General features: G+C 38.0%; 1 protein-coding gene across 1 annotated transcript; it reads right to left on the bottom strand.

The window, feature by feature from the left end:
• Positions 1–40,618: 40,618 nt before the first annotated feature.
• LOC139709309 (V-type proton ATPase catalytic subunit A) lies at positions 40,619–65,830 on the bottom strand. Its single transcript, XM_071621260.1, has 14 exons — positions 65,682–65,830; positions 64,239–64,345; positions 59,717–59,845; positions 58,510–58,724; positions 56,899–57,036; positions 56,131–56,282; positions 51,867–52,029; positions 51,026–51,134; positions 48,357–48,479; positions 47,385–47,499; positions 46,502–46,709; positions 42,963–43,117; positions 41,715–41,886; positions 40,619–40,969 (listed from the first exon to the last, which is right to left on the bottom strand). The coding sequence occupies exons 2-14, from the start codon at positions 64,309–64,311 to the stop codon at positions 40,877–40,879; spliced, it is 1,845 nt and encodes a 614-aa protein (XP_071477361.1). The 5' UTR covers positions 64,312–64,345; positions 65,682–65,830; the 3' UTR covers positions 40,619–40,876.
• Between the last annotated feature and the right edge of the window lie 6,259 nt (positions 65,831–72,089).

The following is a 72,089-nucleotide window of genomic DNA, read 5'->3' as shown; positions in this document are numbered from 1 at the left end:
TTTACTCTTACTTTGTATTATTTTCTATAGATGGATTCACACTGTCATCCTAATACTCATTTGTATGATACAATCAATTTCACTCTTGTATGTTCAAATCTGCTTAGATTTCAGTGAGACACTGAACTGTTTCTTAACAGGAATTATCATATCGACTTCTTCCTACCGATGATTATTGTATTCTGAGTCATTTAATTGTTTGAGCGCTTATTCAACCTATTTTTGTAACTTATGATTACATGTGTCGATATCACATGAAACAATTTAATTGCTGGAGCGCTCTTTAACTTATTTTTGTAACCTATGGTACGTTGATGAGTACATAGTATGTCGATATCATAACTTGTGTTAATACAAAGTAATTGAACACCATTGTTACGTAATAAGCTTGTCAATGTCCTCCTCCTTATGCGTGGGGTGCCTTGACTACATTGCGTCTACATGGCAACATCATTGTAAAGGGTACGCACTCTCATAGCAACCAATTCTGTGTATATGAGTGCGCGCTCTTAATGTTCAATTTATGTTTTGACATTGACATTCCGCGTCGAGACTCCTGAAGAAGGTGGATGGAAGCCACCGAAAATTTGAGTTGCTCAATAAACTCTATATTGGCGAAATATTGCATTACCGGTTTATTCTTCGTTATATATAAACATATATATATATATATATATATAGGCCCTATATATATATATATATATATAGTGACAACATGGCGGGGCGGTGCAAGAACAGTTTTGCTACCAACACACACACACACCCACCCACACACGCACGCACACACACACAGACACACAAACACACACACACACACACACACACACATATATATATATACATATATATATATTTTTTTGTTTGTTTGTTTGCTTTTATTTCTGCATTCAATCAGATGCAATTTGAATGCAAACTTCAAAAAGTACAAAGACAAAGAATAACAAGTGCAGTGAAATAAATCGATAACAGTACATAAAATAATAGATACACATAGGTGATTGCATTGAGCAATGTAGATACACAGAAACATAAAATAAGATATACAGTATTTTTCAGTAAACAACAGAGATAATTGAATGCAGGAGACCACCATCATAAGCGATTAAGCTTGAAATGGATGGAGGCCTCAAAAATAAATATATCAAGTAGGCCGTAATTGTTGTTGTGTTTTTTGTTTTGTTTTGTTTTGTTTTGTTTTTTTACTTGCGGAAGCATAATCAATGAAAACACACAAATTACCAGTAAAAATAAAAATTGATCAGTGCAGAAGACTTTTCCTGACGTCGCACCGTGGTCATCTTGAAATTCGTAGAAGTTTGGTGCGGTATATCATATTCATTTTTCATCGATGTCTCTCCAAAAGTGCAAATATAGGCTTCCATAGCTCAGGCAGTCCAATGTCAGTCCTCCGCTTAGCTCTAGACGCACAAACACTAGTCTGATGCAATGCAATTGCAATCAGGGAAGTAGGCCTACATTCAGTGTACTTGCACTCACCAGTTACTTCCTGATGGATGCAACGTATATCGTCGATGCTGCGCAAAGCGGTTGACAGGCAGAGGTCGTCAGTCTATGTAATGACATCATCTGTAGCCAATCAGATAAGCTGCCGATCCGTTTGTCATCGGAGGGAGTTCCTGCAATAAAATGCCCAATGGGTAAAAACGACGCAGCTGTACAATGTTCACGCGACGAACGTTCTCCCTGCATGCACTAATCAAACTGAGAGAATTCGGATACAACCAATAAATAGCAAAAAAAAAAAAAAGTATCACCATATCCAGGGCTCGACGCCCGGGGCCACTAGAAATTTATGTCAGGCCAGCAAATTTCCAAGGCTATATTTCGGGGACCCGATTTAGCAGCAGAAATCAAAAATAGATATTAACATTCATTTCTTTTCATTTCAGGCCACCACAGCAATGTCAAATGCGAAGGTTTTTAATGAGAAAAATAAACAGTGGTGCCCAGCTATATGAGTAACAATATGCGACAAAGGTTACGCAGAAATTTAATGAAATGGTGCTTCCTCCACCGTGTTGATTTATACAAAACAAATCTTGTAGATTTCATGAATATCAAAAGCATGAATTGATGAGTAGGCCTACACAAAACTTACAGCCATCAATGACTAGTAATGGATTTTCGTGTAAATTAAACTCCATGCACCGTTAATGTGTGAAAAGATAATTATGCTGAAGACTAGTTCGCAGAAATCCATCTCCTAATGTACTAACTTGTGGATGTTATTCAGTTTTGTTTGGATTATTAATGTATCTAGGCCTATGACTTCAGGGAAATCAAGCATGCTGTGTAGCAAAAGTCATAATTACAAAATGGCCAATGCTGGAAGGAGGAATAATATGGACCTATTTTTTGATGATGTATATTTTGTATAAGTACAACGTGTATTAGTGTTCATAGATAGTGTACACTACAAGACGATGAAACATATTTCACTTACTATGCTGTAACATACTCCGCACTATATCCTTGCACAGAATGAATTTGCCGGGACCAAGTTTTTTAAACGAATTAAGTGGTGATCTTAAAGGGACTGCGCAGTACTGGTTGAGGAAAGGATTCAAGTTTATTACATTTTTGGTGAGATAAAGAAACCTCTTCTAGAATATGAAAGGATTCAACGTTTATTCAATGATAAATGACCTTGAAATGGTTGAGATATCCAAAAAACAAACAAACAAATAAACAAACAAACACACAAACAAACGATCCTAATAAAATGAACAGGCCACGACTTTCATTAGGATATCTTTGTTTTTCATTGTTTTTGTTTTTGATTATCTCTGTGGTATGATATTAATCGATCTGTGAATCGATCATGAATATTGAGATCGTACTACCGGAAAGTATAGGTATAATATTGAGATCGTACTACCGGAAAGTATAGGTATAATATTGAGATCGTACTTTCGGAAATGTACGGATTTGAACACATCACAAGCAGCCCTCGCTTTCCACAAAGCAATGGGGAAGCAGAAAGAGCCGTACAAACAATCAAAGGACTGCTAAGCAAAGCCAAAGACCCATACCTTTCTTCGCTTGTGTATCGATCGTCACCACTCGCGACTGGCCAAACTCCAGCACAGCTACTGATGGGGCGACAACTGCGAACAACATTGCCTTCGCACCCATCACAACTTGACCCCAAATGGCCAGACATAGAACAGTTTCGTGCTCAGGACAAACGATACAGAGCACGACAGTGCGAGAGCTACAACAAACGCCATAGGGTCGCACCTCTTCCACAGCTCAAACCAGGGGAGAGAGTACGGCATAGAGAGCTCAATCAGCCCGCAACCGTCATCGGGGAAGCAGGAACGCCTCGATCGTACATCGTCTCAACATTTTATAAAGATATAAACATTTTATAAAGATTTTATTTTTAGATACATTTTATCTTATAAAAACAAAATGTATTTTTAGTAGGATAAGAAGTAGCACTTTGAGTTCTGTTTTGAGGGATTTTTAATATAGATTATTGCATGGAATAGTATACACAAATCATCAGTTATTTCAGTTTAAGTTCGTAAATGATAATTTATGTTCTTTTTGTCATAAGAAGGAAGGGAAGTATAAACATATATTTTATACATGTGAATTTGCTAGGAAAGTTTGGGGAAAATATAGTACTTTTTTGAATATGTTTTTTGAAAACATTATACATGGCAGGACGCCGGTCCGACGGAGTGTTCCTGAGCTCCCGGTTTCTTGAGACTATTTCCTGATTTAAAGTGTATTGATATCTACCTCGGAAAACGTGTCTTCCTGACAAGAAATACCATCGTGAGCTATTTGTATCAACCTTGTCTGGATTGTGTGATCTGATCTCAGATAGTTTGACTGATGGAATACTGATTTGTTCATATTCGGACTCACGCACTCATATATCGCTGTTGCTTCAACGTGACGTACATTGCCGTAAGTACCACTAAAATACTACGAGTGCTACACGTCTGTGCAGTCACTGTTTGAATCCTATGTGTTTCGTCAAAGTGTTTTCGAGAAGAACAAGTCATGGAGCAATAATTTCGTAGCATACAACTCAGTTTGAGGATGCATCTAAGTCAACATTCTGGAACTTAAAAGATCAGGCACCTGTTATTATGAGAATCTGCACCAATCGCCATTTTCGATAGATCTGATGAATGAGATACGAGTTTTATGACAGATTTGACCCTGAGATATCTCCACAATAATGATCGAACATTTACATCGTTACTGATACATGATATTGATATATTACGTTCCATCGTGATATAACTCATCAGGTCTTTGCTGACTGATTTTCCACGCACTTCATATATTACAACTTCGCCCGCCATCATGGTTGCATTGACCCAAGATAGAGTCCGAGCCATTATTGACGAGGCATTGCAGTCTTTTGTTGAAAGCGATTCCTTCCTTAAACTAATCCGTAAAGCTGTGCGTGAATCAGTGAAGGCCGAGATGTCCATCGTCACGGAGCGGATCGAAAAGAATGAAGCGAGGATAATGGATCTGGAGAAACAAATTGAAAACCAATCAACCGAGATCGCTAAATTCACGAAAGCAGCTGAACGTGAACAAGAAGTTGTAAAGAGCCTGCAAAGGAACGCCAACTCACAAGAACAATATTCAAGACGCAATTGTCTGCGTTTCTATGGCGTCGAGGAGTCCAACGGAGAGAACACTGACGATCATGTGTGTCGAATAGTGAGCGAGGTTCTCAAAATTCCGATCACCAATAACGACATAGAGAGATCGCATCGCGTCGGTTCTGTGAACAAGGCGGAGCAAAGATCTCGAAATACTCGCGCATCACGGAACACCAAAGAAAAGCCTCGTCCGATCATTGTGAAGTTTGTGTCATACCGAATGAGGAAGTTTGTCATCTCCAAGCGACGTGCGCTGAAGGGATCCAACATGGGAATTGACGAGGACCTCACAAAGCAGAATGCAGCGCTGCTACAAAAAACAAAAGCGTGCCGTAAAGTTCTCTCATCCTGGACATCGGATGGAAGAATAATCGCTCTTCTTCCTGCTACTGGAGGAAAGACAATCAAGCGGGTCATCAACTCAGAAAGTGACTTAGACTTGATATGATAGTAACTTTCCCTATAGTGCTGACGCCTATTCAACCAATGCAAGAAATGAAAATCCAATTTTTGGTCAAATCTTCATATAACTACCGTAATATCAGTGTGTATGGTTATAAAGATGCATTCTCTTTCTATTGAATTGGTACCTTTTCATAAGAAGTTTTGTTTTTTGTTCTGTTTTTTGTTCTTTTTTTCTTTTCTTTTCCGTTGGTAATTTCTATTTGACACGGGCAATTTGAATTTTTTTCCTTATTGCACTGATTCATTTTAAAAGTTGTTTGATATTCTCATGACTCTAAGATACCCCTGTGTATCATGTGCCAAAGCAGTAAAAAACAATCAGAGAGGACTACAATGTACTTCATGTTCTGCCTGGATGCACATTACTTGTGCGGGAATAAATAAGGAACAATATGATGACATTCATTACTCATTTATCAATTGGAGATGCACAAAATGCATTTTCCAGTACTTACCTTTTCATTCGTCCTCATTTACTGAACCCACGAAGGAATGTATGGATTGGAGTGGATTAGTTGATCAAAAAACGCCGATGAAAAAATCCACAGGCAATTTTGTGAATTCTCCCAATATAGATCCTAATGATTATCAAGTTGAACATGAAATAGATAAGATTTTTAATCCCATCCCAACTAAATATTTTTTGACTTCTGAACTGAATGATGTCATACAAAATTGCTCAGTGACAAAAACCTTCAGCATGATTCATTTCAATGCAAGGAGCATGTGCCAAAATTTTGATAGAATACATACTTACCTTTCATGCATCGAATTTAAGTTTTCAGTGATAGCTATATCTGAAACGTGGATAAACTCAGCTATATATGTTCCTTTTGCACTTGACGGTTACAAATTTATCCATGTTGACCGACCAACTGGTCGTGGGGGTGGAGTTGGCCTCTTCATCCGAGAAGAGCTAAGCTTTACACATTATGAGTCTAAGGAGCAATGTGAAGGAGTTGATCAGTTATTCATTAAAATTAATTGTAAATCATTTCGAAATATCATAGTCGGAGTGATATATCGCCAACCAAAATATTCCATTTCTACATTCACTCCTTTCTTTGAAAAACTGATCAGTGAATTCAATATAAAACAAAATTTTGTATATTTGATGGGAGATTATAACATCGATTTGACTAAAAAAGACATAAGTCCATCAATACTGGAGTTTGTAAATGTAACTGCTTCTTCCGGATTTCACCCCTTGGTAGATAGACCAACTCGCGTCAGCGCAACGTCAGCCACAACTATCGACAATATATTCACAAATGATAATACCATCTCCACTCTGTCAGGCATCCTGATGACAGATATTTCTGATCACCTACCAATATTTCATATATCATTACATCCAGAGGAGAAACGTAACAGTAAGAAGCCAAAAATATTCAGGAAGATTACTAAAGAAAATCTCGTTACCCTTTGTGCTGACCTAGCAGACACGGATTGGTCAAGAGTGTATGAACAAACTGACCCCGAGGGGGCGTATAATGTGTTTTACGAAATATTCATTAATCTGTATGATGTGCATTTACCTAAGAGAGAAATCAAGAATAAGAAAAACCAAGAAATCAGAAAACCGTGGGTTACAAGTGAACTTTTAAAACTTATCAAAAATAAAAATAAATGTTATAAGAAATATATCAACTTTCCCCTTGAATCAAATTATGAAAGGTATAAGAAAATTCGTAATAAAGTTACTCTTTGCTTACGCAGAGCAAAGAAGGGTTTTTATTCGAAAAAGTTTGATTTAATCAAAAACAATTCAAAAGAGACATGGAAATTCATTAATACAATTTTAGGGAAAGAAAAGATTATTACCAATAAAGAACAAACTTTTTCGCACAATGGAACTGATATTCATGATACCGCTGATATTGCTGAACATTTTAATGAATATTTCGTTAATATTGGATCAAACATATCCGCTAATAATGTGGCGCATAATAAAGATTTTTCTACTTATATGAATAAACCTGTTTTTAATACTTTGTTTTTTAAACCAGCCACAGTAGATGAAATTTTAGATATTGGAAAGGCATTAAAGTCTGGGAAAAGCAGCGGATTTGATGATATTGATCCAACTGTGGTTAAATATGTTTTACCTTATATTGTTGAACCTTTTTTGCATGTTTGTAATCTTTCGTTAAGTACTGGTATCGTACCATCCAAAATGAAAGTTTCAAAAGTTGTTCCAGTTTTTAAAAAAGATGATCCCAGAATATTCACAAATTACCGTCCAATATCTATTTTGCCTTGTTTTTCAAAAATATTAGAAAAAATAGCTTTTACTCGTTTTTATGATTTCTTGCTTCAGTATGATTTATTATACGATAGTCAGTATGGATTCCGGCAAAATCTGTCTACAGACATGGCAGTTATAGAAATACAAGACAGAATAATTCAAGAAATGAATGATGGTAAAGAAGTTTTGGCAATATTCATGGATCTCTCTAAAGCATTTGATTGTCTTTCTCATGAAATTTTACTTCAAAAATTGCAATATTATGGTGTTCGTGGTGTCTGTCTTAAGTGGTTTAGATCTTATTTATGTGGGCGGAAACAATTCACTGTTTATGATTCTTTTCATTCGTCTTCTAGAAATATCAATACGGGTGTGCCTCAGGGATCCATTCTTGGACCTTTACTGTTTTTGATTTATATAAACGATATTGTCAATTCTTGCCATGAATCTCATTTTATTTTATATGCAGACGACACCTCACTTCTTGCCTCTCATAATGATATCAATGTGTTGATTGAACTTTTAAACAAAAATCTTTATCAAGTACATAATTGGTTTAAGTGCAATATGCTCACTTTGAATATAAGTAAAACACAATGTGTACTTTTTAAACGCGGAGGTGTGCAGTATAATACTGATGATATGATTTTAAAAATTGGTGATATACGTTTGAAATTTTATGAATCTGTAAATTTTTTAGGTGTTGTATTAAACAGTAAGTTGAGTTGGAGCGATCATATTGACTTTGTCTGTACAAAAATTTCTCGTTTTATTGGAATTTTGAATCGACTGAAATATGATTTGCCAAGTTACATTTTGTTCGCTCTTTATAATGCTTATATTTTATCTGTTTTATCTTATTGCAATTCTATTTGGGGAAACACGTATTCTTGCCATACTCAAAGACTTTTTATACTACAAAAGAAAGCAATTCGAATTTGTACAAAGTCAGATTATAGAGCTTCAACATCTAAACTTTTTAAATCATTACACACTCTTAAATTGCAAGATTTGAATAAAATTCAAATATGTTCCTTTATATAACGTTTCCATGCTAAAACTCTTTCACCTTATTTACAAAATATGTTTTCTGTGAACTCTGATGTACATAATTATTATACAAGATCGTCAAATCATCTTCATCGATGGCGTTTTTTAACCGATAAATCTAAATATTCGTTACGTCATACTGGTCCTGTTTTATGGAATACGTTAGAATTGAGCAAATTCAATACACAGTTTAATAATATGTTCAAAAGGCAGTACAAGAAGTTATTGATTAGTAAGTATTGATTGGATTATTATGTATGGATGCATTGGTCTTTCCTCTATTTGTATGATGGTGTTTAATGTTTTTCTCTTTTTTGTTATGATAAATTTGATTTTTTTTTTAAAGTAATTTTTAAATGATTATAACGCGGAGTATGTGCAACATAACAAGCCTATTCTGGCTTTCTACGCGCATACCATTTTCCGGTCAACCAAACACATAATGTTAATGAGTTTCTGTTTTCTATGTACCTGTGATATCTGTTTTCCCGATGTGTTTTTTCTTTTTTGTTCTTTTGTCTTTTTCATAATCTCGCTTTGTTTTGTTGTCGTTTCCATTGTTTTTAAACTCACTTTCTGTACAATTTGCTCATATTCACATATATTTTGTATATTATATATTGAATCGGAAATAAAGATTGAATTGGATTGATGTTGATTTGCAACAGTTGAGTTGGGAAGAGATCTTTTTTGGTATAGAGCTATCAGATAAAAAGGAAAAGCTCAGTTAGTTAACCATGTTATAATTTTGGTGAAGAAACTGCTTTTTTTAGGAAGGAAAAATAAGATACCCCCAACGGAATAATTCATTAAATATTTAAAGGTCTACAGAGCAGGATATGTTAGAAGAAGAAAAATTAGCAGTTATACGTAATACGTTGTCAATACATTTACAAAAGTGGGAACACTGGAAAAAGAATTGAGAATTTGTTTTGCGTTTATTTAATAGATTAGGGTCTGCTGCACATCCAACAGGAAATGCCTTTTCCGCGCACTCGTATTGTAATATGTGTTATAATGTAAGTCAGGCATGTCAGGACGCACAGGTTTCAGTTGCCTTTGAGGTTTTGTTGTGACGGGGGTTTTGGAAGGGGGAGGGGAGATGGGGGTGGGGTAGTAAGAGGGAGAATGGACGGGGGTATAGAGTGGTGGGGGGGTTGTTTTGTTTTTGTAACAATAAACTTCAATCAATGGATATTGATATTTTAGGTTGGATTGAATGAAAGCTGAAAAGAAATTATTTTAATTATTATTTTTTTTTTGGGGGGGGGGAGGGGGTAAGTGATTTAGTTAATAGAATTTATAATGTAATGAAAGAATAGAATTGCTAAGAGAATGAGGGATTAGTAGTGTAAAACTAGAAAACGTTTACATATGGTTTGTGTGTATGGATTGTGAAAAAAAATGTATCAGAGTGTATCAAAACATATTAATCTGATGTAAAGTTTTGGTATAAATTTTGTATTCATTGATGTAAAGGATTATGAAATTGGTCCAGAGAATTTTGTATAAATCTGTTTGTATATTATGTTTCCCATTGATGAAGAATACAATATTCTTTAAAACAAAAAACATCTCGTGGTACGCTAAGACGAAACCGGCATGCGCTTGTTCCTCGACATCGAGCGTGGGAGCACCCGAACAACGAGCCGCCAGAGTTTCCAGCCCGAGAGCAGGAAGTCAAGCAACCACCTGAGCCAGAGAGATCCCCACCACGTGCCGCTCCGAGACAGTTCTACAGGACAGCCCGTGGTAGAATCTCAAAGCCACCCGATAGATTAAATCTTTCAATTAAATAAAACAGTAAACCAAAGAAGAACTAAATTGGGATTATTTTGTACATAGCTTACACGAAAAAAAAAAAATTGGACTTTGAAATAAAAGAAACGGGTTTGAAGTAATCTCAAGTTTTGGTAAGCTTTTAATTAAACACACAAATAACACAGTTATGAGTTTTGAGAAGTTACGTTGCCTTTTATCATATTGCTTATTTGGACTGTGACTCTAAAGCGAAACTTCCGATGCCGGACTCAGAAATATGTGGAGAACCTCGATGTGAGATTAAGAAATATGTGGACTTTGAATGGACTTTAAATATCATTCAAAGAATTACGCACGTTTGGACAATAATTGTTTTGGAAATGTTTGTGGACATTCGATTGTGGACATTATTTTGAACTGGACATACATTTTTAAAATGTTAATATGGAACTCAGAAAGGGGGATGTGGTATAATGTTATGGAAATGCTACAAACCTGTTTTGAATTGTCTGACTGGGATATGCTTATAGGAAGTGCTGATGATCTAGAGGAAGCAGCTGATGTCAGCAGTTACGTTCTTTTTTGTGAAGAGCTTCATGTCTCCAACAAAACGGTCAAATGTTATCCAAATGATAAACCATGGGTGACGAAAGAACTGAAGGCGCTGTTTCATGCAAAGAAAATCGCATTTCAAAACAGAGATTTCGATAAAGTGAAAGAAATAAGCAAACAAGTGACGAAAGAAATCGCAAGTTCGAAAATGAAATACAAAGTGAAACTTCAAAAGTGTTTTCGATCAAATAACACGAGGGAAGCATGGAAATGTTTACATACATTAACAGGATCTAATCAGAAGAAGAAACAGGCTTCTGCATTTGTGTCAAACAGTGCCCTTATTACAGCGAATGAACTTAACAAATTCTATGCTCGTTTCGACACCATGGATTTCTCTGCCGAAGTCACATCAATGTGTTCAGAGCTACGAGAGCTTAGCGTCACACCCCCTCGCGTTGACCAGCAAACAGTCACGACTCTTTTCAAACGGGTTAAAGTGAACAAAGCAGTGGGCCCGGATAAGATACATGCTAAACTATTAAAATGCTGCGCCCAACAGCTTGCAACTCCCTACTGTGAACTTTTCCAAATGTCATTGAATGAAGGTATGTCTCCGGCCAGCTGGAAATCAGCGATCGTGATTCCGGTGCCGAAAACAAATCGCACTTCACAGCTTAACTACTACAGACCAGTGGCACTTACCTCGATTGTCATGAAATGCTTCGAGAGACTGATAATGCAGTTCCTTTATCCATCAGTGTCCCATCTTCTTGACAAACTTCAATTTGCATATCAACCTAAAAAGTCTGTGAATGACGCTGTTCTCACACTCGTTCATGAGCTCGCTCAGCACACCGATAAACCACGACGCTATGCACGTGCTTTATTTGTAGACTTTTCCTCGGCGTTCAATACTATGCAGACTCACATTCTTCTTCAGAAGCTGCGTCACATGAATGTACCATCTTATCTGATCTTATGGATAAAAGATTTCTTATGTAATCGGTCTCAAACTGTGAAAGTTCAAAATTGCTTTTCAGACCCTGTCGTTTTGAACACAGGTGCTCCACAAGGCTGTGTTTTGTCGGCGTTGCTGTTTATTCTGTACACGAACGATTGTAAATCAGCAAGGGAAAATGTATTCATTTTGAAATATGCAGATGACACTGTCATTTTAGGACTTATTGATGAGGATGAATCTAGCTACCGGGCCGAGGTTGAACGTTTTACCTCTTGGTGTGACAAGAACTGTCTGCAGTTAAATCTCACCAAAACTAAGGAGATTGTGTTTGATTTTCGGAAAATGCCCCCACAGCCAAAATTTATAAATATTGGTGGTACAGATATTGAGATAGTCAAGAGTTACAAATACCTAGGGACAACAGTGGACAGTAAACTTTCTTGGACTGAAGAGTGTAGATCTGTTATCTCAAAAGCCCGGACTCGTATGTACTTTCTGAGAAAACTGAGATCACTACACATTGATAGAACTATTCTCAATCTTTTCTACAAATCACTTGTTGAAAGTATTGTATTGTTTAACTGTGTCATCTGGTTCGGGGTCTGCAGGAAACAAGACTTCAAGAGAATGGAAGCCATAGTGAGACAGGCTAGCAAAATCACTGGGGAAAGTTACGACCTTACAAAGGAATGTACAGATCGGATCGCCAATATGGCAAATGGTATTATGTTAAACGAGAATCACCCGCTACATGATTATTTTGAATTCCTACGATCAGGCAGAAGACTACGGTCTCTGAAATGTCGTACAAATCGATATGCAGACTCCTTTGTTCCATACGCAATCAGGATGTGTAATAACAACCGCTGATTTTTGTATAAAGTGAAGGGAGAGCTGTAGCTGGTTTGGTGTATGACGGCAGGGGGGGGGGTATTTTGTGCATTATCAAAAACACAAGAATTTTATGGTTTGTAATTATTTGAATAGAATAACTTTTAAGTGAATTAAGATTGATGTGCAATAGTTGTCTGATTGTGCACATCGGGCGTGTCAGGGATTCAGTGAAACGAAGCAGATTTTAGCTGTGTGTATGGGGGGTGGGGTGTAAGGAATATGTGCAATATGTGTTATAATTTATGGATTATGATATTTGGAGTGGTCTGTGTAAAGTAAGGTGTTTTAGATTTTGTGGTTATACAACTTTTTGCGGCAATTGATTATTCCATAGTTTTCTGTGTATGTACACAAATATATTTATTTTCCCCCTCTGCACGTTAAACACATGATGCTAGTCAATGTTGTGATGTATGTTTGGTTCCCTGTATTTTTTGAGTATTCACTTGATGTTTTATATGTAATGTAATATTATTTGCTTTTTATCTGTTGTCAATATGTGTTTATGAATGTGTGACAAAATCAAATTTCCATGCCATGTTTTTAAACATAATTTGGACAATAAAGAAATGAAATGAAATGAAATGAAATGTTAATCGATCTGTGAATCGATCATGAATATTGAGATCGTACTACCGGTTATTATAAGTGAAATTCCGCAATCTATATCCATCGTCTCCAGTCTACTTTATTGAGTGTTCAAGTCCGTCAAACCGCCACATTCTCAGTCATCAAATTCATCAAATAATTTCATCAAATAAACTTTTGATACCCCTTGAATTGTATGCTCTTTCACATTTCATATAAGAGTGGTTTCTAAGTATCTCGCAAAACGTTACAAGCTGAATCCTCGCCTCAGCCAGTACTGTACAGTCCATTTAAAATGCATACCAGGTCATGCTTTAATCAAACGAAAATAAAGACAGTTTTATTCGGATTGTATAAACAATATCAATTGAAACACGTTTTTGTTTGTTTGTTTGTTTGTGTTATCAGCTTATTTGAATTATAGTTATCAGATGTCAATTACTGTGCCCAAGGGAGAGTGGTTTGTACGGTCTGACAATCTCGTCGTGTGCTGCTACTGATCCTTGCTTCCTCTCCGTAGTCATTCCTCCTTTCTTTCCTTCCTTCCTTCCTTCTCTCTCTCTCTCTCTCTCTCTCTCTCTCTCTCCCTCTCCCTCTCTCTCTCTCTCCAGTTGCCCCTTTCCAATGTCTTTCCATTTCATTAGTTTCCCCGAGCGTCTGAGACTATGTGTGGGTGTCCTTCCTTTACTTTCCTTTTGTTTCTTTTGTAAGTTACATTATTTTGAGTGGCCCATATCCCTACAAGCTTGCCTTTGACGGGGGCCTCTCTTTTCTCAATAAATGTAATGATTTTGAACAAACATTCACATAATTATGTGTATGTCTATGTATTTTTGTTTAAATGTTATGATTTTTGCAATTGTGTATCAGGAAAAGTTTAATATTGGGACTGAAATTTGATTTGGATCTAAAATTGAATTGAGTTATGTAATAAAATAAGATTGAATGATTAATGCATTTATAAAAAAAATCAAGAATATATTTTTCCTATAAGTTGTACAAACTACAATAAATATTTACATTATGAGTTTTGCTGTTATTGGAACATAGAATGAAACCATGTACTAGTAGACATCTGGTACAATGAATTCAAAGATGAACCGAATTCTGTTTTCAACAGCACTATAATGAATGACAATACATGTATACTGATTTACATTTTATTTATGTAAGATGCAGACAATGCATTTAATCCATTAAATCTATATATCCTAAATAAATGACATATTTCATGGTGAAATGCAGGATGCAATATGGACATAATGCGTAAAATCTAAGACAATGTTTAACAAAACACAAATGAAGAATTGGTGTGACAAACCCCTGTGGGATAAAAAATTCGGGTGCCGTCAAATATTCGAGTGTTGATTTGTAAGCCCAGCTAGCATGGCTAGGACAGAGATTGTCAGTCTGCGTAAAGACATCATCTGTAGCCCATCGTAGATAAGCTGCCAATTCGTGTGTCATCGGTGGGAGTTCCCCCAACCAACATGCTCAATGGGTAAAACGACGCTGTACAATGTTCACCCGACGAACGTTCTCCCTGCATGTACTAATTAAACTAAGAGAATTCTGTTACACGCAATAAAAAGCGAAAAAAATATCACCATATCAAGGGCTCGACGCCCGGGGCCACTAGAAATTTATGTCGGGCCAGTAAATTTCCAAAGCTATTATTTGGTGGCCCAATTCAGCAGAAGAAATAAAAAAAAATAGACATTGACATTCATTTCTTTTCATTTTGGGCCACCACAGCAATGTCAAATTCGAAGGTTTTTAATGAGAAAAATAAACAGTGGCGCCCAGCTATATGAGTAACAATAATACATGCAACAAAGGTTAGGTAGAAATTCAATGATATGGTGCTTGCTCCAGCATGTTGATTTATACAAAACAAATCTTGTAGATTTCATGAATACTGTATCAAAAGCATGAATTGATAAGTATGCCTACACAAAACTTACAGCCATCAATGACTAATATTGGATTTTCGTGTAAACTAAACTCCATGCACCTTTAATGTGTGATAATGTGTAATTTTGTTTGGATTAATTAGTTATGTATCTGTGACTTCAGTGAAATCAAATATGAAGTGTAGGAAAAGTTGTGATTACAAATCGACTAATGCTGAAAGGAGAAATACTCATATCATATAGAAATAATGTGGACCTATCTTTACTTGTTTGATGATGTATACTTCATAGAAGTATCAGTGCTCATACACAGTCTACATTGCAAGACGATCAAACGCATTTCAGTCATACTACACTGTAATTGTTTCTCATTATATCCTTGCACAGAATACATTTGCCAGGACCAAGTTTTTGAAACAAATTGGAGTGATGATCTTAAAAATGCATACCAGGGGGGTGTTTCATAAAGCTGTTCGTAAAGTTACGAATAACTTACGAACGACTGGTGATCAGTTCTTGTGCTGAATTATTAAAATTCTGATAAGTATAGCACATCATCAGAACTGATCACCAGTCGCTCGTAAGTTGTTCGTAACTTTACGAACAGCTTTATGAAACAGGGCCCAGGTCTTGCTTTATTCAAACGAAAATTTTATTTATTTTTATTTTTTATTTTATTTTATTTATTCGGTTTGTTGAGACAATATTAATTAAAACATGCTTCTGTTTGTTTGTTAGTTTGTTTGATTTTTTGTTTGTTTTTCTATCAGATGTCAATTACTGTGTCCAAGCCATTTGTTAGTACGGTCTGACAATCTCGTCGTGTGCTGCTGCTGATCCTTGCTTTTTCTCAGTGGTCCTTCCTCCTTTCTTTCTTTCTTTTTTTCTTTTCTTCCTTCCTTCTTTCATTCTTTCCTACTCTCTCTCTCTCTCTCTCTCTCTCTCTCTCTCTCTCTCTCTCCAGTTGCCCCTTCCCAATGTCTTTTCTTTTTCTCTGTTTCCCCGAGCGTCTGTGACTGTGTGTACGTGTCCTTCCTTTACTTTCCTTTCGTTTCTTTTGTAAGTTACATTTGAGTGGCCCATATCTCTACAGGCTTGCCTTTGACGGGGGCCTCTCTTTTCTAATAAATGTAATGATTTTGAACAAACATTATCATAATTATGTGTATGTCTATGTATTTTTGTTTAAATGTTATGATTTTTGCAATTGTGTATCAGGAAAAGTTTAATATTGGGACTGAAATTTGAATTGAATTTAAAACTGAATTGAATTATGTAGTAGAATAAGATTGAATGATTGATATATTTGTTTAAAAAAACAAAAAACAAAACAAAACAAAAAACCACCAAAATCCTATTCTTATAAGTTGTGCAAACTACAACTTTTTATATTATTAGTTTTGTTAGCTCACCTGAGCCGAAGGCTCAAGTGAGCTATTGCGATCGCTCTTCGTCCGGCGTCCGTCGTGCGTCGTCCGTCGTCCGTCGTCCGTCGTCCGTCGTCCGTCGTCCGTCGTCCGTAAACTTTTTACATTTTCATCTTCTTCTTGAGAACCCCATGACCGATTTTCACCAAACTTGGCAGGTAGCATCCCTAGGGGGATAGGATCTCAATTTGTTCAAATGGGCACCATGGCCCACCTGGGGGGCCCCAGGGGGCCCAAACACCCTAAAATTATGGAATCTTCAAAAATCTTCTTCTCCAGAACCAGAAGTGATAGGGCTTAATTGATACTATGAGTAAGTACATTGATGACTGTAGTTTCAAGTTTGTTCATGGGGGAATCAGGGGTGCCCCCCTTGGGACCCAGGGGAGGGGGGTGGGGAGGGGTCCTAATGGGGCCTAAATTGTACATTTTCATCTTCACTTTGAGATCGCCATGTCTGATTTTCACCAAACTTGGTAGGTAGCATCCCTAGGGGGATAGGATCTCAATTTGTTCAAATGGGCACCTTTGCCCACCTGGGGGGTCCCTAGGGGCCAAACCCCCTAAAATTAAGGAACCTTTAAAAATCTTCTCTAGAACCAGAAGTGATAGGGCTTAGATGATACTATGAGTAAGTACATTGATGACTGTAGTTTCAAGTTTGTTTATGGGGGAATCAGGGGTGCCCCCCTTGGGACCCAGGGGAGGGGGTGGGGAGGGGTCCTAATGGGGCCTACAATTGTACATTTTCATCTTCACTTTGAGATCGCCATGTCTGATTTTCACCAAACTTGGTAGGTAGCATCCCTAGGGGGATAGAATCTCAATTCCTTCAAATGGGTACCATGTCCCTCTTGGGGGCCCCTAGGGGGCCCACCCCCCCACATTAAGGAATATTTAAAATCTTCTGCTCTAGAACCAGAAATGATAAAGCAAAGTTAAAGGGAAGATAAACCCCAAGAGAAATGTGGATTGAGTGAAAGCAGCAACATTAGTAGAACACATCAGTGAAAGTTTGAAGAAAATCGGACAATCGATGCAAAAGTTATGAATTTTTAAAGTTTTGATGTTGGAACCGCTGGGTGAGGAGACTACTAGAGGTTATGACGTATGAGTGGACAACAATACCAAGAAAATATAAAGAAAATTCTGCAAAAATCAATTTTTCATGAAAATTACAAATTCCATCAACTTGATATCGACATATATGTTAAGGGTAGCAATTATTCCCCCTGCTTTCTGAGAGCGGTTGGTCCATTGCTCTTTCATGATTCTAGAAAAGTGAATTTTTGTTGAATTTCCTTTATATTTTCTTTGTATTGTTGTCCACTCATACGTCATATCCTCTAGTAGTCTCCTCACCCAGCGGTTCCAACACCAAAACTTTAAAAATTCATAACTTTTGCATCGATTGTCCGATTTTCCTCAAACTTTCACTGATGTGTTCTACTAGTGTTGCTGCTTTCACTCAATCCACATTGTTCTTTGGGTTTACCTTCCCTTTAATACCATGAGTTTGTACATTGATGACTTTAGTTCCAAGTTTGTTAATTGCAGATTCAGATCCAGGACTGCCTGCCCCCTCTCCCCTCCCCCCCCCCCCCCCGAGTTGAGGGGGGGGGGGGAGAGGGATCCATATGCAGACCTAAAGTTTCCAATGTTCTCAGGTAAGAGTGTGCAAGAATGCATGGAAGGTGAAATTGCGATACTCAGGTGAGCGCGTGACCCGCGGGTCTCTTGTTTTTATCGAAACATAATAGTTCAGAATGAAACCAGATACCAGGAGGCATCTGGTACAATAAATTCAAAGATGAACCAAGTTTGTTTTCAAAGGCACTTGCCTTATCTAACATACAGATGATGCATTCGTTAGATATTTATAAACCTAAATAATTGATATAGTGCATCAAGTGAAGTGCAAGATACAATATAGACATACTGCAATGTGTTAAATATGTTTAACAAAGAGCAATATTTAGTAAACCACCGATTAAAAAACTCAGGTGTTTGTGTGACATTGTGCCTGTTCGAGTAACCACTGATATGTCATGAGTAGCGCCACCTTTTGGTCTGATTTAGACACAGAAACACACTCGGTGCCCTGCATGTGAGTGCGCGTAGTTCAAGAAGGGAGACACTACAAACATAAGTAACAAGGAGCTGCTGAAAAGAAAGAGGGGTGAAGCTGTAAACCCGGAAGACTGGAGGCATGCAATTTTTCAACCTATACTTCTACTTCTACTTCTACCTCTAGTCCTACCGACGTATTATTATCGTAACCAAAGCTATGTGCAATCATATTTTGTTCTTCGATGTTGTGAGAAAATCACGCAGTGTCATTTTGGTGGTAGAAATAATCCAAATACTGTAAAACGAGTAATGTTCGCTTGCATTTTAATTCCGCGAATTTCGAGAGCGCAGAAATTCGCGAAATTAAAATGCAGGCGAGAGTTCTTGCCTACACAATATGTATTAGATGCTAGTGGCAATTCGCGAAAATGTCATGCTGCGAGAAAGGCTGTCGGCTCCAATTCGCGAAATTTTCATGCCGCGAATATATCGTGGAAGTCTTTGTAACGTTGGAATCAACAAATAAAGGTGATCGGTAAGTGACTCGCTACATGTTTGTAAGTGAATAATAATGAATAGAAGTGGAAATCAGGAGAGGGAAAAGTAGTTGGATTAGATAATGACAAAAGAAACCCGTGTACTATCTCAGCATACAGTAAGCATTAAATAACGTCATAGTATTTTCTAAATTCTTTAGATTAAAGGTGAGAGAACAATCTAAAATTAAATTGAAAATCTAAACAAAAAAAAAAAAAAGAAAGAAACATAGATTCATTCATTTTCTCAGTCTAACTTTGGATTTGTCCCTCACCACAATCTTAATGATTGATTTCCAATCTAAGGAGTTACGAGAGTAATATGATCTTTCTAAACGGACATATAGGAAAATACACATACATACCTATACATAATACTACAATTTTATTTTTCACAAAATGTTTTTTTTTTTAAATGAATAGAATATTCATTATATTTTGTGTAATGTTATATCGTCTCATTACAACATATTTGTTACCCCAAGGTTCCACAATTATGTTTTCTCAATTTACCTTGTTTTGATTATATTATATAACCTTATTCTCTGTTATCAAAGAAAGTGAAATGTTTATGTTCTTTTCGAAAAATGGAATAAAGTTTGAATCGAATTGAATTGAATTGAATTGAATATACACACTTCTTCGTGTTGACACTGACATTATATTGAGGGTAATATAATTCCTCCTGTTTCTGAATGAATTAAGTGTTGTTGTATTCATTATTAAAGTAGAAAAAATAAAACTATGTCAAATCCTCTTTATATTTTGTTTCCATCCTTGTCCATGAACGAGTTCTAGTTTTCTCATCCAGCAGCGGCAGCACCGAAACTTTAAAAATTGTAGAAAGGAGTGTCCGATTTTCCTTCCTTTGGCATACTTTGCTGTCTGATGTAACATGGCTGCATTCTCTCAATCCACATAAATATTTCAGTTTCATCTTTTAATTCCTCGAATGCAGTAAGAGAGCAACTCAGTCTCTGAGCAAAAGTTTTGAGGCAATAGTGTCAAACATTGTCCTCATAGAGATTCAAAATCATGTTAGGAAAAAGGGAAATTAACATGTGGCTTAACTAAATGCAGCTGCCTCCAGTCTAAGTAGAACACATCAGCAAATTTTGATAAAAATTGGACAATCTGTTCAAAAGATATGAACTTTAAAAGTTTTGGTGTATAGATGTCACTGGATGAGAAGGTTACAACACCTTTTGACTTCACGTACATAAATCATGGCGTAATGTAGCACATTATCTAAAGGAATGTAAAAAATTGACAGTATCATTAATTTTCACTATCTAGGTCAATTGAAGACCGCTTCGACTTATCTCTTTCAGAAAGCAGGGGAATATTCAAATTAATGGACGGCAGTAACAAATCGAGGGAATGATGTGAACTTTTTTTAATTGAAAATGTATATTTGGGGATTTTTTTTTGTATTTTCTTTATATCATTGTATATACGTGACGTCACAAAGTGACAAAATTTTGAACCGGACGTTAAAACGGATTGTCCGATTTTACTCAAACTTTTAAAAAGATGCGTTCTAGTAATATTGCTGCATTCTCTCGATTCAAACAGTTATATTTGAGTTTCATTCTCTTCTGTTACTGCGCAAATAAGTCAAATGCCCACAAATCTCACACACAAACTTTCGGGCAAGTACGTAATCATAAAGTGGCAGAAGGTTTACTAATACACAGTTACCATAGCAACGATTACAAATTTAATTGGATACTGACCATATTCACATACTATACATTGTACCTGTATTCTCGTCCCGCTCGAGATCTCAACAAATTAAGAAAAGATAAAGTTTTGCATTATGGTACTGAAAAGGTTTGTGACTCTGTCAGGCGTGTTCAACCATCCTGTAAACAAATCAAACTGTGTAGCGCCCCCTCTGGACGTTGGCTGCACGAAAAAGGCTTGGCTTGAAGGGAGCCATCCACCGAACTCTACACACAGTTCTGTGGAGCCATCAGAGTGTGCATTCAAGAATTAAAAAAAAAAAAAAGGGGGGGGGGGGGGGGAGGGAAACACTGTCGGAAATATTACGCAGCACGACTGCTATGATGGTTTTGACTTCTTTGCGTCGATATGAAAGCATCGAACGTACTGATGTCAAATTATTTCTAATGGAGATCATCGAGGCAATGTCCCGACGTCAGTGCTGTTCTCATTATCATAGAACAGACTTGAAACAGTGATGCAAACGGATGGTACGACGTTCTTCACAATTTCACTGTGAGTTTCATTAATCTTACTACATGAAATAAACAAAGTAAAACCACTTTGATATTTGGGTTCCCAGTTTCCCCTTAAGCGACATCCATTACACATGTTTGTAGAAATGGGTTAGTCCTAAATACTACCCTGCTAGGAAACTTTACCAAAATAATGATAATACATGTAATGATAATGATAATAATAATAATAATAACAATAATAATAATAATAATAACAATAATGATAATAATAATAATAATAATGATAATAATAATAATAGTAATAACAATAATAATAACAACAACAAGGCAAAACAGGGACATTTATACAAAGTGTTTGAAAATTCCATCTCCTGAGATGTTACAAAAAGTAACTTTCCATCAATTAATTTTAGAAGCCCTAAAACACAACATGTTGGTGCATTATGAAGCTCTTATTGTGTTGTTCTCTTTTGTTTTGTTCGGGAACACAGGCTTACTATTGTCTTTCTTTTGATTTTTTTTTTTAAATTTGGACAATATAGAAAAGCTGTCTAAAAATCTATGTCGGTCACAAAAACAAAACACGCAAACACACACGCACACACACATACACACAAACTGACCACCGATAGAATAATAACAACAGGCCTGCTAAGTATTGCAAAGTAACTGAGCGTCAATCATGAAATTATCACTGGAAACATAACGCTACTGAGCTAGATAGGTTGCGGTATGTATCCATGATAATAACTAGTGTGTACTACATATTCGAAAGATACGCATCAGTTGAGTGAGGTGCTTCCGACTTCAATATCTGTCACTAATAAAAGTCATCTCGAGAATTCGATCTAAAGTTTTCTTTTATTAGGAGATCCAGAAAACTCTCGTTAAAAATCATGATAGATAAAGAGGTAATAATCTTGAAAGTTACATGGTTAATGAACTAGCCTTTCTATTCCCTCTCAAAGGAAACTTGTCCTTGATGGTTCAGCAATAGGATGATAAGCATCGTTTTATACTCAAACATCAGAAGGTTACGAAGCGACTCAAGAGCAAGCAGTGCTTGTCCAATTCACGAGAATAAATTTACTCTGCACACTATTATTGTACCATCACGTTTACAGACAGGAAAACACAAATAACACGAAAAGAATGCGGGCCCCTGCGAGTGCCTAGGTGCTTGTAAATAACTGAAGCCTTTGTACACCTGAGCGCACATTTAGCGCACATCCACCCACACAACGCACAGACAAGACACGCATCAGAGAGCTGTGTGTATATTCTATTTGTCATCGTCCGTGCTCTTTGAGCCGATAATCGTTCAACTGGGAAGATAAGGGGAGATAACCCAGCTTCAGAGGGGAGAGAGAGAGAGAGAGAGAAAGAGGGAGATAAGAGACGCTCCTTGTTCAGGACGAAATGCCCGTACCCGCTTTTCCCCATGCACAGCCAACACCTTAATCGCTAACAAGTTCTTTTTCTGTGTGTGTCATTCTGCCGGAGACGCCCGACGAAGAAGCGCTGGTACGCCTGATCTGTTGCTTTGGGTTGGGTCAAGAAGGGGGTACTCTTGAGACAGGATCTCCGGATCTCACCAAAGAAGACTTCGTAGGACCATCAACGAGTTTTGGAGACATAAACCACTGGCAATAACACCAAACTATATTCTAGATGTCGAAGAAATTGTAGTTTAACTTCGTCTCACAAAGCCGACGAGACTTGTTCATAAGCAAAGCTTTCTTTTCGACAATCACCACTTCGCGCTTTGCTGTTGACCTGCGGTTGGTCTGTCGCTTCGCCCGGAGGATCCCGAAGGCCTATGAGTGTGAGAGCCTCAATACATAGGATAATACTTGGAATATTTTCCTTTCAATTCTTTTTTTTTTGCCCAACAACCGATCTCTGGTGTGAAAAAAAATGATAGATGTCAGCCTTGCGTGACGTACCGTTTCAGATAACTAACCACATTATTGGCGACAGACATCGTCTTATGATAAACAACTGCTGCAAACTGCCGCACCTATATACTCCACACCAATTAGGAATATTCACTTAGAACACTTCGCGGGATACAAGGATCTGCCTCTGCAGAAATCAGCCGTTCAAACTCCTCCTGTGGTTTTGCTGGTTTTCGAGTATTGCAGATCTATCGTGTGATATATAAAGCGTGCCGCGGTTTTTTCGCGAGGCGAGGCTCCTGATTGGCAGGATATTGACTTAACATCGAAGTTTGCAGACGATACATCCAGTAAACATGGCCACGACCACGACACACATCGCTCTACAGAAGAACGTCGAGCAGCTGAAGCGGGAACTCAAGATTGACAGGATTAAGGTCTCTCAAGCTTGTGCAGAGTAAGTATTTTAAAAGAAACGGAAGACCACGAGGCTGTTGAACACGAGATATTATTCACCAGTTCACCTCACTGCAGTAACCACGCCAGGCGCAGGTTTATACATCAAACTGGCACACCATCGCCATACAAAACACCTTTTCTCTAATCGTAATATTATAATTAAAGTAAATCTTCTCTGCTATATGTTTTATCTGTGAATATTAACTCGTTTGGTGTGTGGTGTATATATATACAGTGTGCATATAACTATATATATATATATATATATATATATATATGTACATGTATATGTATATATAATATTGTGTGTGTGTGTGTGTGTGTGTGTGTGTTCATTATGTAGTTTGTCGTGTCATTTTCTCACTGAAAGAATCCATGGTATACTGAAGCAGTTTATATTCTATATAGGATTGCAAGCAAGACCTATGTAGTAGAAGTCAGACTAGAAGAAAGATATAAAAAGAGGTTGTTGCATATATAATCCTTCAGTTATTATGTTTTTTACACGTTTATACAAAATTAATGTATTACATTTTTCCGTTTAGCCGAATGGGGATTAAGTATGCGACAGAAAACGAGAACAAATCTGTGGTATTCTGCTGTAGTGTAAGCGCATAACATCATACAGACAGACATTCGCATTGTAGAATGCAAATCTTTATAGGAAGATTTCTACGTAAAATATATACTATAGACATGATAGATATTATGTACATTATATTTCAGTATGAATATATCATCATGCAGTGTAGTTACTGGGACTATAATATTCACTATTCAGTGATAAAAGATCCACACATGGACACGGTTCGTTTCACCACCACATGATAAAGGAATTTACGGAATGCTACACCTTTTCAGTAGACAATAATGCTGAGTATAAAGGTCGCCATGCTGAATGGTGGCCACCAGCGTTTTACCATTGAGGAGAACACTAGTAGAAGTGCCCTTCAGGGGTCCACAATGGCATTTGTCGCACACATATAGACCTATTGCAGACTCGCATTCATACAGTCATGTATAGGACCCTGTACAGTGTAAATCATAATATATGCTGTGCTAAGCGTATTAAAGCTGCGAAACGACATCCCATAAAACATGTAGTGATATCATAATCATTCATCATCATCATCATCATCATCATAATTTCTATGTCAGTGTACTGTAAGGAATATAAATCATATATTTGTAGATCATAGAATGAACTACTCAGGAAATAGTTAACATTGAATTTAGTTTTACTTCAGGTCCGACAGGAAGTGAAAAACATTCCATAATTAGGTATACTAACAAAATTTCTTCAGCAGATCGACTTGGAACTGGTCAGATTGCTCAACTCCTCTACAGAAAACTCTTTTCTCCAAATGCCCTATCGCTATAAAATCTAACACATTTTAGTGGAATCATCAAGTTTCTCGGGGGAGATTATGTTTATAAGTTGTTGAAGCTATATTACTGTGTCATAGTTATACCAAAAGTACTTGAGTTTAACCAAAGAGATAAACTTCACACCAAGGTCAAGTTAACGGATATCAATAAATTAAAATCGCATGTTCAGAACAGAGTATGTGATCCAACAAAATCTCAAATGAAATCACAAAATTCTGGACATAGACATAATAGTTTCACCTCTTCCCCACCATCACATTTGAAATAAAAAGAACTCTTGTGTTGTATTTTCTCCACGATTATGGAGTATGAAAAAAAAAAAAGGAATAAGTGAATAAGTAAGACTCAATAAAATGAAATGAAATAGAGTCACCGTCGCCTTGTCATTCTGACATGAGAATAATGGCAGAAAATGACATGTAAATTGCATTTTTATTTTTGAAAAGCCATGGAAATTATCATTATCCGTGTGCATTGTTGATAAGGTGACTATAGTGAGGCGCTGACATGTCAGTTAATTTGATTTGCAGATGTGATTCCCCCAACCACTTTTTTTTTCTTTTTGAGAACGTGTTAACATGTGACTAAATATGACTTGCTTTGGTAAAATAAATGTAGTTAACATTGAACATACAGTACAGTGTACAGTTCCGTTCTCTAGACTGTGTGATCTATATTGGTACGCATATGTATGGGTCGACATGATCCTCCCAAAAGTGACATTTCTATACTACAAATCCGCAACCTTCAATAAGATTCCTGTAGATGACGCAGTTTACAATAAAATGAAATCAAAAGGAAATTGCAAGTCTTATATAGTAAGTAATGTTTAACATAGTTGTGTTTTCTCCAACTTTGACTCATTGTTATCATACTCAACGGCTGACAATTTCTACAGTAATCTTAAAGAAACACTGATGTAAAAAAGAAGAAAAAAAGCACTTTTATAACATGACATGAGTGTCAATTTCTGCATGACTGCAGCCATTTTGACTGTTTCGCGAGAGAGCATTCGTAACTTCAAAATTCAATGTGTTTCGCATGCTTTGTGTCATCTTATTGAAAAACGATTCCGTGCCATAGGTATCTAATTTCATTTTATCAAGTGGAATGGGTTCTCTGTACCTGTCATGCCAGTAGTTTTATGATTACATTATTTGTGTTATGGATAATTATTAAATGTTAATTAACGCTAATCGAAATCCCTTTTGGGTTTGCTCCATCAGTTTAATGGTCAGTTTAACAGTCTGGGAAAGACAGCTTGAAAGCATTAAGTGAACCCGAACACTACGTGTCGTATCATTAGTTTTATGATTACGTTTTGTGTGATGAATAATCTTATAAGGACTAAACCTGGATGTGAATACCGAGGCTCAGCCTGCGTTCAGAATCTTCCATAGGTATATATCCATAGGTAGGTAGGTAAATATTGATAAACGCTAATCGAAGTCCATTTTGGGTTTGCTCCGTCAGTATTATGGTAATGCAATATTTCCCTTCTCCAGTCTGGGAAAGACAACTTTCTGTGAAAGCATTTTACAAGAATGTAAACCCAAACTTTATGAGAGAAAAAACGCTGGGAGACTGAAGCGGACTAAGTGTTTGCTGACGCCGCGCGATGAAAGAATGCGGCGAAGCAGCATCCGTAGCAGGGATTCAGCTCATTATACGAGAAGTACTGGCTTAAAAGTGTTTGAGGCGGCTTGTAATTAGATCATATTATTCACTGCAGCAACAAACATACTTGTTTGTGTGTATATTCCTCACATGTCGTTGGGAATGGTGAGAAAGGTTTGAAACCTTGGAGTTTGATGATACAGCATGCCATTCGAAATGACACGTTGGGAAGTTGCTTTTTGGAGGACAAATAAATTGACAGTGCTGTGTTTTTGAAAAGCCTGAAAGATGCAACGAGCAACGATCATAGGGACTTATTCAAAGGATTGGGACGGTTTTTGGAAACTTAAAACGTGCATCAATTAAAGTGCTTAAAACGTGCGGCAAATGTCGATTGTGCTTAAAACTTGCGGTAAAAGTCGATTGTTTTATAACTCGCCTCATAGAGCCATTTTAGGAAGAGAAAATGCGTTCTCAACAACATAACTCGTCTGGACACCTTGGTAAAAGAAGGTTACACGGCTGCTTGCTGATGATTTCTTGCTTATATTTAAGAGGCAAGGCTCTCTTAGAATAGTCTCAAACAATTTTCCAAACGAAGACCTTTCCGTCATATACATTGTATAAAACAAGGCGCCTATAACTAAATAGTGTGGCTTGAACACCAAACCGCTCTCTCTTCTTCTCGATCTATAAACCTTGCCAAGTTTCAACAAGTCACTTCTTGTCCTGAGCGAGATGCCGAGGAGAGTTTCGACAAGTAATTGCTTTGTTGGCTCCTTATTGTCCTATGACATTAATTGCTCTGAGCAGGCGTCTTCGATTTTGAAATCTTGGCGCTCTAAAGCGACTTTTCAGAAGTCGTCTTGCAATAATACATAAGCAAGGCGCATCCAGCCGAGTTTCAGTGAGTCGCCTTCTCGTCGTGCCTTTAAGCTTTCCTTTACACTCATTTGTTTTTACACGGAAGCATAGATTATTACAAGTATTTTCACTGATGCTCGTTCTGATTGATAAAATAACAAGTTTCCCTTCATTCGCCTTTCTACCTCGGTACAGCTTACAGGCATACTGTGAACAGAAAGGAGAGGGCGACTATCTCCTCACCAAACAACTGGCTCCGGGACAAACCAACCCGTATAAGGACAAGAAGAGCATGCCCTGTACACTTCTATGAGGAAGCAACAGGTAAGCTATGGTAGAGACCCGGTACAGACAATAGCGCCCATAGTGTTTTCACCATTACATTTGGTTTTGGTGTAAATAATGTTGTGTTGTTCATGGTTGTTACTGTTTAGCAGATGTGTGCTTATCAGTTACAGCTGTATACCAAGATTATCATCTGTTTTGTTTGTGTTGGTAAATCCTATTTAGACTGTGCCTGAAAGAAAATAACAATCTCTCTTGAGGTTAAATCCTAAACAAATAATTGTCCCGTCAATTTTGCGACATCCCTGTCTGGACTAATCAGCGCCATTTCCTTCTTTGCTTACCCTACATGTATGGCTGTAAAGTTGTGTAGAGATCAAGCGTGACAAGTTACTTATGATCATGTTATTGGTATGTCATCCATAGACTATTCGGTGTGCGAAAAATTAAAACCCTCATCAGTATGACGTCACTATGAAATCATAGATCCGAGTTTTCTGTCCTGCGTAAATAATTATCAAACAGTCTCTGGCATGTCCGACTTTGGCAAAATGTCTAGTAGGGCCTAGCCGACGTAGGTGTTGTTTCCTGTAAAATAAAAAAGAGAAAAACCAAATGTCCACAATAATATCTGTCATTTCTACTGTCATCAACGAGATGATCTGGCGCTGCGGGGGCGCTGTGGCATAGTGGATAAGACTCGCGACTCCCGACCGGAAGACCCGAGTTCGAATCCCGCCCAGTCATGCCAGTGCTTACGTCCGTGGACAAGATGTTTTTACCCACTATGTCCCTCTCGACCCAGGTGTATAAATGGATAAATGGGTACCTGGCAATGGTGGGGTAATAATAATAGCAGGGTCTTCTGGTAGAGCAGTGCCAACATTGAAGAGGGTATACCCTGGATAAATAATACCTTATTATTATTATTATTATTATTATTATTATTATTATTATTATTATTATTATCATTATTATTATTATTATTATTATTATTATTATTATCTGGCGTCTTGACTTTTAGGCCTACACCGTGTGCTCTGTCAATGAATTGAGTGGGCCAGTTCCATAGGGCATGAATGGCATCGTTGTGCAACATGCTTAATGCGTCTCGCAAAATTATTAGGAAAATAGGAGGGGGGGGGGGGGTCTACTAAACAAAACGATTAACGATAATTCCCGTAACACATTTGCAAAAGTAAAAGTATATTTCAGCTTTTCATATTTTGTCTTTCATTTGAGCATGACTCAATGTACTCCCGGATTTCTTCTTCAATCAAATTTAAAAGTAACCTTCAAATTTTAAATTCGGATGATGCTGTCCATTGCTTCCGTTTACTCATGGTAACCACGAGGACAGGGCTGTGTCAGAGACTATGTCCGCAGGACATTGGGCAGGAGATAGCAACGATGCTTCAAAAAGAACAGAAAACAATAACAAAACACCAACCCATCATAATCTCAATGCAAGAGTTTTACTTTGGAATGGTTTGCTCTCATCAAAGGAATGACTTTTTTTTCTGCATTTCCACACGTTTATTTCCTGATTAATATTACGACATTTATTTCATTGACATAAGATTAAAAAATCAGCAGAAAAAAAAAGAATGAAAAGTAAAAGAGCAAAATTATATGAAAAAAAAAACTTGATTTATGCTTGAATATTTAAAGAATTTGAACATCGATAGACTTAAACGCATGGAAAATGGAGATGATCGCCATGTTGTGGATAGCTTGAAAAAATAGCTGGTTATATTTCTTCCATTGGGCCCGGTTGGATGTAAAATCGAGAGGACCTTCTTACATGTACAGTTATAGATTCCTTAAATATGAAATTCCGAAATGCGCGTGTAAATTGTCACTACAGAAAATGCAGGTTTTCGTTGAGGCCTAATGATGAGGATCTTTAATCTGTAAGTGTTGGGCATAAATCCTGAATCATACACAATCCCCTTATCTCTCGAAACCACAAGATATATTCCTTGGTTTCTTCTTGCTTGAGCTAAATGCCTCCCTTTTGATGTTAAGATACTGTAGCTATATTCGTCTCCCATTTCATCGCATTTTGATCGACAGAATATAATTCTATTTTGGTCTACATACAGGCTGTATTTCTTTTTCCTCACGTTACCTTATGACATCTTGTTTGGTATCGTCTCCACTGTCATGTTCATGCTGTTAAAGCACTGGGGTGAAATTGAGACATACCACGGAGTGAAACTGTCTTAAGTTAGATCATACTCGTAACAAACATTCTTCCTTGTATGTAGAACGAGATGAGAGCAATACTTATGTATAGATGTGCCTTATATACACATATAAACATACAAACGTACATTACACCATTGAGACGCACTTGAACTTGATACTGTCGTATATACTATAATAAATGTGTGCGTATATCACTGAATACATAACAATCATCATACATACCTGTCAACCTTGCCTAAGTCGAATCTGTTTGGACTGCAGAAATAGCTTAAACTTTGAGAACATTCAACTTATGAGGGATTAAAATCAATATAGAATACTGTATAAAAAGAAGAGGACTTGAAAAAAATTGAGTTTAAGCTTGGTCGACTTAAGCAAGGTTGTCTGGTTGAATAAATAAGATGTAGAAAAAATATCCAAAGGCAAAGAAATAAAATATTTATCAAAAGAAGGATGGATAATGTGAATGAATGTGTGACTGAGATAGATAGATAGATAGATAGATAGATAGATAGATAGATAGGTAGATAGATAGACAGATAGATATATAGAAATATGATAGATAGATAGATCGATCGATAGATAGAAAGATACGTACAGCTGTAGAGATAGATAGAGAGAAAGTGGGTATATTATAAACAGACAAAGACTGAGTTGTGTGATGTTGTTGCCATGCCTACCGCTTCAAATAGTTATTCATATCGTGCTTGTTTCTCCTTTTTCTTTCATACCAGATTAGACGAAACGCCAAGACATCGTTAAAGGCAGCTGAGCCGCTCTTCCCTCGCCCAATAACTTTACTCCCATGTCTCAGAACAGTCGCCTGCATCCGTTGGTAGGAAACGCATTTTGATCGCCCGCGGATTTCGAAGAGGATGTCAGTCACGACACGGGGCCTTGATGGTGTGCCAATCTCCTTACAACTGCGCATGCGTACGACTTCACAGGGGACTGTCAAGAGTCTGTTAAGCCTTGAGAATGATTTCTCACGATGCTGTTGTTGTTGTTGTTTTCAAAACCTTGTAAATGTAAAAGTTTAGTGACATATATCATGTCATCGTGAAGTATGTTCAACGCAATGAAATCAACGAGTACCACTGTAAAACCTAGTTAAAGAGATTGTCACGTATAGAAATGATAACTTACCGACTTTTGTTTTATGTTCTTTCAACTGTGTTTCCCGTAGACACCAGAGAAATGCTAAGTCACTGAGTCTATAGATATTCTCAGCATTTCTTTAAATGTTTTATCGTGAAAGGTATTCGCCGTTACTGTTAAAAATAACAACATGGCGGCTATTGTTACTACACAGAGAAGCCTGACTTGTGATTTACTCGGAGAAGTGATTAAAAAAAATATCCCTAAATGTCACTGATGACATCTTAAGATTACAAAAAGACATCTTAATTTCCAGACTGCTTTATTCACTCTGAAACCCCCCCCCCATATTTTTCAAGAAAAAAGCAAACAAACTCGAAGCAAAGCAAATGAAGCTACATTCCTTGTAATGTGAGCCAAAGGTCATGTATAAAAAAAAACAGACTTCCCTGTTTCCCTGTGACTCACAGCACAAAAGCTACAAGTTGACATGATGGCATGTCTCCACATTCCATGTGATTGCATGTCTCCACATTCCATTATTGCGACTTAAACAAAAGATTTGTCCACATTAGCACATGTGCAAGAAAATAATCGAGTTAGTATACAGTTTATATTCCTTTCTATATCTCTTCCCCTCATTCTGTCTGTCTGTCTGTCTGTCTGTCTTGTCTGTTCTGTGATTAGAGTATATCTATGTTTTGTTTTGACAGATAAGACGTTCGCATGAAAGATATATCACAGGCTTGCGAATAATTGATTTACATAAACATGGAAAGATAGGTGTATAAAGTGTTCTTATTTTTCCCACCTAATTTAGGGAACATACTTCCACTGATGTGAAAGGACTTGTACATAATGTGTCACCGTAGTTTTCTTATAATTCAACATAAGCAAATATTATCCATTTTACAACATCAATCCCATCATTTGTTTTGTCCTAAAGTGTCGGTTGTTTAATGTTGAATGAAATCATTCTAGTTGAACTGCCGCCAGACGATTTCACTACAATATACGGAATGGAATATATCAAAGAGCAGCTCAATCTATTTCAAGATATTGCAATTATTTTTAAGAAAAAAAAATGTCGGAATTCCCTCCTTCACTCTGCAAAGAATCTTCCACTCTGCCTTAAACAATCTCTATATCAATTTTGATATCTCACGATGCTGTGACTGTTTCATGAAAGTATTTTATGGTGATGAATGATGCTCCAAATGTGTCAAAATGTCATACTCATGATACTGTTACGTTTTAAATGTTTTATGCGAGAGCCTTTCGGAAAGATCTTACGAATTGGGCTACCTTCGAAAAGAAATAAATTTGGGAAGAAAACGAAGGAAATGCTATCGAAGGAGTACCATAACCCTTAGAACCATGATGATCATAACTTTTGATAAAACATAAACATAATTTTATTTCAATTGTTTTTCGCCTTCTCGCGGTCTTGTCGCAAGTTGCGTTCTCACTGAAATGTTGGATTCGTAAATCGCATAAATTATCCCGAGCCTATCATTGAGTTTTCGTTTTGAGACAGCAATTTATATCTTTTTGTGGAATATTACGATGATGTTGATATCTCTATACTCCGCGATGATCGCAAGACTGACAGAATGATATTTTAAGTGACATTCTTTGGAATCCAAGGGGTATTTACAACGCGGAAGACTATTAAGGAAGTTGTAAACTATGAGGACCGCCGATCTTGAATTGCAGCGTAGAGCAGGCCTAGCTACCCCGACACATTCTGTTTCTTGTTCCTGGTTCGCGAGCGTTAATGGCACACTCTCTACCATTTTAGTGGCTCATGAAAAGAAAACAGAGTGTTCAACTTTGCCCACACACTGTGAATCCTCATGGTAATGTTGAAAAAAAAATGCTCAAATAATGATGACACAAATTTCAACAGGTGTTTCTTCTATTTTGTTCAGACAACGTCAGAGTGACTGACATAAAGAAAAGAAAACCCGAGATAAAATGAAACACCAGCATTCTGTTTTTCATGTTACAGAACATAACAAGCTATAATCTGATTGGCAGCTTTGGCAAATGTATTCATTCTTTCTTACGTAAGGCTATGATCTTTTGACGCTCATTATACTTCATGTAGGCCTAAGTGGAGTATGACAGCTCAAGACATTATCGTGGCGAACGTGATCTAGGCATACGTTGTTTTAGTTTTAACTGTATGTCAGACTTTTGTCGTTTGAGAAAAAAAAAATCATTTCATGAGTTTTAACATCCTGACTGTAAATGTCAAACATCTTTTACTCGGCCCCTTTACGGATCTACTGAATGAAAAGAAAACTTTACCCTCTTTTCAAAGGTAAGATCCCCTAAACTGTTCCTGCCGTCCCAATGACAATCTTTGTTTTTATCCTTCCGTCCGAAAGCCCTTTACAGTGTATTTTTTTTTCTCCTGTATACACAGAGGGCCTTTAAAATTTCTTTAAAAAAGTTCCCTGTCCTTTTCCATGATTAAATCCCATTAGAAAACATAACAAAACAAACAAGAATGAGGTTTCTTCACATTGCTCAAACTAATGCAATAAATTCGACTATTCCATTAGGAAACATAACAAAACAACATGAGGTTTCTTCAAATTGCTCAAACTTATGCAATGAATTCAACGTGATTTTGTTCTTTTGCCCGCGACAGAGCTTGTGATCATCATTTTTCAATGTCTACTTTCTTGTAACATTTTGTTAAAATGTCTGTGTGATTCTCCTCTTTGAATTAAGCGATAATTATGTCTTCTGTTCGTCTGTTGTCATATAGGGGTTTGAGAGTGGTGGAGGTTAACTAGTCTAGGTCAAGTAGCATATCAAAATTACTTGATAGAATATACGCTGGTCGTTTTTAGGTGACTATCATTTTATTCATCCACTATTTGTGTTTTTAAGTCACAAGACAGTAGATCACATTCACCCAATGGTGCGGGTATGTCACATATTGGTAAAAGTTTCTGTCTGTACGTGCGGTTGCAGTTGGTTCACATTTTCGGATTTTGCCAATGATCAACTGATGATTCATTATTATTGAGGGCCTTCACCATAGTTTTTCACTCGAAAGAGGAGAATAACTGGTTCTAAGTATATACGTGGCCTTATATCATTTAACATCTTTTATTTTTAGATGGTAGATAAATAATACATCAACTCTCAAGATTTTTATCAGGTTGCACATGATTGTAATGATACATCATTATAAAAAGAAAAATCACTTATTTTGATTGTTAAGATGTTGTAATATGAAATAAATTTTAACAGCACGGTAAAAACTTAATCACGGAGTGTCCCTTTTCTTTTCCATTCAAGTCTTTCATTACGTTTATGAAAGCAGTTTTGTTATGCTGGTACCCATTTATTTGTGCCTATTTCAAAAACACATGCATACAATTATGTAATGCTATTTCAATCTCTCGAGATGTATGATTAGCATGTAGAGTGCTTTGACCACCAAACGTGACCACATACGGTGTATGGATATCCTATCACAGACATCTAATATTGCTACCATTAGCAATGACCCGAACATGTGTGTGTGTGTGTGTGTGTGTGTGTGTGTGTGTGTGGGTGTGTGTGTCTTTAAAGGTTAAGTCTACAAAGGCATGTTCAAAAATTAATTTTATTCATCTGAAACACTGCAGTGTACAACTAGAAATGTCGCTACAGCGACTGATGCCTCCGCCATAATGCATGATTCTCCCAATAGGTGTATAGTACAATGTCTTCACAATGTGTGATGACAGTTTCACATAACTGGCAAAATATCGAAATAACAGGTTTATCAGAAATATCTTGAATGTTCACTTTCCACGAACTGGGTTTGCTATAATTGTCTATTAAAGAGTACAGGTACACATATTTGGGGAATTCAAAATTTTTACTTAACTTCTGACCGACCTTATAATAATAATAATAATAATAATAAGGTCTTATTTACCCAGGGTAGCCTCTTCAGTGTTACCACTGCTCTACCAGAGGGCCCTGCTATTATTATTACCCTAGCGTTGCCAGGTACCCATTTATACACCTGGGTCGAGAGGGACATTGTGGGTAGAAACATCTTGTCCAAGGATGTAAGCACTGGGCGGGATTCGAACTCACGGTCCTCCGTTCGGGAGTCGGGAGTCTTATCCACTATGCCACAGCGCCCCCACACCTATTATAAGTTTATGCATTGAATATAATTTTCAAGGTATGAAGAAAGAGTGTAATTACAGTACAAAATATATCTTTTTTTTCATTCAAAAATAACCTTTGACCCTTAACCTTTGACCTTTGACCTTCTGGCTGGAAACTTCCAAGAGAATCTCCATTAAGTAATACATGTACATATATTAAATTTTAAAACTAATAATGCAATTATTGCATATACTAGTATATGAGGGAAATAGTAACATTTTGAGGAGTTGACCTTGACCTTTGACCCCTGACTATTGACCCATGACCCCTAAATTCCCTAGATAATCCCTGCCAGTCAGTACGAGATGCATATGTACCAAGTTCCATGAAGATACATTGAACCATTTGTGAGAAATGTGATATTGCAACATTTTCACCTAACCTTTGACCTTTTGACCTTTGACCTTATGACAAGAAACTCTCTCTGGTGAATCTTTATGCAGTAGTACATGTCTACACTAAGTTTCAAGAAAATAACTGCGGGCATTGCATAGATATGGGGGAAATAGCAACATTTTTAGCATTTGACCTTGACCTTTTGACCTTTGATCTCTTGTCAATGTCACTAAAATCTACTCAACTAATTGTCCCATCATACATCATCCTTGGACCAAGTTTGGTGAAAGCTGCTTCATCCAGTTTTGAGTTATCACGTAAACAGATAAATTTTAGGATTTGACCTTGATCTTTGACCTTTGACCTCTGTCCGATTTCACTGAAAAACTAATCAAGTAATTGTCCCATCATACATCATCCTCCAACAAAGTTTGGAGAAATTTGCTCCATACAGTCTTGAGTTATCGCGTAAACGGATAAATTTCATGATTTGACCTTGACCTTTGACCTTTGACCTTTTGCCGATTTCACCTAAAATCTAATCAAATCATTGCCCCATTATACTTCATACTTGGACCAAGTTTGGTAAAATTCCAGTAAATATTACTCAAGTTATCGCGTAAACGAAAGCGGACGGACGGACAACCCGAAAACATAATGCATAAAACTACGTGGCGGAGGCATAAAAATTGTGGGATTGGTGATTTCTCAATCATATACAGTCCTTCTTTCTTTTTTTGCTCCGTAATTTTTTTTTCAACAATCATTTTCATTGGTAGTCAAATTATTATCAATGTTAGTATAATAGTAGTACACGTAGTATTAGTAATAGTAGTAGTATGCACTAAGTTTCAAGAAGATACCTTCAGGCATTGACTAAATATGGGGGAAATAGTGAAATTTTGAGCATTTGACCTTGACCTTTTCACCTTTGACCTTCCGCATGTGCACCCAAAAGTTGATAGGCACAACTTTGCCCACTCATACATACACATGCCAAGTTTCATTAGGATACCTGAGACGAGTTTTCAGTTATGGTGTCCACAAAAGTGATTACAGAAGGACGGACTGATGGACGGACGGACGGAAGGACGGACAACCCGAAAGCACAATGCCTCCGGCACCACTTCATGGCGGAGACATAAAAAGAGTGAAGTCGAAAAAGAAAGAACACACACATAACACATTTCTGAGGTTCACAATATATATATATTTCATGTGTCATTTATTTATCACAAAGGGGTAACTTCTACATTGACATAGTAATGTCACATCACCATACACTCGTCACCTTTTGATGTACATAAAAACTAATATGACTTTGTCCATTTTTTTGATGACATTCTGAAAGATCCTCATCATTCACAACCTTAAACATCACAAAAGAGATCTCAAATCCAAGACAATACAAGGGCAAACGAGTAACATAATAAATGATACATCCCAGCAGTACATGATACCAGTTCGCCAAACACCCATGAACTCAGGTCTGAAGCCATGTGGATTCATTCAGATGTGAAGATAAAATAACGGCAGAAAACTAATACACGTAAGCTCATGATACGTCCATGGAGTATCACACATTTGACAAGACAGGAACAAATGTACTACATTGTATCAATTGATTCAAAGCCCACGAGTATGCAATTGCCTTTCCCTCTAAAAAGGAGTAAAAAAGAAAAGAAAAATGAGTAAAAGTAATGAAGAACAGGAGGGGACTATCTGTTCCAAAACAAGATTTATAAAGGGACATGAACTGTATCAGAGACAGTCACACACATGTCTCAGTCATCAGAGACGGACTACCGGCTCAGGAGAAACAGCTGATAATTAAAGTCTGAAAGGGGCCACATGCTATCAACTGGTATCACATATATTACTGTCACTGTCATGGGGTGCTGATCACACAGAACATGTGAGAGTGTGCAATGCATTCAGCACACAATCCTGCCCTTCTGTGGGCAAAAGGGAGCAAGTGACAAACCATACAAATTTGAGCTGTCAGAGTTTTAATACTCAATGTAGCATGTTCTATTTGGATGCCAAATTTTGAACAGCGACACCTTCCCTAAAAAACTTTTGTTTTAATGTAACTGAATGACACTAACATCAAAGACAATGGCAGACATATTGTGCACATATTCCAGAAATGCCATTTTTGACATTTGCCTCCTCATGCTAAGTAGGGCAGATAACCAACGGTAGGATTTGAAGAGCCTACAAAAATTTGAAAATGACCGCTTGGTTCTAGCCATTTGCGGGACTCGATCCATTGGCCAAGGCTAAGAGTGTGAAGAGCACAAACAAATCCACAACAGAGGTCTAACTGTTTCTCCTCTAACCAATCACAAATCAATACTTTCTGGAACATAACGACATCTCCAATGTAACTTGCTGTCGGTTGGAATCAGGTTAGCAATGCATTGAACACATGGGAAATTATGTCGTCTCTATGAGGCAAAGGGTCAGAACATTGGGAATCACAGTACATGAATATCATCTTGGCTGTTAAATTGTTTCATATATCACAATTAAATCCAATCATCGATCTCTATTCAACATACAAATTTATATCAAACACTCAAAATACAGTCTCATATATCTTCAGATTTAATGTATATACACATAGATCTTTGCTACAAGAGCCATCTCTGTCATAAAGTTCTATCTATGTCATGTAAGGTGTGGGTGGGTAGGGTGGAGAAGGAGTAACTACAGTCATGTCCTTTTTGCATTAGCCCTCACAAAACCCATGCCTTTGAAGGTAGCACTGACATCCTGTGCAATATGGTGGCATAATGTATTTGCAGAGAGAGTGTATGTGAACATACACAAAAACACAGCACAGTCATAAAGATATGGAACACACTAAGAAAATGCTGCGGATTTCCTTGTGGAATTCTCACCATTATGAGACCAAGTTTACGCCTCTGTAGATCGGCAGAATTGAACATTTTACGAGAATCAGACCCGAATATTTTCGCCACATACTGCTGAGGCATCATGAAGAATAATAATTGGGCTGAACAATGCAAATTAAACAAAGGGCAAGCAATATTTGGATTGCTGATTTGCAGTCTACTCAATGGCATTTGGCACCATACAGTCCACTAGAATTCCATTCTGAGATGACAATCACACAAATTTTACCCTAATACCTACTTGCATATATTTTATTCATTATTACAATTATCATTTTTTTTTTTTTTTTGCCATTAGGCTATTAATTACAATGCTGTAAATTAAAAAAACAAAAATCCATATGTTAAAAGTCTGACACATACTGACATGTAACATAATGCTACAGATCATCTCATCATTGATTCACCACATTCTTATACTTCCTTTTCAGAAGTAGTCCCTTTCCCCATCCAATAACTTTAATTTGCAGTCAGCAAACTCTAGAGCCCTAAGATTAACTACATGATAAACCCAAGACACCATTACAGTTCACCAGCTTCAAAACAATATTAGTCACAGGTAGGGTCAAGGGTTAGAAAAGAGGAAAAAAGAAGGGAGGGGGATATAGATCTACATTTTTTGTCTTCCCCAATTTGCAATTCCTAGGCCATATGTTTTCTGACAATATTCATAGTGATGAGTGAACATAGTTGATGCATGAAATCCAGGCATTCTATTATCTCTGGCCGAAGATCCATTCAAATGGTGGTCCAGGACCATATTAACATGAAAATTTTGGCCAAAGTGAATTTCACGGCTTACAGTGAAACAACACAACACAAGAGAATGCTTGCAGCCGTGGTTGGCTGTGGCCAAACGCCCCCCCCCCCCCTTATGAGAGGCCATTCTCATGGGTTGCATGCATTCTAGCACAGTCCAGAGCCCTTAATCTGTCATCCCCATGAACATCCCTCAAATGACCCTTTTGAGAATGATTGAACCACCTTTACCTGCATGTGTGCCTGTGTGCGGAGTGTGGGTGTGTGAAAATATGTGTGCGTGTTTTATCGCCTGCTTTATATCACTCCTGCATCACCCAACACTGCACTTTTAAGCTCCAAAAATCCTGAAAAAAAATAGTGTTTCTCTATGTGAGCACCGGTTGATGCTGCGAGAAACCTTTGGGCGTGATGGGGGACAACTATTTTCTAAATCATTCACTTACAAATTATATCAAGTCCAGTGTATTAATTTGCTGTCATCATTCACAATACAGTTTACACAGTAGTACTGATATACTTTACACTATTCTCTAAACTGTCACTGGAATGTTATCATGATAAGAGAGCAAAGAGGAAAAAAAAAGATAAAAAACAACAAACATACAGAAAGAAAAATCAGGAAAACAAAGTGTAGAATGACATGAAATGATATGAATGACATTGCCTGGAGCATATGTCATCAGAGCATATGACACAGTGTGAATGCCCACTGTCTACTGCAGGCAGTCCATATATGATAGAAATATTACACAGGAAAACAGACCAGGAAGTTCAGTTTGTTCTTGAAATGCGTATCAACAGCTGAACCAGACACAAGTTATTTACACACTTGGGCATCACAGTGTGCTAACCTTTCACTTATCCAGAGCTTTTGGTAGAGCATTGTGTATTTATCATGTTCCATTCAAAGAGCATTGGTGAATATTCATTTTCCTCTCTTATGGAATTCATTCAACTGAAAGACAAACTGTCTACTGCCAAGCAAGAATTCCTATAACAATGGTTTTGTGTACTTCTGTATTTTACAGTGAGTAACGCATGGCACAAGATAATACAGTGCACTTACAATTACTTAGCATTCAAATTTGCTTATAGCTGCTCCTGTACTCCAATGGTATCAGTTAAAACAAGCCAATGCTTCACTTACACAAAGCATGCCCTTTGGGCATGCAAAAAAAGTAATTACAAGAACTAAAATAACATGAAGCACGCAAAATATATCCTGCACCAAGTTTGGTGTAAGAAAAATATGGAAGAAAATATTGTGAAACACAAAAATGATCCATGGGAAAAAAACACGGTCTCCACATGGCCTCTTATCAATGGCCCATTGCACAATTCAGAGAAAAAGAAAGTGAGCAGAAAAGAGGGGTAAGTCATAAGGGTAGCAATATAGGGGGGGGGGGGGGAGGAGGAGGCATTCCACCACCAACACCAAAGGCTAGACATGGGACTACACAAAGAATATAGATGAATTTGCTATATATATACTTGTATTCTACTGGCTCTATGTGATGTCTAGTCTTCTAGATTCCTGAAGCCTTGTTGCATTTCATCTAACAGGTCTGCAAAGTCCTGCTTGATCTTGGCCTCACCGTCTTTCACAGGGTCCTGCAAGTAATATACACCAAATGACACAGTTTTTCACCAAATGATTAACAACTATTGACAAAGTGAATGTTACATTTTTTGTTACATTTGCTTACGTGACTAACTGTCTTCTTTTTTTTTTTTTTGCATGCATGCATGACTCCATCTGGTGTGAAGATGCGTTGGTCACGCACATATACTGTTAGACTTTATCTGTTCTGAATGTGGCAGTCACTCATGTGGTGAATGTCAAATCTCTAAAGACTGAACAGGACAGACTAGACTAGCATAGATTAAACAAATAGGTAATTAAAAAAAAAAAATCTGCAGAACTTGCACACACAAACTTGCAAACATTGTTGAAGGTATGCACGAAAGTGTACAATGAGAGTCATTTGATTCTTTTTTCTTATCTATTCTTTTGTCAGGTAATCATAGTTACTATATTTACTAAGGATGTCACTATGTACTCGGTGCGTATTTACAGAGTGGGAGGGTACTGTACATAGCTGTATAACATGTATTTCACATGACTTTTATCTGAGCAAATTTTGCATTTCAGGTGCTATTCACAAAATCATCAACACACGAAATCATTATCTCTGATCTTGACATGAAAGCAAGTACACGCGTACATTTCTCTGTTCATTATGTACTGTACTTCACGATAACAGATCTAACCACTTGCAAAATTGTTGCGAGGTCCCGATTCAATAAAACTAAGAGACTTGCTCAGTATATGGTGTACTCGATAGCAGGGACTGACCTTGAATTTCATGGAGGAGAGTTTGTACATGATGTCGCCCATGTTTTCCCTGATGATTGCCCACGTGATCTTGTTCTCGCTCTGAGCCGTACTCTCCACAGCGTGTCTGGCCATGTCGAAGAATGCCACAATGTTGCTCAGCATGCCCACCGTCTTGTAGAACGGGCAGTACCTGAGGTGGACATCAGAGTGTCCCACAATAAAAGGAAAAGAAAATCAGGACAAATTGGTCACCTTTCCCTCTGCAATACTTCATTTTGGCTGCTAGGGTCACATCAATCCATGGCCTTGAGGGAAACTTTCCAAAAACATTACTTTACTACAAAGCACACAAAAAATTAAACAAGTACATACAAAAAGTTGTATGAATACATGGGACGAGATTCTGGCTTTGCCAGACCTAAGAAGCACAAAAATGCAACTCCTCATTGCTTTGCTATTATCATTCGTTTTAATTGTCAGAATATGATGAAGGAATCGAACGTCTTTCACTTTCAATGAAGGCTCCAACTACCTTAGGCTACAATGAAGGCATTGAATACGATAGATATGCAAAACCACAAAATTCTGTTGCATTTTGGACACCTAATGGAATCAAAGTGACTGTGATAAGTCTATGAGAAAAGAGATTTCAATCGCACAACATACCTCCACCCCACATCCCCCATCCGATGGTTGTTAACACAACCACGGGACCCCTACAATTTTAAATTTGATCAAAATATCTAGCGCCATGGTAATGGCTCCTAACACCAATAAACCTCTAGATTTGTGTACTGCAGACAAGGTGCATGTATGTTCTTTTCTTCTTCTTTTTTCTTTCCTGGTGGGGGTGTTTTTTTCTTAGAGTTAATTTCAATTTGCGGGCTAAACACACAGTTCCGCAAATTGGGGTTATGATAATAATAATAATAATAATAAGGTCTTATTTACCCAGGGTAGCCTCTTCAGTGTTGCCACTGCTCTACCAGAGGGCCCTGCTATTATTATTACCCTAGCGTTGCCAGGTACCCATTTATACACCTGGGTCGAGAGGGACATTGTGGGTAAAAACATCTTGTCCAAGGATGTAAGCACTGGGCGGGATTCGAACTCACGGTCCTCCGTTTGGGAGTCGGGAGTCTTATCCACTATGCCACAGCGCCCCCACACATGATGACCAGTGGATTGAGCTGACCAAACAGTGGGCATTCACTGCCCCTGGTCTGTCAAAGAGGGCGCTGCTCTCTCTCTCTCTCTCTCTCTCACCTGTCGTAGGGGGAGTAACCGTTCTGCTGCAAGAAGTCGTCTTTCAGCAGCTTGGCAATCTCCAGCGTGATCTTGTCGGACTCGGCGAGGGAGCCCTTTCCGACGAGCTGGACGATCTCCGACAAGTCCTCTTCTTCCTGGAGAATCTCCCTCACCTAGGAAAGACGGAAGAGATATTGTCAGTCCGACAGACTCGGCTTCTTTCCCTCTCCATATCAGCAGCCAACATGTCATCAACGAGAAACCAGGAGTTCACATTCCCAAGTATAATTTTCCTGGCATTGCACTGAGATTTGCTATGCCTTTTGGTACGACTGCTATACAAAATGACATTTGTAAAGCAATATCACTTCATTTATGTAGATTTTTACACCTTTTTGTTCAGAATTTACTGTATGTCCACTGACTAACATTGCACTCATGAATTTTGAGAAGGGAAATTATTCCCCAACATTCAAGGCTGCACTTCCCAGAAAGCTAAGACAATCCTCTTTGCTACATGTGCTTTAAACTGTCCTACTGGTACTTTTCACAAGTCTACAGCACGAATATGAAAGGATTCACATATTATGAGAGTTGGTCAAGGGAAAATTTTAATGAACAGCTCTCAAACAAACATAAGGGAAGAAAGAAAAAAAAATAAAAGGGCACTACCTGCACTTCTTGGTGTAACAAGGCACTGTTTAGTCGTGGCTTGACCCCCCCCCCCTTCCCCCCCCCCCCCCCCCCCATAAAACTATAAAGACTAGTACCGCCATAAAAGTCAAAGCTTACTTTGGATTTGAGCTTCGACTGGCATCAAATTTTCCAAGAAAATAATCATGATGGCAGAAAAGGAATGAGAATGCCCCAAGGGTCTCTGGTAAGTGAGCTTATCGAAAGACATGTATGCATGATATAGCACAATCAATTAGATAAGCAACACTGTATAATTTGTGTGGAAACGTAATACATGAAATGGAATGAAATGAAATGAAATGAAATTTCATAGCAACATTTGCTCCTGTAACAATTGCTCCAAGGTCAGCTTCTGAAAGGATTCAGGGTAAGGGTTAGGTTTGTGGATAGGTTTTATATTTAGCTTAACTTGCTGATATTTCATTGGGGGCAACTGTTGCAAGAGCAAATGTCATGAAGCCATAGATACTGCAATGTGCCACTTCCAGATTAATTGGCTGACAAGCAAAGAAAGAAAAAAAACCCAAACAACCCAGGCTTCCGCGCACATTTTCTCATTTTCTCTTGCCACAAAATATTACAGGGGAGGGGGGCATGGTGCGCCCCTTTAATTTTGTTAAGGTAAGTGCCTGTGGCAGATAAAGGGGTGAAAGTGTGTACAGTGGGTATTGACCTGTTAGGTGCCTACACACTAAGGTTAACTATGTTCCATGAGCAATCAGTAATTCATCAAAACTGGACAGAGATGTAAAGTTACCAAGCCCACTCACGTGTAGTAGTGTGCTAGTTGGTAAAGAGCCCCATCACAAATAATACTGCAACACTGTATCCGTCATATATTTCGCGTAGCTTTTATTCTTGCAAATTTTGCAAGTCTGGTGCATTTCAAGAATTTAAAAACACGCAAACATATTAACTCTGATTTCAAAATGAAAAAGATATTCATACATACATTTCTCCATTTATCACTGTACTCCAAGATTGTGACTAATGTGAGTTTAACAACTCCAGAAATAACATGCATTTCCCATAGACGCCTGCCCGAGTATACTCCGGACTCGTCTTCGAAGTGAAAGGAGTAAATCATCCTGGTGGAGTTGTGCAATACCAATATCATATTCCTACATACGTTTCCCTACTACAATGTAATTAATGACTGGGGTATACCTGTCCTACCTCCACTGCATAGAAAGAGAGATGACTACCACTACAAGGTGGACACACTAACTCTCATCTTTTATGGCCTACATAAATATATCACACATGGATGAATAGTGCAGGTACTACCCTTTCCTACTGCATTGAGCTGTAACATGATAGGACATGCTGCCATGAAGTACACTGCATTTGGTGTATGCTGCTTCTTTAGCCAATACACATCAAGCTTGTCCATGGTTCTAATAGCCCTTTAGCATCCTGGTTCCACATACCATTAACCTCAACTCACCATAAAAAAACCCAGGAAATTCCACACTAATCTTGAGAATTCAATCTATAAGCTATTTCTTAGCGCCCCTTTGCACAAGAGCAGAAAAATTCATTTGTACCATCTAGTATGTAGTTTTCCTTAATTCAATGAGAGCAGTATCTACGATGTAATGATTATTCGTGCAATCCCTGTAAATGGTGCATGCCACCACATCCACCTGACAGCAATGCAGCACTCGTTAAAGCTCTATACTTGGCAATACCGTGGACTCCATTATTACGAAGTCCTTGGGACCGGTCGCTTTCTTTCATTATATCGAAATAAAATGAACCACTTCACTGGGTTAGCACTCTGCCCTTTGGTATTAAATGAATGCAGTAGGGTCTTTTACAGTCATATTAAGCTGTAAATAACTCACACCTATACCTGCATTTAATGTGCTATAGTAGGGAAAATGAACAAAGCACAACAAAGGTCTAATAGCACATTTAATACTCAACAAAAAGGGGTTATGAAGCCTCCTATAGCTGTCTCCAGCAACAGACAAAAGGTGATCAGATCAGGTCCGATAAGGTCAGGTTCTGAAACCACCTACAGGGGCTGGTTTTAGAGCACGCTACAGCAGCCTCTGATGCAGTATAAACACTAGGGGGTATGAGAAGCCGCTTTCTAGTCAACCCGGAAGTTATCGCTGAAGGTCATCGCCTGCTGACATAAACAACCAAGTTATCGCGACAAATCCCCACTGATAAAACCCATGCAATTTGCATACTTCTGTGAAAAAGCCTGGGCCATGTTTCAGAGGGGAGGAGCTGGTTGGAACGGTTGGGCCAGTTGGGCCTGCTAGGGCCTGCTTTTTGTGAGCAGTATTAACAGACAGGAGGCAACTTTTTTCAGAGCTGGATTTAGAGTCTCCTCAAGGAGGCTCTGAAACCTGCTAGCAATATACTGTATGTCCCCCAAAAAATTACAATCAGATTTTCGCATTGATATCACGAAATATAATTAAACTGTCTAAATTCTACTTCAGGGTCTTAAAATGTAACATCTTGGCTCTATTTTGCAGAAAACCCCAGTCAATTTGGTTAAGCGGTCACAGAAAAATGTGGATTGTTGTAAAGCATGTCAGGGGTCTGATTCTTCCAAGTTTAGCACTTGGATGCTCTTATGTGTAAACACAATAGACAGAACTTGGAGGGAAGAGATTCCCGACATGCTCTACAAAATTCCTTGTTTCTCTTTGACCACTGAAGCAAATCGAATGGGGTTTTCTGTAAGATGTGGGCAATGAGTTATAGTTTGGTACCCTGAAATTGTATTTGAATTGATTCACTATTTTTAAAGCTATCGTTGCGGAGGGTCCCTTTGTAATTTTTTTTTTTTTTTTTTTTTTGGGGGGGGGGGGGGGAGGGGGACATATATAAATTCTTACCTTTGTCCTCAGGGGCACAAACTCGGAGTAGTTCTTGTCATAGAAGTCGTCTAGCGCCCTCATGTACTTGGAGTAGCTGATGAGCCAGTTGATGGACGGGAAGTGCTTGCGCTGGGCCAGCTTCTTGTCCAGACCCCAGAACACCTGGACGATACCCAGAGTGGCCGAAGTCACAGGGTCGGAGAAGTCACCTCCAGGGGGCGACACACTACAAAGGGAGGAAAAAGAATAATATTAATTCCAGTAAATGCAGAGAAAACATATTCATTGTCATGACTCCTTCCTTTTTTCTTTCTTATTCTTTATCAGTTTTTCAACTGATTCTTTTATTCATTCTATTCTTTTCTGGTTTGTGCTCATTTCTGGTAAGTTTTTTTCATCAATGTTTTATATGTAGACAGTAAGTTGCGTGGACAAGACAGTCCCATGAAATATCATTATGGACAAAACTTTTCATAAAAAAATCACTTTTGTCATGACAATCTGCAAAAGCATGCTGAAAGCTTTGTTTCAGGAAATGTTACACAAAAGACAAAAGTTACCTTTCATACAAATTTGACACTATATATATATATATTTTTTTTCTATGCTGTCAAGGCACAAAAGAGTACCTACTAGGATACACAACATTTGCTTCAATATGAGATCTATCTGTGTCAAGGAAACCATAGTATGATTGATGTACCAACAATGAAAATGGTCAAAACCTCTAGCATCGTATACCCTGATAATGCTGAAAATTTTCCTGATCTGTTGTTCTATGTCCAAGCTGCTAACCTGCCGTGGTTAAAAGCCCCCTAATGTAACATCTCTTAGGGTGTATAAGGACAGCTCATATGAAAGCATCCCATGATACACAAGAATGACTGCAGTGCAAACTCACGCTCCTACGATGCTGACACTGCCCTCACGGCTTGGGTTTCCCATGCACTTGACGCGACCAGCTCTCTCGTAAAACGACGCCAGGCGGGCACCTAGGTACGCAGGATATCCACTGTCTGTGGATCAAATAAATAGGACAGAAACAATGTGAATATCAACTCTACAGTAGCTCTAATTCTAATAATATTATCAATATTATTACTGTTGTTATTGCTGATGTTATTGTTACAGTTATTATTATAATTACAATTACAATTACAATTACAATTACAATTACAATTACAATAATAATAATAATAATAATAATAATAATAATAATAATAAAATAATAATAATTAAAAAATAATAATAATATTATTATCATCATCATCATCATCATCATCATTATTATTATTATTATTATTATTATTATTATTTTTTTTTTTTGGCATTTCAACACAAAATACAAACAGAAAAATCACATTACATAACACAAAGATTGTGGTGATTCTAGTCTGGAATTCCAAGTGAGGACATGCTGAATGAAAAGTTCACTTTGAAATCACAAACTCCTATCAAATGATCTTGGCTTTCGATCAGTCAGAACTCTAACAAGTATGATTTGTATTTCCTTTACTCCAATATATTTCCCACATGGATTTCTGTACTACAAGACCTTGAGCTACTTCAGATCCCATTTTAATGAAACCTCAGCAATTAAATTTCTTTCATTCTACCTGATCTTTCAAAGCGAACTTTACTGGGTGGGGGATGCACCCCAAGACAACACTGAGCAGATCATAGCAATCCACACCCCAGAAGTTCCTCTCTTCAACTACAGATCATGAAAATCATTTTTGGTATCCTTGTGATGTTAAGTCCTTATGCCTGCATCATAAATATGCTTCATTGATGACTTCCCTTCATTCGTGTTTAGGAATGCTCACAAAGATAGAGCTGTCATTGCAAGGTTGCTGACTTTCGGTATGCTTACCAGCCGGCATTTCAGCCAGACGGCCAGAGATTTCACGAAGAGCCTCGGCCCATCGAGAGGTGGAGTCGGCCATCATGGACACGTTGTAACCCTGATCACGGAAGTACTCAGATAGCGTCACACCTGTCAGAAAAAAAAAACAAGAGACCCGGGGGTCACGCACTCACCTGAGTATCGCACTTTCACCTTCCATGCATTCTTGCACTCTTACATGTACCTGAGAACATTGGAAACTTAGGTCTGCATATGGGGGGGGGGGGGGGGGGGCAGGCAGCCCTGGAACGAATGAACAAACTTGGAAACTAAAGTCATCAATGTACAAACTCATGGTATTAACTATGCTTTATCATTTCTGGTTCTACAGTAGAAGATTTTAAATATTCCTTAATGTGGGGGGGGGGGGGGGCGCTAGGGGCTCCCCAAGAGGGACATGGTGCCCATTTGAAGGAATTGAGATTCTATTCCCCTAGGGATGCTACCAGCTAAGTTTGGTCAAAATTCATCATGAGGTTTTCAAGAAGAAGATGAACATGTACAATTCAGGCCCCATTACAACTGTAGGACTTCTCTCCATCCCCTCTCCTGGGTCCCAAGGGGGGGGGGGGGGTATTCCTGTTTCCACCAATCCCATGAACAAACTTGAAACTACAGTCATTAATGTACTAACTCATAGTATTATCTAAGCCCTATCACTTCTGGTTCTAGAAGATTTTTAATTATTCCTTAATTTTAGGGAATTTGGGCCCCCTGGGGGCCCCTAAAGTGGGCCGTGGTGCCCATTTGAACAAATTGAGATCCTATCCTCCTAGGGATGCTACCTACCAAGTTTGGTGAAAATAAGACAAGCGGATATAAAAGTGAAGATGAAAATGTACAATTCAGGCCCCATTAGGACCCCTCCCCACTCCCCTCCCCTGGGTCCCAAGGGGGGCGGGCACCCCTGATTCTCCCATGAACAAACCTGAAACTACAGTCATCAATGTACTAACTCATAGTATTAACTAAGCTCTATCACTTCTGGTTCTAGAGAAGAAGATTTTTAAAGATTCCTTAATTTTGGGGTGTTTGGGCCCCCCTGGGGCCCCCCAGGTGGGCCATGGTGCCCATTTGAACAAATTGAGATCCTCTCCCCGTAGGGATGCTACCTGCCAAGTTTGGTGAAAATCGGTCATGGGGTTCTCAAAAAGAAGATGAAAATGTAAAAAGTTGACAGTCGACGGACGACAGACGACGCACGACGCACGACGGACGAAGAGCGATCGCAATAGCTCACTTGAGCCTACGGCTCAGGTGAGCTAACAAAGGAGAAGGGGAATATTAAAACCACACGAGCATCCAAGCCAGAGACTCCAACTCTCCCGGTTCCGAAAGGGCCCATTTTTGCTGAATCTCCCGTTCTCCCACTTGAGATTACTTAATTTGAAATGTTGCATGTTGAAATATAAGCCTTAGATAGCATGAGAGAGCATCTCGAACACCCAGACGCAAGGAACTTCGCGCTTGTGAGCGCACATCAAGTGGAAGTCTCCTGTTTGCTAGGGGTTTCTGGCAGAAGAATCTCCAGATCAGAAGGTGCTTGGGGTTGGAGTCTCTGCCAAGCAAATCTAAATTTTAAAGTTTTAAACTCTATTCATAATATCTTTCTCTTTGTCAAGTTTAAAAACATACAATTACATTTATCAGCAATAAGAAAGAAAACCCTTCCCCCATACATGACAAAAAGTGTGAATTCACTCACAAAATGCCTAAAAGTGAAACAAAAATGTGTAACATGTCACCTTTCCTTTGTGCACAAAGCATAATTTACACTTAAATTTTACAGCTATCACTAACCTTAGTATGGTGTATCTGCAATATCTGTACAACTTTATAATGTTATGTTGCAGCTGATACTGCTTTGCAATTGCCCAGGAGAACAAGGAGAAAAAAACAGTAAAAATTGACAACTATAAAGGATGACATAAGGTAGACTGTGCAAGTTGACAAGCACAATGACAGACATTAAACTAGCTTTTCTTGTTGGTGATGTTGATGGTGGTTTGCATGTCAGTTTTGTCTTTGTTCTCTTCATTTACAGAATGCTGGCTAGTCTCCATTCAAGACCGCAACCACTTTTGTGGTTTTGCTTGTGAGCTAACTTGGAGATAAAAGAGGTAGGCAGGGAGATAGAAAAAGAAAAAGAAAGAGATAGAGAGAGAACGAGATATACTATAAAAGTGGATATTTTCGTCGGCGTATTTTTTCACGCTTGGCCGGGTAAGATGAATTTCACCTGTTTTCAATTCTGCAGAGTCAAGACATCAACTACCGGAACAGTCATATGACAAGCAAATACTGTAAAACGAGAAATGTTCTCGTGCATTTTAATTTCGCGAATTTCGCGAGCGCCAAGATTCGCGAAATTAAAATGCACGCAAAATTTCTCATCTACACTATATGCATTGAACGAAAGAGGCAATTCGCGAAAATTTCTTGCCGCGAAAAAGGCCGTTGGCGCCAATTCGCGAAAATTTCATGCCGCGAATATATCATGTTTTACAGTATATTCATGTGCTTTTATTTTCATGCTACTTTCCTGTTGCGAAATATACGAAAATTTCAACACTGCGAAAATGTCCACTTTCACAGTAGGCAGGCAGACAGACTGACAGACAGACAGACAGACATACCGGTGTAGATGGAGGCCTCTCTGGCAGCCACAGGCATGTTGGAGGTGTTTGCTACCAATGTTGTTCTCTTCATAATGGACTCTGTCTTCCCTCCAATCTCCACAGTCAGCTGTAAGGGGTATCATTAGCATATTAATTTTCTCAATCTTATTTCTATGGCATCAACAATTCTCCCTGTCTTTGAGTTTACGAAGATTTATCAGTACCTTGGCTAGTGGCAATTTTTCCTGCCACCTCCATAAGAATTACATTAAATACTGTATACACTGAAATTTATGTTGTGCTCCATTTTTGCGAAGCTTGCTTATAGGCTCCTGATCGGAAAGTTACAATGTACAAAAAATATGTACGCAAATGAAAACGAAAATTCTGCCCAGCAAACACTGTTTCTTTCAAGCTGACTAGCATTGCAATATCAAGTGAATACTATAAGTGGAGCCCAAATGACATCTATCAACAGCGGGCCCTGGCCTGGTGAAGATACTAGAAGTACTAGTATTTCAAACATGTCACATTTTTTTCTGAATGATAGCATTAAGTTTTGTTTTAGTGAGAAGACCACAAAGCGTAAAACTATCGAACCAAGATAAATGTCTGATTAACTGCCATATGTGAAAATATCTGTACATGAAAATATCAGCGAGTGCAGTATGTGACGGAAGGATTTATAAATGGACAGAGAATTTATATACAAAAGAGCATAAATAAAGAAGAAAAGATATTTCTCACATATCACTGTACTTTAATCTTATCTTAAAAAACAAAACAAAAATAAATTACCAAAAAAGTACATATGGAAAAAACCAAGAAGAGAAGTACAGCTGTTCTCTCAATAGCTCACCTCAGGAAAGTCCCTGAGTACCTCAGACATCTCGTTGCCACGCTCACCGCATCCCACATATACGATGACGTCACTGTTGGAGTACTTAGAGAGGGACTGTGAGATAACGGTCTTGCCACACCCAAAGGCCCCTGGGATAGCCGTAGTTCCGCCTTGCACACACCTGAAAAGTAGGCAAAAGTGGGATGAAGTGCCAAGGAGATGTATTTCAGGGAAGAAACATCTGACTTGGCTATACTGATTGTTGTTACACATATAACACATAGACCAACACTACATTCACTGGATTTGTTTGTTTGAGGTTATTCTCCCCCCCCCCCCCCCCCCCCCCCGAAAAGAAAAAAATCTACATCTTCATTGATTTTTTAGCACATCACTGAACAACACAGACAGAGAACAATGTGTGGGGGGGGGGGGAATAAAAAATCCACTCAATTTGGACAGCTTTATCAGACATATGGAAAAGTACACAATATATTTTCCTATTAGTCAATTGACAACTTCACCCCCATTAGGTTTGTTATGACTGTTTCATGTTTCCTCAGAGCAAAATATAACAAAGTCACAGAGCAGCTGTTAAAACATTATGTGCTGGTGGTAACTTGAAGAGTGGCACAGGGTGCACAGGAAGTGTCAAACGTTCACAGTTCACAATCTAGAATAATGGCAAATATGGTATCATTGCTGGTAATGCAAGAAATGATGATCTTTGTAAATGCAACTTGTGATTTTTACAGGAACATTGCTCTTTCCTTCAATACATTACTTGTATAGATGGTTACATACCCTCATCATACATGTATATCCATCTATCTTTATCTGATCTCTTCTATGTAAAGCCCTACTTCCTAACCCCACCTCATCCCACTCTTATTTATGCAGTCCCCAATCATGTAAGGGCAGCCAAGGGTGGTTCAGTGATTTTTGAGAGCTGCAGCAACAGACAGCTCAAGGCTTTGCTTCCATCTACACTACTTCAAGCATGGATGCATGCATGCCACCTTTAGCCGGTTTTCTAGAATTCAAACTCTACTCTTTGACACTTCCTCTCAACTCCACATCGTTCCTGACGCTACCATTGGCACAATTTGTTTGAACACGAGTATGCTCCTCAGACAGGCAGGTATAATACAGGTGTGAACTCTCTGACACACTTGTCTGTTGAAAAATAGTGCTCCCATTGTTTTGATAAGATCTCTGCAGGGGATAAACTAAAAACAAGCATGTGTAGGATGACCGAGGAATGACCAAGGGAAGCAGCAGTCTAGCTTGTTTTTAAACTTTTGTTCTCCCGTTCATCCAGATTGTACTACCAAAATTATACTGTTCTGTTGGCATGCGCTTGCCGCAAGCTGAAAGCTAGTGCTCACTAGGGCCGAGTTTATCTAATTTTAGTATGCGTTTCAAATGGCGTTTACAAAGGTGGTTAGAGAAGTGATTCTCAGGGCGCTGCGTTTATCGAACCATCACACAATCACAATTTGAGTGTTGTCACTGCACAGCTGCTTTGGGCTGTTTGACCCAGGGGAAACAGAGGTCAATTAAGGAGCCTGTTTTTTTGTAACCGGCGGTGTGTCACCAAATATGGGCAATTCCACGATAACACCGTGACACTTTTGAGTATAATTTCACTCATCAAATGTAAATAATAATCAAAATGTAACACTTGAGAAAAATTTTTTATTGTGTATCTATGCATATCGTCATAAGCAATTTTGAAAACAAAAGAAAGGAAGAAAAACTGCTGTGGTAAATGAGTTATGCAAGATTAATTACCACTGTAACACCTTGACTCAAAATGGACATGGGTTTTTGTGCACTTCCTTTACTGACAAAACTCTGTGAAGTTAATGAACATTTTGATAAGTGGATGTGTTCATTGGATGTACTAGAGACTCAATGACAATAATGAAGTAAAATTTGATTAAAGAATCAATTGACAGGAAAACTATGACATAGATTTTAAATAAGTGCACCGTAACACCGTGACTGTAACACCGTGACCTCTGAAATGTGTGTAGAAAACCTATGGAGAATCCTGTTGTCTTACTTTCAGCTCATAGTGTTTCTCCATTAGGTAGAATGAAATGATGATTCATGATGAATGTTTGACATCACAGTATAACACTTCCAGATAAAACAGAAAATTATTGAAATCATAACAGATTAACAAAAACAACAAAGTAAAGAAAAACTTTGCACTGTAACGCCGTGACATGTCATATACGTTTGTACACGTTACAGTCAGGAACACTGCTCTTTCAGTAAAATATACTTTATGTTTTGAGACATAATTCACTCTATCATCATTGAAAGCTTGTTAAATATTTCTGAGTGAACTTTTAGTGTTTACAACTACTCTTTAAAAGTCCAATTTGAATATTAAAAGATGACATACACATTTGAAACTTTGATTTTAATACCTTTGGTTACAAAGCCAGGTGAACCCACTTAGCAATTTCAGTAGCAATAAAAAGAATTATTCAAGCAATTTGTGTGGTACAAAATGTACCATAATTATTATTCTTTTTCAAAGATGTACTGGAAAATGAACATGTACATAAAAATGATTACAATGCAAATTCTCATTCATACACGTAAATCCTAGTGAGTGTGGCTCTTTTAATGGTGAAACTTGTAAGATTGTGCACAGCACCATGCACAGGAAAGTAGTATTCCAGTGAGATTAACTTTTGGTGGACACATCGATCTAGCTTCAGTATGTTCGAAGTAATTCTTTAGGATACCAGGGATGCTGCAGCAAGATTTCAGACTGTTTATCATGTTAGGAACACATCTGAGTCTACAAAAGAAGAGTCAAACCATGTGATAAAATGGTCAATTATGATAGAAATATTAAACAAAGGGTATTAACTCAACTGAAACTGTTGTCTTTACCGTAATTAAAAGTTCCAAACCTTCAGAAATGTTTGCTCTGGATAGTTATGAATCTGGTAGGTGGTACGCTGTGAGTGGACTGCTTCCATTTTAACCCACCATGTGCTCTGAGTGTTGATTGGCATATCAAACCCCACTGCATTGTAAACACAGTTCTCGATTTTTGGCACAGAAAGGGTTAAAATTGCATGATGCTGGCAACAAGTACAGGGGATAATCTTTGTGGATATGTAGCTTGACCCATCTGTTATGAACAATCCTTGAAAAACCTCTATCTTTTGAGTAAATGTGACAGAGAAATCAGATGGTCACTTCAACAGTTAATTATCATGTGTAATCCGGTATGTGTCCTGTGTTATTGCAATGCAAGTCACGGTGTTATAGTCACGGTGTTACAGTTACTGTAACACCGTGACACATTTTAATCAGCTTCAATTAATAAACAAAATGAGTTACCATCATTTTAGTACTTGTATATGGTAGCTACATGTGGTCATGATTTGGGCTATCAAAATAAACCCTTTTGTGTCTGTAATTTTCAAACAATACTAAAAACATCAGTTTTTACCGTAACACCGTGACATTATTGATGATCGTATTTGCGATGTTCGCTGAAGCTTAACACATAGAAAATCTTGCACTTTGATGATTTGGTAATAATGTTCAACCCTTAAACTCTAAAAACAAAGGCAAAGTTTGTGTTTCTCCTTTTTCATTTTCTCATGCTACATTCATTTAACTTCATTATATTTTTCAGATAATTATGTCAAATTTAATTATGCTGATTTTATGCACATATTTAGCAAAGTTAATGATGAAATTTTTGAACAAGATGGTCAAATATGAAAAATTCAGTCCTTAAGTTTTCATTTGATACCAAAATTAATGAGATTTGACTATTTTGAAAATTTGATGGTCATGTCCACTTTATCGTGGAATTGCCCATATGCCTTCTTTATTCACGCACATACAATGGGTAGAATTAGAAAACACAAATGGCGCGTGCTTTTCTCCACAACCAGAAATGCTGAAAGTTGATCTGGGCAGCTTGGAGAAAATGTGTTTTAAAATGGCATTGCCTTCTACTCACACAAAGTCTCAAACAAGTTTCAAATTGCCATTTTACTTTGTTTGGTAATTTAAAACTTGGTGTTTGTAAATGCAACTGAAAACAAGGTTGTGTGTTTATCAATCACCTGAAAATGCATTGAACGCTGCAATTAGGCCTTAGAACCTTTTAGATATCAAACGCACCCTAGATCTCTTGCAGAGGGAGTGCCATGGTGAAAAGGGCTTGGGCGTACCTCTTGGGAATAAAAAAGACACCAGTCTTGAACCAAGACCAGCGAGATAGATGTACACTTACGGAAAGAGGGCGTCAAGCACTCTCTGCCCGGTCAGCAGGGGATAGTTTGCAGGCAGCTTCTCCGAAACTGGACGGATGGTTCGCACGGGCCACACCTGCAGCATGGTATGCTTGGTCTTCTCACCATCAAACTCCGTCTCCAAGACGACGTCCTGACCAATCAGATGACCAATCAACAAAGTCAACATCCTCAAAAATATTGTTTGATTCATATATTTTATCATTAGTCAGCTGAGAATCAACATGGCTTGAGGTTCACAAAAATAAGATAAGAGGGGATTCGACCAACTCTAGATGGATGATATCATACTTGCAAGACTGTGATGAGGCATTTTAGCACAGTGCAGTAACATGCAAAAATGTGAGAATGTAACATTCTAATCACCATGCTAAACACTGACACGCTGAATATGTGAAAACTTGCATGTGACAAAGTTAGGTAAGTCTGCATTCATACTAAAAATTTGGCCTAGGATTTACATCTTGTTACAGTTTATTCACACTGGTCAAATTTTCATATATAAGGCTAAGAATGCACCACTAATTATCTGGAACCCGATACAGGTAGCTGCAAAGGCCCTAAGTGGGCTCCAGACCTCGGCTATAGTAGGATCATCACATCTCACATTGTCATTATGCAGAGATAACATATAGCTGGAAGTGGTGGCTACTCAGGACAGCTGTGACTTTCTGAATATGAAAGTTTATTTGACGACATGTGGCGAATTGCTGCTTCTGTTCGAATGTGCTAGTGATTGAAATGCTTACGGTGATGTCGTAGGAGCCTGCCTCTGCGATCCAGGTGACGGTGCCACGTGCCTTGGGGGGAAGCATCAGGCGGTGTTCAATCAGGGTGTTCTCTGGCACCAGGCCGTAGAAATCACCTCCTGTGATGTGGCTTCCAGCCTGAATGGGTATAGATAGGAAGGCAGATGGGGTAAAATGATGTCAGGGCTTCAAAGGATATAACACTGGACTTTTCCACATAGCAATTTCTCTCAAGAAATGCTAAAGCAGGTGCACCATTTTCTTCTCACCTCAAAACAAAAGACATAAACAACACAAAGCAAGAATAAAGTCAAATTTAGGTGAATTTACTTAAAGTTTCCAATCTAACCAAATTAATATGGCAAATTTATTCATGTGACAACCTGAAAGAACCTCACTCTACAATGTATGAGTCAGGCATAATGATCAATATATTTCAGGGAAGTATTGCATTTAAAATGTGTGTTCAGCCATTAACTGGTGGACATGTTTGCAATTTGAGTGTCAGCATGCAGGGATACACACGTAACGAGATACTGTAAACTACATTGTACACTCCCCAATCTAATTCAAGGGTCGTACCCCTTGGCCATCCCTACCAAATGGCATGAGTGTAATTCTAATATTGTTCATATTCCTTCAGCATTCATCCTTGTTAGAACAAAAAGTGTTGATATTTGGCTCGGGGTATGGTACTGCTGGAAAAAAAAAATAATCTTTTTAACCTATTGGCACTTAATTTTACTTTTCATGTCTCATGCTATGTTCTCCATTTTCTTCCACAGAAAATGTTCCATGAAGAGGTCTCTACGATCTATGATGAAAATCCACTGGGCAGGGATTATTCAGCAATACACGTAACATGACATAAGAGAGTTAATATGGGATGCGTTGAGAAAATTCTGCAATTTCAGTGGTTGAGAGCTGTGCATTGATTTCTACAGGTCACATGTTCTATATCAAATCCAATAATTATTACAGTCACTAACATCACGCGCATGATTGAAAAGAACAGACCTCTTGAAAAATTTTGTCCACCATTCTATAAAAGAGATAGATGATGCACAAGTTTTTCCGTGCATCAGTAGGAATAGTGTGCAGGTAACTATAGAATCTAGTCTAAACCCACTCTATTGGCTGTGCCTAATGGGTTAAAGGGGATGGCTAGTAACCGATCAGTGGGAATCAGTGGGAATGCTGAGGGATGATTGTTACAATCCTTGTGGGATTCATTTAAGAGTACATTATATATCTACTGTTGTGTGATAATTATTTGCTTCAGAACGGTCTCATATTCAAGTAATGTGCAGATTAATGCCCCATCACTGACCAGGCATGCTAACCTGGAAACATTAAATTGCACATTACTTGAATATGAGACCATTCTGAAATCAAATAATTTTCACACAACGATAGAAATATAATGTACTCTTAAATGAATACCACAAGGATTGGAACAATCATCCTCCAGCATTCCCACTGATTCCCACTGATCAGTTACTAGCCATCCCCTTTAAACAATTCCATAGTTACCTTGTACACTCAATGTCTATCGACATACTCAGACCTGTGCATCATCTGTGTAATAAGAAAAGACAGAGGATTGCATACCCGGATTCCTGGGTAGGGTTTAAAGTCCCACTTCTTGGTGCGGCTGAGGGCCTTGACGTTGATCCCGCGGGGGATGTAGATACTGTCGGTCAGGTCATTGATGTCCTGCAGAGGTCGCTGGATTCCGTCGAAGATGTTCCCCATAATGCCCGGTCCGAGCTCTACGGACAGCGGCTTGCCGGACCTCAGCACTGGGTCACCCACGGTGACACCAGCTGGAATGGTCAAAATGTTTCATTAAGGAAATATCTTCACTTTAGGCACCCACTTTGTAGGATCTGGAACTCATAGAAATTAGGACTTCAATGAAGATAGTAGAAGTAAGAAAATAAGGGGAAACTAGGAGTGCATGAGTATTACCTTTGTACAATACAAAGGAAGAACTACAAATAGTCAAAGGCAGAATAGAGCACAATGCATAAACCAAATGAGACACTCAGTTCACAAGTACAATGCATAATGTTTGACTTAATCACTGGTTCCATATTTAGCTAATCTGGTATAATTTCGCCTTCTGGTTGGTAGCAAATATTACCCAGAGATGAGTCAATTGGAGTAGAAGTCTTGGTAGCATGGGGATTCAAGGGTGATCCAATCTATTCGCTGCCCACAGGGGTACATACCCATCACTGAATAGCACTGGTCAGCGAATACGTGTATCAAAGTGTACGCTTATCGGTGACAGTTGAATCCAGTTGACGTTCTGGGCTCTGAGTATACATGTATTTAGAGATCAGTGGTAATTCTGTACACAATTTGGGATTCTCCAATACACTGTAAAAGTGGAAATTTTTGCTGCATTGAAATTTTCGCGCATTCCAAGCAACCATTAACTAGCGCGAAAATAAAAGCATGCAAATATTTTTTCTTGCCATACGTTCCAGTAGTTGATGTCTTGATTCCGCAGAATTAATAACACCCAAAACTCTTCTCACCCTGCCAAGTGTGAAAAAATTAGTCTCGTGAAAATATCCACTTTTACAATATCTGGACGGGACCAGCCTTCCCATGCTTATAAATCCCAATGCCACATGGTCTTTAAGGCATCGAAGAAAGAAGCTTCACATCAAATCACTTCCAACGCGTCAAATGATGGTAATAGAAAGGCATGCCTAAACATTCATTCTTACATACACTGACATGCTTAAATCTCTCTACAAAGCATATTAGGGGGCAGTAATCCATCACATTTCTGGAGAAAGGATACAAGTCTCCTCATAGACCTGGATGGTAGCCATGTCTCCCTCCAGTCGGATGATCTCTCCCACCAGCTCGCTGTGGCCGACACGCACCAGCTCGTACATGGCTGCTCCCGACATGCGTTCAGCCGTCACCACTGTCAAACAAGAGTGATTGAAGAGGTGAAAGGTCACATTCAACCAACCTGCATTCAACTTGTCATTCTCATTCTCAAATGCAAAATGATGCATGGCAGTATGGAGCAAAAATAAATCTGAAACCCTTCTTCAATGCTCAGGGCACACACAAAAGATGTCAGTCCTGTCGGCATGAAAATGTGAAGTAAACTGTACAAATGAACCACAGCATCTAACAACTCAAACTTGGGTGGTACTCACTTCTGATATATTAAATGTGTTATTTCCACTCCATGGTTTTATTAGAAAAGGCCTGCAGTGGCACAGTGTACATGGCTCCAGTGAAGTTTTTGGGGTATTGAGCATCCTTTGAAGCCTTGATCAATTTGTACACAGTGCATGAAACATGTAATCTCTTTATTGAAGCCCTAAATCAAGATTTGCAATCAAACATCTCTTGTTAGTTTTCTAGACACTAATGTGGACACTCCTCTTACCCATATTTAGCATCCAGAACAGCATCCAGCCTTACTATCATTCATTCACTGCCAAATCACTATGATAATCACAAATCATCCCCTCCCCAAAAGCAAAGACTAAATGGAATTATAACCATCATTTTCAACCCACCATCATTTTCAACCAAGCTTATTAATACCTACCCTTTCTAATAATATAAACTCATCACAGTGTGCTTACAGTTTGTTAGTGACAACGACACACTACCACATCAATTACGTCAAGTACCAGTAAAATTTCATCAAAGTTTAGAGACACTCAATTCATGTCTGGTTGTGCCTTTTTTTCCCCTGAATTCTTTCCTTTTTGTTTGTGTAAACAATATCAATGCTATTTCCATTGCTTATTACTATACTGACATTCATGCAAATCATCATGACATCACATTAGTATTCAAGTGTCACTTTACTTTTACCGCATGTCCCCACAAAAAAAATTACAACGGGACCCAATGCAATGATATCTTTAAAAATAGTGAATCAATCCAAATACAAATTCAGGGTACGAAACTATAACTCATTGCCCACATCTTACAGAAAACCCCAATCGATTTGCTTCAGATCAAAGAGAAATAAGGAATTTTGTAGAGGATGTCAAGAACCTCTTCCCTCCAAGTTCTGTCTATTGTATTCACACACAAAAGCATCGAAGTGCTAAACTTGGAAGAATCAGACTCATGACATGCTTTATGACAACATTCCACATTTCTCTGTGACTACTTAACCAAATTGAATGGGGTTTTCTGCAAAATAGAACTAAGATGTTATATTTTAAGACCCTGAAGTATCATTTAGACAGTTTAATCATATTGAGTGTTATCAATGCCAAAATTTGATTGTATTTTTTTTTTTTTTTTTGGGGGGGGGACATACTGTATAGAAGGGAAGGGAGAGGAAGAATAAATATTAACTGTTTAATGGCATGTCATCCATTCATATGCAAATGATAGAAGATAGAAGATCACAACTGAACCCTGCTGAAAGTATGCCGAGTCAAAATGAGATCTAAAAGACTTTACAGATTCTGCGACTGATTTCTCTCACTGCATCAACCAGTTTCAGTTAGTTCATTCAACGTTTTGCTGCCACACTCTTGAAAATCAAACTACCTTGGTTAACTAATGTGCACAGTCTTTTCTGGACCAAATCTGCCCTTCAAAATTTCTGAATAATGTTCTGGAGTGGATGTGCACAGAAATGTCCTTTGATGCTTTTGCTGAAAACTCAGTGAACATCATCTTGCCTGCAGCCTTACATTCCCCACTCTCTAGGTGCATGACTACAAGTTGCATGTATTCTATTAACTTATCAGCACTATGCATTTGAACCATCTTGAAATCATGCCCAGAATGTCAGGAATTGGAATGGAAAATAAAGCTATACAGGCTGAGAATAGTGAAGAGTTGTTACACACTGTACAGTCTAATTTCAAGTCTGCTCCAAGTCAAGTTGTACCCCCATGACTAGTATTTAAAGTAACAGAGGAAACAGAGAAACAGTGCCCCCCCCCCCCCCCCCCCCCCCCCCCCATGACCCGATGAACCACAAGGGCAAATTTTGCTATAGTTCACTGTCATTGGTGCTAACATGACAGGGTACATATGCCACTAATAATCTAATAATAAAACCAATTCCGTCTTTTTTCCATGATCACGGTGCTTGAAATCACAAAATGAATCTAATGCCATTGTTTGCATTGATTTACGCTGTATCACAACTAGACAAATTTATCATATGAAATCCCTCGATCTCCATTTGTCGCATCATTCCATCTGTGACATCATATGCTGTGCCCCTTTCTTCAAAGAATGTATGATGTATCTATGAGAATTAACTTGGGTCCAGGATTTGCACTGTGACCCTCGCAGCAGTCAATACTAGTGAAGCACAGTTAAGAAATAACAGTAAACTGCCAGTGTTTCTTTATACTCAATCTCCATAGGGAGCAAATAAACCATTAAGTGAATAGTGACTTGAAGGAGACTAGCAATGCATGCCTGGGATGTGAGTAAAAGCTAGAGCTGGAGGGCGGTGGATAGAGCAACCAGTCATTCCTGGCTGCCACATCCTCAGCGAGCAAAAAGGAAACCAAAAGTACAGATTCTGCTTATTTCCTGTGAGGAAACCGAGGCGGGTTACATGATTGAGTATTCGTTCATTGACCAAAACAGTATAAAAACATACACATACACGCATGTACATCTATCTGCACACATAAATATGAAAGTAGATAGATGGGCATGAATCTCAAAGACATTGAAGTACTCTGAACATGCATGGAGTTGGAAATATGTTGAAAGCATGGAATAGGAGGGAGATACACATTGCATCAGAGTAGGCCTACAGCTAGCTTTGCAGGAGAGTAGCCTACACATAAATTTGTGTAAGGGTTGGGGTGATGCATGCAGTATGGGGGTAGGCTAGGCTCTAAAAACCAATAGACTGCTTACCAAAACAGAAAAATGTATCTATTTTCTAAGTCTCTCATCATGGTGCACAGTAAATACACCGATCTTTTGATGCAAAGTATGTTTTTCTTAAGGTAACTACTCAGTAGGAAAGTCCTAAATGTGAGCATTGTATGGGGAAAGGTCCAGTTTACCTCTGGGAGCAGTGAGTTCAAAAATGTTCAAAATACCTGGTATCACATTTGATGCACATGTGTAGGTCTGTTGTATCACAAAACATCCTACCATAAAAAATTTTTGCAATAAAGCCCAAAATATAAGGAGATATCAGCGTTTTTCTCAATAAACCGTAACAGTAGACGGTTTAGTCTGGAAACATTTTCATTTTAAGTATTGCTCACATTTTGTGTAATTTAACAACACCTAACATCGATTATATGGATTCAAATTTTTACAGTTGTTGTTTCTATCTGTAACTCACACTTTAGAACTATTTTAAAGTGCTAATGCTGGGTTTTGGTTTCATCTTCAAATTGTAAATTATGCCTTTAAAGCATGTTGCAGAAGTAGAGCAGCAGAAGGAAATCTTTTGTTTGTTTCTTCACAGAAAACAAAAGTATGATCAATCTGATCTGAACTTCATCAGGGTCTATTCCAAACTAAACCCTATCATCATAACTACACCTTTTTTTTAATCTTTCAATTTTTGTATGAATTCATCTTTGGATGATTTTATCTCTTAAACACCTCTGCTGGTAATTTCATGTGATACTGTTTTCTAAATTGTATCTATAAGTAGTGCAGATAAAAACAAATACTATGATAATAATTACTCGCAATTATGAAAAAGATAATGTGCTTGAATGAAAATTAAATTAGGGAGATCAACTCACAGTGATGGCTAATATAATATTAAACTTTACTAGTTCAGCGGGAAGTCACAAACTGTAACATGCTTCCTTTTGTTGCAGGGACAGGCCAAATTTAATACCAACCTAAATCTCTAAATCTTATTTGTGATATCAGAGGGGAAATCTTTTATCACTTCAGCCATCATGATTTGACACAAATCATTAGGGCCTACACATGATACATACTACAGTGAGTCATTAAATCAAATAGTAAAGTCTGATAACTTAAAAAAGAAACCTATATTCAAATCTAATGAATAACTAAAAAATCCGTGGGGAACACAGAAATGAAACCAATAAAAAACAGGAATGCTGAAGCCAACACTGCACATTGGCACTGGTCCGACTGTCCCTGAGCAGTAAAAATCACTTTCAAACCAGTAACTTATTTTAGGAATGGACCAGTAAAAAATGGAACTGGGCACCTACACTGTACTGGTCAAACAGACGGGTCGGATCAGTAGAAAAAAATGGGTTAGTGTGTAACCCTGCTGTAACAGAAACAAAGACCAAACAAATAATGAACAAATGAACAAACTGTGAGGTAAATACATACGGTTCCTTATTGAGACTTACCAGGTCCTGATACAGCGTACACGTAGCCATACAGACTCTCCTTTTCCGCATCTCTCACTTTTGGAAGTTCCATGATGACTCCCTCTAACCAACTTGTTCTCTGTTAACTTTCGTATTAAAATAGCAAAACACAAACAAACACAACGATATTGTATTAAAGTCGGTTGTGGATATGGATAGGTTCTTGCAATGCTAGCAACTCCTTTCATCCATCTTTTTTACTGTTATAAGAAAAAAATGCAAAGGTCTGGTATAATGCTTTGGATATGATTGTTGTATCACAAAAAACTCTATTATAAAACTTAAAAGTGATTTGAGCTAGATGACTATTGATATATTGTATGACCATGTGAGTACCATTCTGTACCACCATGAAGGAATAGGGTAGAGCTTGCATGCAATGTCTGATTGCACTGGAAAGCATGAAAAGAAATTCCAAGAGAAAACGTCTGGATCTGAACAAAACACATGATGTTGGTTTGGTGCACTGATGAATTCTTAAAGTCCTTTACAACAGCTCAGCTGATTTTTAGTATCTTCACTAGACACTGCGAGATCTAGTATGTGTACATAGTATGAGGAATTGTGTGATTTGTTCTGTAAAAGTTCACTTCCAAATTTATATTCCAGTTCAAATCATTTCAACAAACTTTCAAGCAGGTCAACATGCATGCAAAGTAAACGCATGTAAATTACAATTGTATGTCTTGTGAGAGCTATCCATAGCCTACGTTACAGAAACCAGTATGTATTACTACCTGCTATGTGCTGTTACAGTGCAATTTGAATTAAGAATGCAAATATAGAAATCTAGACTCTAGATCTATCCACAAGGACGACAACATCATCATTGATACATGAAATTACATATTTTATTTGTTTAATATTGTAAATTACAAATGAATGAAACCTAGTAGTGTACAACATTGTTTGTACAAACAGGATCATGACAAATAATTAAGAAATTAGATTTTACAATAAACCAACTAAATTTTAGAATCTAACGTTACATTGAATTGTACAATCAGACAAATGAAAATGAGTGCATCGTATAATTTATTCCCCAAAGAAAACGGGTAAATTTTTAAACTAATAACTGTTAAACTTGACAGCTACAGACCATACAACAATGCAGAAATAAAGAAAATCCCTAACGCTACAAAAAGAAGAAGAAAGAAAATTGCGTCGGTCAACTCCACAGCCAGCCACAGCAGGCCAGGCAACAGCAACGAGGCTAACGTAGCTTTTCACCTCTGGCCTCTCGTCTTTTTAGTGCCCGAGTGGGTCTCGTGCCCAATCGTGACCGTGTTGTGTAGACCCCTCCTATGGTTAAACACCACGGCCACGGACTAGCAAGGGGAGGGAGGTTCCACTTGTCACTGTACAAAACTCTAGTGCTTAGAAATGATCTTGTGTTAATTCAACTCACTTGAACTTACTCACCTTAAAGCAAAATGACAGAAGAGTGGTTGGGTAATTTCTCCTTGATTCTGTGGTTCACCCCAGGTGTAGAAGCTTCGTTCACAGCAGTTTCTTCGCCCCTGAGCACTCCTCTCCTATCCGAAAGCAAGCACACAAGATCGTGTCGTCGGTCATGGGATGATAACCCCCTATGCAACATGCAGTGATGCAGCGACACAGGTGGAAGCGCGCGAAGACGCATGCATATGTAGCACTGATGTGATCACACACACACAGATTACACACGTAGAGAACGAGCTGCATTCACACACGCGCAGCCGAAGAGGTTGCACAGCATATTACACACAAAACCATTCATCACATGATGTAGCTGTTCACATGTACGATATTTCTTGTGTCGAGAACAGGATAACTCGTTCTGCTAAGCTTTATGCATGTATGTCCAGTATAATCCGGCATCAAATATGATACGTCTCAGACCCTTTGGTAGCTGGGTAAAATTATAGTCACATTTGATAAAGACTGTTTAATGATAACTGCTTTGAATGGCATAATACTAGTAATGATAATGATGTTAACATGATAATAGTAATAATGATGACAATAATAATAGCAACATAAATGATAATAATGATAACAATGATAATAATAATGATAATAATAATGGCTGATAATAATAATACCACAATAACTCATATTGCATCGAATCCACTTTATAGAATGCTCAAGGGGCATAAATAAAGAGCAAAATTAAGACAAAAATACGGAGGGTCTAATCATCATAAGCATTTTATATTATATCCTATCACTTATCATGCTTTTTCGTTTGCTATTTATTTTTATGATCTTATGAAATAGACTATATCCCATTATAATACACCTATATAATCATGATGAAAAAATAAAAGGGAGAGGTTCGATTTGCAATTTGTCATATCTTTTTTTAAAGAAAGAAAGGATGCTTGAAGTCTATCTGCTGTGTAAAACATAGCTGATTATTATAGGTTAAAAATAGTGACAATATATTCAAGTTCATTGCATTATAGGCCTATCATAATTTCAGGAAATTTCTCGGTTGTACATTTCCTATATTTATGAGGTCGTTTTTTTGTGTCAAATTCTTCGTAGGCATGTCTATACGTACTCATTCACTCAGGAGTGCGAACATCCACTGTTAAACAGGGTTCCTATATATACTTATGAGGTCTTTTTTTTTGGGGGGGGGTCTAATTCTTCGTAGGCATGTCTATATGTACTCAATCACTCAAGAGTGTGAAAATGCACTATTAAACAGGGTTGGCTTTACAAGTAGGAAACTGATTTTTTTTTTTCTAATATCACGCAACCGAGAAGTACCGGTATAACCCAGTTTGTTTTTGTTTTTACAACTTGAATGAATAAATAACGAATGGTCTATTATCTTTTTATTGAAAAAAAAGTTCAAATAATGTATAAACTCACCCTAAGTGTGCACCAGATTGTTAAATTTCACATTCAAAACTATATCAGTGGCTGATCGGGGGGGGGGGGGGGGGGGGGGGGCACACCGGGCACGCGCCCCATGTAATTTTCATTTGTAGGGGCACCAGTATGTTGAGCTGAAGCCAGTATTCCTTTTTTTTCCCCTTGTCAGCCGATGAAACCCCGAAGTGGCACGAGAAATGAAAAAAAAAAATTGCACCGGAGCCCTTTTTTATTTATTCATTTATTTATTTATCTATTGTAGTTTAGGCCTAATATACGGGATGGATAAGATAACACACCAATATTTTTGAATTAACAAACCATTTTAGCTCAGAATATAGTATTAGCTTCAAATCTATTGTGAACATGTATTTCTTCAGGGTATTAAATCGTATACCGATATTGAAGATAAGTATATAACTATATATAACCACTTTACATCATGGGTATGACCCTATATTTGAAATTATATCATTTTGCAATCATTTTTACACTGTCCCAGAATTATGTGGGTATAGATGGCGAGTGTGAGGAGTTCCTTACTTCATGAGGCAAACTGTTACAGGCAAGCCCCTGGGAGCCGGGGGTGCTGGGGGTGCTGCAGCACCCCTGACTTTTTGAGCAGGAGGGCATATCACCTCTGTGATTACTGAAAAATAAAAGTTGGGGTGCTTGTGCACCCCCAACTTATATCTTTTTACAGGGAAAATTGCTTGGTTTTATTTTTTCTATGGAAAATTGTCCAAATATCCCACCCAAAGGGAAACGGGGCAGTTGGACAAACAGAAAAAGTAGAAATACCTGTGGCGTGCCTGTGTAACGTTACACATCAATTAAAGCACTTTTGACTGAGCATGCAGCATAGAGTTGCGACACTTTTTACACACCGCTATATCTCACGTTACGGCGCACTAGTCCACAGCATCCTCATGCAGGGCTAGCGGCTAGTGGGAGGCGAGCCAGATGTGACACCGCGACGGGGTAGCAGCGGTGCATGTGGTTAACGTGGGTACATCGATGCAAGCTGAAGCATCGATGCATCGTTCCATGTGTATGATACTGTATGGTGTCTTTGAATACATAAAAATGAAATGATAATAGTTTTGTTCGTGTCAACATACATGTACTATAAGTAATACATTAAATTTCTTTGCCCAAACCCGTGACCCAGCAGAAATTTATTCTAAGAACGTGTACATAGAAAATCATGAAAATCTGCAACTCATACGCTTATGTGGGACATTATGCGATTATCCTTCTTTATCTCCTCCTTTATAACTTCTTCTCCTTATTCTTCTCCTTTTTCTTCTCTTTCTCCTCTTTCTTTTGCTTCATCTTTTTCTTTTCTTTTTCTTCGATCTCTTTCTCTTCTTTTTCTACTTTTTTCCTTCCGTAATCTTCAAAAGAATATGCAGTCTATATCAAGATGAATTTATGAGACTGACTCGTGAGATGACACTTCTAGCAGCACGATTTTCTCACTGGTCAACACTGAAGGATATAGATGTTTTCGTCAATTCTCTGACCATATCAGCTCGTGGTCAGTCTGCAAGAACAATTTCAATTTCCCAACCTCATCATCTAAATCCAAACATCTCCCTCCAAAATCTCTCCCTCTCCCACTATCTATATATCTATCTATACAATGATTTGTCTGCCCCAACATTTCCGTTGGGGGGGGGGGGGGGGGAGGGCGCAAATGCCCCTCCCCCCCCCCCCCCCCCCCGCGTCATTGTAGCATGTTTACATGTGGACATATAATTTTGACGTTGTCCACGTCTGGACCATACCTTATGTCGATATGTATACATTATCCTACAAGATAGAATACTGTTCAGCTCGAGTCTGTTACCTGTCTGAAGGCGGGCGTACGAACGTCATGCAATAATGCCAAAATAAAATTGATACAAGCACATTTCTGCTTCCTCCATTTTTGTCTCAAATTCCAGGGGGTGATTGTACAGGCTATCTCCCCTCCTCCATTTCGGGGGGGGGGGGGGATGCATCCCCCATCCCCCCCCCCCCCCCCGGGATTTACGCCCATGACTCATATACCCCAATATACTGATTGGGCCCTGCACTGGCTCCCTGTAGAAAACGTATTAACTTCAAGATTCTTCTTCTTACTTACTGTACATTGCACAAATTTGCCCCTGCCTGCTTTCAAAATACCAGTACTCTTCATCTTCACCAACCACCACGAAATATCAGGTTATCGAACTCGCAAAAAATTACGGGTACCTCGAATCAAGCATAGTTGTGGGATCGTGCTTTCTCATACAATGGGCCCAAAACTTTGGAATAGCCTGTCAAAATCTCTTCGACCAGCATCTTCTATTGATGGTTTTAAAAAGAACCTCAAGACATATCTTTTTTATATGAATTGGCAATTGTTTACCTGTAGTGTATATGTATATTGTTTGTTTGTATATTCTTCTTATTATCTTCTGTGATACTCTGTTGTAACGTGATACACATGCACTCTGTTCTACAGTGCCAGTATCTTTTTAGGTAGAATGAGTGTTTTATAAGAGTCTCTCTACTATCATTATTATTATTATTATTATTGTGACAGTGGTACCCCCCCCCCATATTTTTTTTTCTTTATTCCATTTACATTATATACAGTTAAATACATGCCATATAAAGAGGTTGACTGGCAATTGTAAGACTGAGTGTTGGAATAGGCTATACTCATAAGTACAGTGCATTACCCATGCATGGCAATGTCATTACGATGCGAGAATGTTGAGGCACATGTATACGGTAAACAATGTACAAGTGAATTGACTTTAGCTGATGAAAATTAGGCTGCTAGGTTCCATCATAGTAGAATGATTGTTTACAAATAATGCGAGTAGAAAGGGTCAAGGTCACCTTCACACACTAGCACGTGATTGATGCCGACGGCAAGGCCCCTGGGTACGCGCATCGCATACACACAGCATTGTTTAACACGTGCGTGATTTTCAGCCAGTTTCACACACGCATTGAGCTCATTTGCATATAGCTCACCCAGGAGAATTGGACTTGTACGCGTATAATCTTTGTATCACAATGCGTACGTAGCATATATTTCTGTGTAGAGCGAGAATATATCTCTGGCAATTGCATGAAATGCACAGAATTGCAGATTGCATTACCGAAGTGGACGTAAAGTAGGTTCTTTTGTCGCAAATTGAACTTCAGAGGGATCCAAATGTCAATCCCTTCTTCAGAATCTGATTGGTTAACTAAGTCTCTTTTTGGCGGCATGCTACTTTACTACTAACCAATCGCTGCTCTGTCCGCAAAAACTCTCAGCCAATCACATTTAGTAGAGAAAGGATGAGTGATTTGAGGCAAGGGTGAGCAAAGGGGTACTGATGTTGGAACATAACCCTGCCCCCGTTAGAGCTCATTTGCATAGAGCGTACCCTGGATGTTTTGCCTTGTAGGCTTATAATCATTGCGACCGCAATGTTATGGAAGATGTTTTTGTTACAAGCATCAAGAATCCAGAAATGTCTAGTGAATGTAGTGTCAAATGAGGAAATTTATACTCTAGAAAGGTTTTAAAATGTGCATTTTGAGGAGTGAAACGGCAATTGCAGGATCCACTGGATTGAATCACCCGCCTAATCATTGAACTTTTATTGGTCAGTTCTGCAGCTGAAGTGAAAGTGTAAAAAATATTAACCAATCAAAGTTTATCATAGCAATGCATTTCAACCAATAAGCTTTCAGCATTAGTAAGGCTGACGGAAAGGAACTTGCCGTCGGGTAAGCTTGACAAAAGTGAAGGGTCAAAACTTTCACTTGCACTTTGACCTGATCCTTCTCAACAGCCATATAGTGTATTGCAGTTTCAGCTCCTCTCCCATCCTAGCTTCTAGCTCCTAAATAGTTCAACGCATCTTCTCAGAGTGAGTAGACTCTAGGGATAGAATAGATGGTTATATTTTTGCAATTGTCAAAAGTGTCTGTGTAGACACTGCTCTCTTTCTCTTTCTCTCTCTTTGTCGGTGTTCAGAGACAATGTTGGTTGAGGTGAAATCTTTTTTTTTTAATGTTTCGGTGAAACCTTTTTTTTTTTAGCTTCTGGTTCAAATAAAGACATGGTTTCGGTCGTGTCTGTAGCGCGACTTTAGATACTGCGGCCAAGTTTTCAGTCTAGCCTGCACCAATTTGTCTCTCCGACCAGTAGTGATATACGATGTGCTGATTTTCTTTTTCTTCTCTCTCTCTATCTTTCTCTCTTTCTCTCAACCGCTGATAGATTAGATAGAGGTTAGAATATAGAATGAGATTTAAACGTTTATCTATTAGAAAGTGAGGGTAATAATACTTGGAAGGATGTTAAAATTATATGAGTATTTATATCACATTCAGAATGTTTGATGTGATAAGTTGTTAAGCAGAAATTCATGATTAGAATGCATACGGCAGAATAATTGATATGAAGTTGAAAGTGTCATGTCATTGGTTTGATACCATCTAATTGGATTACAAGGAAAAGTATGAGAACACAATGTATTTCATTTGTTTGTGTAACTTTTATTAAATACTTTACAGGCACCATGCAGCCCAGCAACGAGAAAATGACAAAACAAAATTACATTTGGGATCCAGGGATTTTGGTCTAATATTTTTGTAGGACTGACAAAATGAGGGAAAACGACTAGATTTGTTTGACTATCGGTTTATGGTATGAATTTGGATGAAGTACATTCTGAGGAAAATGTTAAATTTGAACTTTGGATAGTTCACAGATTTATGGATTATGACATAGGTTGGTAAAACTTGTGGTTAAAATGTAAGCTGAAGGTATATTTTCAGGAGAATCAGAGTGTGTCTCACAAGCAACAAACAAAAGAGTGTGTCAAGGCTGGTTGATAGGAAAAATTTCTAAGTCGAGAAATATTGGCGTTTATTTATTGATACTTTGTAGAAATAGCCTGACTAGGCTTGGTCCCCAGGTAATGG

The sequence above is a fragment of the Diadema antillarum genome, unplaced genomic scaffold (genome assembly GCF_040938485.1).
Source record: "Diadema antillarum isolate AM-2024a unplaced genomic scaffold, OU_Dant_1.0 seq00001425_RagTag, whole genome shotgun sequence".
NCBI classification, from domain to species: Eukaryota; Metazoa; Echinodermata; class Echinoidea; order Diadematoida; family Diadematidae; genus Diadema; species Diadema antillarum.
The sequence above is the reverse complement of the archived record's forward strand: the minus strand, read 5'-3'. Positions and strand labels throughout refer to the sequence as shown.

Bases quoted from the DNA above. Each gene is read 5' to 3' on its own strand.
- LOC139709309 (XM_071621260.1), bottom strand. From the start codon at position 64,311: ATGGAACTTCCAAAAGTGAGAGATGCGGAAAAGGAGAGTCTGTATGGC. The intron at 47,500-48,356 runs GTAAGCATACCG...TTTGATCCACAG, and splicing joins TCTGGCTGAAATGCCGGCTG to ACAGTGGATATCCTGCGTAC. The intron at 46,710-47,384 runs GTGAGTTTGCAC...CTCCCTTTGTAG, and splicing joins AGTGTCAGCATCGTAGGAGC to TGTGTCGCCCCCTGGAGGTG.